Source organism: Saccopteryx bilineata, chromosome 2, assembly GCF_036850765.1.
Source record: "Saccopteryx bilineata isolate mSacBil1 chromosome 2, mSacBil1_pri_phased_curated, whole genome shotgun sequence".
NCBI classification, from domain to species: domain Eukaryota; kingdom Metazoa; phylum Chordata; class Mammalia; order Chiroptera; family Emballonuridae; genus Saccopteryx; species Saccopteryx bilineata.
The window spans coordinates 282,028,342-282,100,430 of NC_089491.1; the positions used below are offsets into that span (position 1 = coordinate 282,028,342).

Below are 72,089 nucleotides of genomic sequence, written 5' to 3' on the forward strand. Positions count from 1 at the left end.
CTTGTCCGGCTACCAGCATTGAAAAGGAGCCAACTTGTTTAGGAAGAAGGGAGATGGTGACTAGGATATTCTAGGTCTAAGTACATGAGACTATTGACTGCCTCTGATGTTTCAGGCAGACACTAGGCTTTAGGTAAGAAATAAGGAAATGAAATATTCGAGGGCCTTTTTTCACTTTGCAAAAAGCCTTATGGAATTAGACATTACACCTTTTCCATTTAAAGTAACTGAGACTAAACTTTGGGTACTTAATTCAAGACAACATAGGAACGAAATTGATTTGAAACCAGGTCTGGCTTGGAAGCTCGGATTCTTCCTAACTTGCTATACTGCCTCTATTAAAAAGTCTAAAACAGAAATGCTACCCTCAAGTAAGTCACAATATAGCTGAATAGAGATTTGTAAGCATCCATACAATGTTTATCACAAGGATGTAGAATGCACTGACTGACAACAAAGAGAACGCTGTTAGTTCAGCCTGGAGTTTGGAAATGTCAAGAAAGGCTTCACCAGAGATGGCTTCTGACCTGGGCTGTGGAGGTAACTGTCATGTGGCATCAACCTGACTCATCAGAAAGTCAGAAACAGTCCAAAAACTCAGTGCAGCCAGAAGACTTTCTCAGTGGGGCATAATATGTTCCAGCCAAGCTGTAATATCTTCAGCGGGGTTTTTATAATTTTTTGTTTGCTTAATACTTAAGTATTCTCTTAAACTCCCCCACATATATGCAAATGTAGCCACGCACCACTATCACGACCACTTTTACCTCCACCTCCACCACCGTCACCTCCACACACATCACCTTGTCCTGCCCACAAAGATGGCCTTGGTGCCCCTTCTACTACACCCACTGCCTCTGAGCACTACTACACGAGGCGCTCAATTTATGTGATTACAAGAATATAACCAAAGATATTTTAAATGACAGATGTTTGACTGTTACAGACATTTCTCTAGCACCACAATTTAGGGTGGGGGTTGATACAGACTAGGCAGCAGTAGAGAAATTTCCTGAACTTCTCAAGTTCTGAATAGAAATTGGCAACTGTTCTCTGCAATTTGCTTTTAATGTGGATGGAACCAGTCTCTCATGGAAACAGATACCTTCCTGTACATTTATTGCATGTAAAAAAATAAATAAATAGGGCTGTCTGGCTAGAAGCCACACAGACCACCTCAAGCTCTTGCTTAGAGGAGTCACAACAGGCAATTTAAAATGAAAATTCCAGTTTCTTCATCACACAGGAAAGTATTCAACACTAATGGGCTAACAGCAAATCAAACTTGCTGATATTATATAGTATTCAAACAAAATGACAGGGCTTGAGATATTCAGTAAGTAGAGGATTTGTGATTTTTTTTTGCTTAGCTGTTAATAGGTATTGTGAGAATAATGATCTTTTGAAGAAAGCACTGTTACTCCTGAAAAATGCCCCTCACTCAACAGACTTTGAGCCTATGGCAGAAAACATTACATTTTCAGTTTCTCTCACCCAACACAAACCCACACAGCAGCCAATGAAGCAGGGGTGACTGTGTGTCCAAGATGCACTGGGTCTAACACCCACGTTACATCTCATAAAAGACACTGAGGCTGAGGGTGGCATGTGTCAGGGATCTGGGCACAATTCTACTACTAGGTTAAGAAAAATATTGAAACATGATGGTGGGAAGTGATATTAACAGTATGTGGAGAGAAGTCTAATTTGAGAGTAGACCTGATTTCCTTAGTCTTGAACTTGATCTGACTTGAATTCCCAGTGCTCCACGGCTCATACAGCAGGGCAGTCAGGGAGGGCAATGGAGGTTTTGGAGAGCGAGAGCTGGGGCCACTGAAGAACACTCAGAAGACACTTCAGAGCAGAGCTTCACTGCACTCAGAGGAGCCACACACACTTCTCACAGAGAGCTCCAACAGACGGGAACCACGCTGGAAGTGGGAAGGAAGATGCTGAAAGTATATTAGGAAGAAAGGGGAAAAAGAGATTTCTTCAGAAAAACTCAGCTCTATCAGGATGCACAGAAAGGAGCAGAAGAGTATATAAATCCAGAAAGAGCAAGTTGAGAAAACTATACCTCTAAACAGCCTGGTCTCTCTTCCAGCTACTGACATTAACTTTCTTCAGGAAAATAATCTTGGAATTTTAGAACTAGAAGAAATATTAGTGATCATCTACTTCAACCCCATTATCATACCACTAGGGAAAGTGAGGGCCCAGAGGTACTGAATGACCCAGGTTGTACAACTAGTAACTAACTGGTCAACCAGGACTAGAGCTCATCTTTCAGACTCTGGTGTTCTCTGGTTTAGGACCAGAACAATGGATTTGGAACTTGTTCCTATACCAACTAGCTGTTGTATATAAAGAGATTCTGCTAGCTCTAGATTTCTCTTCTGCCCTGTTTCATAGGATTATTAGAATAAAATAAAGACGTGGCATGTAGCACTCAAAAATAACAGATTCCTACCAAACAGTATTTCCTAGGTTAGGAATGGGAATTAACTGTGTATCTTTCCCAGGTTCTAGCATAGATATTATGTAAATAACAATGAAATGAAATACTTCCTTTTAATAAACTCAAAAATAACCTAAGGTTGTGTACAAAAGGAAAGTTGTCTATCTGATAGGTTTATTTCCAAGGTTATATTATGTTTTCAAAACAATAAATGCACTATTTGAGACTGAGAGAAAGCAATACCCCTCTGCAACATAGTCTTAGATCTAGTAATACTTCAGAGGTATAGAGCTGGCTGGGGAAAAAGTTTGAATACATTTCCAAACTTTCAAACTTGATGAATAACTTCTAATTACTATGCAACTTATTTTTCATTTCCCTATTTTAGTAGAAGAAAACCCTACTGAAACTAATCTTTCCTACATTAGAAAATGAAATAAATTTAGTTTTAATAAATTTAATAAATATTTTAAATAAATTTAAAAGATATAGAATACCACTCAGACATTTAGTTAATAATTCAATGCAACTGACATCAACTTAAAAATACTATCAGCATCTATGAACCAACTTATTCTTCAACTATTTCAGTCAAGTTATAATTCAGCTTAAGGTTAGCATTTGAATTTTCTAAAAATAGAAGCACTCCACTGATACAGCCTGACATTGTTTCATTTGCTACCTAGTTTTAAGTGGAAGAAAACATACTGGACATCTGAATTCATGTCTTTAAATATTTACCATTTCTATTCAGCTCTGTATTTTCTTAAATATCTTGGCTAGCAGATTCTTCTGCATCTTCTCCAGAGGACATTCATCATTCAGAACACAAGTATGATGCCCTCTCCCATTTCAGAAATGGCTGAATTTCAGTGAGTGTATATTGTGAAGTTCAACTAGCTTTCTGATGGTGCTGTCGATGGAAAAGATAACTTTTATCCAAACTAGCACACGTGATTTTGCCTCCAGCTCTAGCATATAGCAATGGTAGTTATGGTCATTATCAGAAAGTTCCAGGACCAAATTCTATCAAGTGAACTGATACTGATACTGTTGCTCAGGAAATAAGACAACTAACAGAAATGAAGTTGATCCTCAAACCTGGTTTTCCTCACTGAAGAAATTCCAGATAGCATATTTTAATATATGGAGCCTTCACTGCCAGTAAGATCCTGCTGGGTTCTGAAAGTCCTGTCCACTAACATCTTTCAATTTGCAGATGTTGAAAAGTGTTCCCGGAGTTGTGGTCAACATCTTCACATCCTGACCACAAGGCGGTGGAAAGTTCTCACACAAGAAGTTTGGTGTGTCAAAATGTAATCACGGGTGGACTTTGCTACTTTAGGACAGACAGCAATATTTTAATGTTCATTCATAGCTTTCTGCATTTTTAAGTTTAGAAAAACCTTCTTCCTATTTCACTCACAGGAAAGTTCTAAAAGAAAAAAAATGGACAGGGTAAAAGATATCCATATACTTTGCAAACCATAACAAGCACTTGCTTAGCAATCGTCTCTAGTTTAGGTGATAAGAGGAAACCAGAAGAACGGAGCATCACATATGAGCTGCATGTTGCCCGAGGTGGTATGAGACATTCATCAAAAGTCCAGATGAGATTGACTGAGTAAATCAACTGGCTCCAGTAGTCCAGTAGGGATCCACGGAATGCTTGAAGGGTTAGGGATTGCTTCTAACAGCTCTGTGGGGTCACACTGCAGACCACAGGCTTTGGAGTCAGACAGACCTGGGTTTAAATCCTGACTCCTCTACTAAGTTGGTTTGAACTTGCAAAAGTTACATAATCTCTCTGAACCCATTTTTCCCCTGAAAAGTGGAAATAATACTACCTCAGTGGGCTGCATGGGCTTAGGCAGGTTGATGAGTGTTAAGTGCTTAACACAGCACCTGGCACACAGCAAGAGATAAAAAAAGAAACAAACGAAGGAAGCTGCTTCAGGGGATCAGAGATGCGACCAAAAGGTTTAAAAAGGTCATGTGGACTAAAGAGAAAAAAGCAGTGTGCTGTCATTACAAGTCAGAGGGTATAACAAGTCCAGAAACCCTATTGAAATTTTCTGGTTTTCCATGTAAAATGATTATCAGTGACCATATAAACCAAATTTGGGGATTAAAAAGATTTCAACTTATTGGAGATGATTTGCAAAACTACGTGGGTACAGGATATCTAGAAGTATTATTATCAAACAATGGAAAAGTTTAGCAACTAATAGAGACAAAAGGAGTTGAAAGCACAATAGCCTTCAAAATAGCACTTGCTACTTGGTCACTAATAGTTCAAAACACCCCCTAGGAACTCCTTCACTTGGCTAGCTGGATTCATGTAAAATAACACAAAAGCCTTCTCATTATCCTCTGAAATCAGTACGTGCTCATATCCATTTGCTCAATTCAAAACCTACTGTATAGTTCTGAGGTATACATGAGTCAAATCCATATTTTTATTCCCGAAAAGGCTAAAAACATGTCCTGTATTCCAAAAATTTATAGCTTTTTAAACATTTGAAAAACATGCTATTTCCATTTACTAGGGCTAGCTGCTCTAATCTTGCTTCTCTAGAGGAAGGTAATAGAACCTAAAGGTCTGAATGAAACATGTTCAATGTTTTATTTTTTAATAGCTAGAAACAAATAAAGAGTTTTCAAAAGCTACCAAAAAAGAAAGAAGTCTGATAAAATCTTGGCTGGCGAAGAGATTCAGAAAACGACTGGGGCAGTCACCCTCCCCCTTCTCTCCCAGCCTGGTCTTCCCCTTCCCAGGCAGGGCACAAAATAATTTCCAGAGAAACATGAGATTTTTCTTTATCAAAGAGGGGCAGAGGTTATGAAAAGGTTGAGAAACACCTTTAGAAACCCACCAGCTGGCGAGCTATTTAAACATCACTAAGGACAACGTATTCCCCCCAAGAGGCATGCTTCAGGAAGGAGATGAATCGAAGCCTTTAATCTCCTCTGTGGTAAGTGGAGCCCCAAATCTCAGATTATAAACATTGGAATAGTAGCTCAACTGGTTCCATCAAAGGCTGTATTGCAGTGACTGTGTCAGATCTTTGTTGTCATCAGCTCTCTCAGAACAAGATTCTGGAATGACGACTCACTTCTTTACATGACTGCTTATCCTACATTCATTTAAAAAGGTAAAAAGAGGGTTTCTTTAGGTGAGAGGAGGGAAGATAGTGAGGCAGACTCCTGTATGCACCTCAACCAGATTCCACCCAGCAACCCCATCTGCAGCCAATGCTTGAGTACCGAGCTATTTTTAGCACCAGAAGCTGACATGCTGGGACCAACTAAGCTATTCTCAGCACCCACTGGCTGCAGGAAGGGAAGAGGGAGAGAAGGGGAGGGGTCAGAGAAGTAGATGGTCACTTCTCCTGTGTGCCCTCACCAGGAATTGAACCCAGGCCATACACTAGGCCAATGTTCTATCCACTGAGCACCGGCCAGGGCCTAAAAAGGAAAATTTTAAAAAATAAATATTACTCTTATAATTGTCAGTTTCATGTGAATTTACAGCAATATGTTACTTTTTTAAAATTAAATTTATTAGGATGACATTGGTTAGTAACATTATTTCAGAGTACAATTCTATAATACATCACCTGAATATTGCGTTGGGAACACCCAAAGTCTGTTCCCCTTCTGTCACCATGTATTTGATACCCTTTACCCTCTTCATCCTGTCCCTGCCTTTCTTTCCCTCTGGTAACCACCATATGTTGTCTGTGTCTAAGTTTGTTTGTTTGTTGCTTTCTGTTTTACATCCCACATATGAAAGCATGTGGTTCTTGTCCTTTTCTGTCTAACTAACATTTTGTGTAGCATAATGCTCTCAAGATCTGTCCATGTTGTCACAAATGGCAAGATTTTAGCATTTCTCGTGGCTGACTAGCATTCTGTTGTATATATGTACCGCATCTTCTTTATCCAGTTATCAATTGAAGGTTGTTTCCATGCCTTGGCTACTGTGAATAATGCTGCAATGAGCACAGGGGTACATATACCTTTATAAATAAATGTCTTCAAATTGTTTGGGTAGATACCCTGTGGAGGGATTGCTGGGTCATAAGGTAGCTCTATTATTAATTTTTTCAGAAACACCTATAACTGTTTTCCATAATGGCTGTACCAGCTGACATTCCCACCAGCATAATTTTTTTTATGTGTACAGTTTCTTTTAAGTAAAATTAGAAATATAACTTTCCTTTACTGAAACACTTTATTTCTAACTCCTCCAACAGAGTTGGTGATATTAAAACAGCAATCTTTACAAGTCACAGAGCCTGTGTCCACTGGACAGGCTGAAGAAGAGACCAGGAAGGACCTCACCACCTGCATAAACTCAGATCTTGGCATCGTGGCTGCCAAGATGCCAAGTAGCAGCTTAAACCAACTGCAGGAGTTATTTCCCATATTCATAGATAGTATCACTTCCTTTTTCCATTAGTTCTACAGATTTAAAAAAACAATGAACACACACCCCGCTTTAGCAGAGTGGTTACTGGGTTTCTGAGCTGGCCCCTCACCAGCTATGTGACACCGGGCAGATCATTTATCCTACCTGTGCCTCAGTTTCCTCTTCTTGAACATGGAGATGAGTGATGACAGTTGTCTCCTCACGTCATTAAGAAGACACAAATAAAATGAATCAGGAGTGTAGAACTTAATGCTGAATACATAACTATGCAAGTATGGGGACCAAATCTGAATTCAATATACTTTTTTTCTTCACGAAAAAGGGACCATAGCTTTCATCAGATTAAAAATTGGTCAAGATCATTGTTTTGCAGCTTGAGCTAGAGATTCTGTTCTTGAATAGCACCACACGTCCATTATTTCTAAGATAAAGAAGCCAAAAGACTATTATACTTTAGAGAGAATATGCCTGATATGATCCAAAGTAACCTCTAGTGATTTTAGTTTGAAAAACTATTTTTCTTGGAGTAACTGGCCATAAAGCTGCCATTCAGATGGATCTGGTTTATTGATTGGGAAAGGGAGAAGAGGAAAGGGGAAAGCCTCAGGAAAATAATTACAAAGAAGTCTTAAAATATTAAAAGGGGGGAGCAAGGGGAGTAAATAGGGACAAATAGATATCCCACACAGGTGGGATATAAAACTGAGACTTGTAGACACAGATAAAAGTGATTACCAGGGGGAGGGGTCAGGGGGAGGGGCGTAAAGAGGGACAGAAAATAATGTGACTTCGGGTGATAGGCACACAACACTATCAACAGTTCAAAGGAAAATAATATTAAAAAGCAATTAGAAATGTGAAAATGAGCAGCAAAATATTTCTTAACATAAACAATTGAAGTAAACTAAAATTCTAAACAAACTTAAGATTAAGTTTTTAAATTGTTTTTTGCCAAAGCCAAACCTCTTAAGACACTAAGGTCTATATTAAGCTAAAAGATAGATTAATAGATAGATGATAGATAGACAGATTAGATAGATCATGGATATCAGATCACTTAAAATTCAAAGCTATGAAGTCAACTTATTTTACTCATAGTTTCTGAATGGCAGTATATACCCTCTTAGTAATACGCTTTAAAATATTGTGAATAATCTGAAATAGTAAGAGCCAAAATAACATAAAGTCATCAAAGCAACTAATGGAAATTAAGCCTTAAAGAAAGTTAACAAAGGAAAGATTGCCTACCTATTTTCAAGGAAGCCAGAATCTGTTCTTTGAAATATTAAATATATTATTGGGGCTGCCAGCATTGGAAAGAAGAAATCAACTGTTGAATATTATAATCCTAGTGTAGGCACTTGGAAAGTGTATATTAAATGAATGGAGACTGAAGATCCCAGAAACTTGGCATTCCTGGGCTGGTTGGTATTAGCCCTCCTGCCATTATAAAACCCGTAGCACTTGTGCATGTTGATGTCTGGGCTCTATGATAAGGCCACAGGAAAGAGAGTTCTTAGCAATATTAAAAACGTGGGACTCATTTTTTGGAGCTGAGTCAGAAGGTGGCAATGATCTGGGGAGCACAGAGGGGCGGGAAGGAGGACTCTGTAAATGAGGCAGATACATCACATCCATTGAAAACACCTAGACCAGCTTACAGCTACAACCAGTATTTGATTGGTAGAGGGGTAGTACATTATTTATTCTGATAAACTACTGTAGTGGTTCCTACCATATATAAGCTAGTCAAGCCTTCTGTGATTTGATAAAATACCTAAACAGATTTTTATTACATGTATGCATGATGAGTAAGGTGTGGAATGCATAAATCAGATTCTAATACAAAATTCTATTCATAAATGACAGATTTTCAACAGTCTGACCTTACCCTTCAGTTAATAAAAGCACTTTGTGTTTGAAATATACTTATTCATGACATGCAACTCATTTTATCTTGTTTCCATATGGATGGGACTGACAATGCAAAAAAAACACCAAAAACAACAAACAAACAGTGACAAATGTGTCTCCGCTGAAAGTGTTCTACCAATCCTCCCAATCCATCTCCTGTTCCTTGTTCCCAACCAAGTGGCCCCAAGAACGGGAGTGCCACCAGGATACAACCCGCGATGACTGCTGTTGGCTGCACCTCCTCACCCGGGCACGTGCGCGTCCCGCAGTGTGAACACAGGACTCCGGAGCCCAGTTCCCAGTGCTGTACAGCCTCTGTCTCCCGCATTCATTCCCGAGTGAATGGGAGGGCAGAACCTTCCACTCCTGTCCTCAATCCCCTCCCCCAGCCGAGCACGGGACAGGCATTAACCAAGGCCTCCTCTGCTTCCCCCACGTGCACACGATCACAAGCCCCCTTTGTTCCCTGCCCTCCGCCCGTCTATATGCTGCAGCAGCAGCCGCCCAGATGTTCTCTATCAAAGCCTGAGCCATGCCAGCAAACTTTGGCACACACGAAAGTGCACTGAGTACTGGCCCTCCAGAAATACCTTCCCCCCCTCTGATTTCTGCAAATATTTTTAAATGTTAATGGGTTCCACTCACCCACAGCCTAGAGGAAGGTTACAGAACAGGGCTCTGTGTGTCCAGCAAATTAGCAGCCTGAGGATACTGCTTGGCGCCTGAGTTCTGTCCCACCCTCGGGCGTTGGCTGGGGTTCTCCAACCCGAGCTGTGGAGGCCAGTTTGCCAGCGCATAGCTTTCTAGTGACAGGGGTTAGATGGGCAGTTGACAGGAAAGTTGCTCCAAGCTACAAAAAGAAAGGGCTCTATCTTGTTCTGAAGTTCCTAAGAGCAGGAGAGATCCTTTGGGCATCTCCAAAATAAAATTTTGAAATGTTCATTTCTTTCCTCTTACTCATCCTCTTCCTTCTAATCTTTATTTTTTCTATTAAAATTCTTTTTTCTAGTTCAACACATAGGCACAGAACAATTTTATGTGTGCACTGGTACTTTGGGGATCACGTCCTTCCGAAGCACCTCAATGATAGAAAATTGGTACATTAACAGACCATGGTGCACATTATAATAAAGTAGAAATTTGGATTTTTTTCTATGGAGGTGAGAGAGAGATACGTATTTGGAGGGACAAGAGTGAAGGGCACATGTTTATCACAGGAGACACTTACTCATGTTACTAGCGCTGTGACAGCTGTTTTAGGGCCAGCTGACTGAAAGCCACTCCTCAAGATGATTTGTTTTTAATTCTGTCCTGATCATCTCACTGGTCACTCTGGAAACAAATTGTTTAGATGTTATCACCTCTAGGCCCATGTTTCTCCATGGCTACAGCTCCCTAGTTGCTCATGAGGTCATGATGATGGAGGTAGGCAGGCCATATGCCTTGCCCCAACCCACACAAGGAGTGGAGGACCTGGCTCTCAGGTCTTCGGTCCCCTAGATAAGAGCTTCAGATAATCACACCATGATCCAAAGAACTCAGAATGTGCCAGTTACAGCCCAGCAGTCCACTTCAAGTGCAACTTTAGTCTACCACTTTCTAGTGATGAGCAGTGGAGAGTTAGGAGGACCCCAGGGAGATCTGACAGCAGAAAAAATGCAGGGTTACACAATCCAGACATCCTTGAGAACCTTGAGAAGGAAAACCATCTACCGACACATCAGCCTGGGCGCTGAGAACGGAGCCAAACCCACAGCCTACATTCATGAGACTTTCTATTCCACTGTCTTCATTATTTTTCAACTCTACCAGGGCTGTCCTACCCAAGTAAATGGTGTGATTGTTCATTACAGGACTTTCCCAGAACACCCACTAACTCCTCACTGGAGAGCATCGGTAAACAGGTGACTCCTCAGATCCTCTGAATCCCTTGCCTCAAAATCTTCCCTTGCCTGACCAGGCGGTGGCACAGTGGATAGAGCATCAGATTGGGATGCGGAAGGACTCAGGTTCGAGACCCCGAGGTCGCCAGCTTGAGCGCAGGCTCATCTGGTTTGAGCAAAAAGCTCACCAGCTTGGACCCAAGGTTGCTGGCTTGAGCAAGGGGTTACTTGGTCTGCTGAAGGCCCATGGTCAAGGCACATATGAGAAAGCAATCAAGGAACAACTAAGGTGTCGCAACAAAAAAATTGGTGATTGATGTTTCTCATCTCTCTCTGTTCCTGTCCGTCCCTATCTATCCCTCTCTCTGACTCTCTCTCTGTCCCTATAAAAAAAAAATTTTTTTTAATTTTTCCTCTTGCTCTACCAGTCCTGGACTATCAGTCAATCCTAATCAACTCCCCACAAGGAAGGGACAGATTTGAACCAAACCTCCAATCCTCAATAATTCTAGCCTTACCTTTCCTCTTTCCCCACCCCCAGATACAGCAAACACCAGGAGGTGGTACTTACTACCTCACCACAGGAAGCAATGAACCCAGCTCTATCTTACCAACAGACTGTGTTAGTAATACTGAGAGAGCCAGCTCTTGATACTCTTTTAACTATAATGAGGCAGAACTAAGATTTTTAGATTCTGGATATTATGCTTAAAACTAGAGAAAGTAGAACAAGTTTTCCAATTCTCCTTTCTCTAAAAATGTTTTTTCTCTATTGCTTAAGAAGTTCTGAGATAATTTTAAAAAACTGAAATTAAGAATTTCCATTATGAGTTCATTCTGAAATAAAATTTAAATAATTTTAAGAATCAAAATTTTACTTAAAACGTTAAAAACATAAGCAGGGACCATGCCTTCAATCTCCAAATGAATGATGACAAATGAATTCGGTTCAAACCAAAATACTGCCCAATGTTTCTGTCAATGTCAAATCATTTGGACTTTTCAGATATGAAAAAACCCGGTGTACAGAAATCTACTTTTGGCAGTCCCTGCAAGTGTGACTCACCCTCGGTCCATCATGATAAGGCCCCAACACAGGCAAAGAGCATAAGCAGACAGAGAGAGCACACGTGGCACTGCACGAAATCTAGGGCACGGGTTACTTTCAGTCAGCAGCCAGAGCGCAGTTATAAATGCTGACAAAAAATAGGTCTTCCCAAGGAATGTGATGATCACACACAACACTATACACTGGAGGGGGTGTGCTGGGTCACAGCAAGAACTGCAGGTTAACCACATGCCTTTGTGAAGGGGGAGACCAACAGGCAGTGTAAACGGGGAGGTACAAAAATGTTTCTCAGGCCAAGTCAGTAGACTCGAAGAGTCCGCAATATTTCTTGTCTTTCTTTAAAAGGTGGGGCTAAGGTGGGGAGTCCCGAACATTTGAAGACCACTGCTATACTCTCTAAAACCTACTTAAACCAATATAAAGTAGACAGATTTCTGGTTCAAGAAGATAAACACAATTGTTCATCTGTTCTATCTCCCAAAAAATCAGAGAAAGCATTAAAAGTGAAAATAAAGCCACAACAAGCCTGGGATGCTGGAAAGGAGAGCATCAGCCCCACAGACAGAATTTTCTAGATAGGAACACACACACACACACACACACACACACACACACCTTAATTCCATAGAAATGAAAGAGAGGATATCCTGAAAACTTGAGTTTAACAGTAGAGCCCTAGGTAAATCCGTGCATCAGAGGCAGCACGGTAGGAGGAGTGAGCCCAGAGTGGGCAGGTAATTAAGGGCAGAACCACGGAGCCAATCTCCACACACAAAGCCACTGGCCTTGGAATTTCCCCAAGCAGACAGAGCAAGTACTGGTCTCCCGTGAAGATGGGAGGTCTAATTCAGAATGGATAGAATGGGTTATGGGAGAAACATGTGCCCCTAACTACCACCAAGGGTTGAGAGTTCGAACAAAAGAAAACAAGTACCTCCCTATACCCAGGCCTGCCCTGGAGCATGTCATACCTCTCTTCTGCACAACCAACAGAGCCAGGGCTCATGCACTACTCATCAAGGACAAGTATTATTACCCAGACTGATGAAATATGTTCAAACAAGCAGCTATAATCAGCCTAGCCTGGGGGTTCTTAACCTTTTTTGTGACATAAACCTCTCTGGCTGGCTGACTAATGAAGATTATGAAACCCTTCCCAGAATAATGTTTTGAAACATATACTATCAAAAATAGGATTTAAAATGATATTACATTGAAATGAAACTCTCAAAATATTTTTAAAATTGCAATATAAAAATACACTTGCTTTTTTATTAAAATGACAAATCTAGCAGGTCTAATACTGCCAAAATTCTGAAGCAGTGATTATAATCCACACTTACAAATTCATGTGATGTGGAAATGTGTGTGATTTCTGTCAGTGACAGAGTTACAGATTTTGCTAATAATACTCCGGTAGTTGTTGCCTACATTGATAATTAAAAGAATTACTAAGTTTCATTTTGAGGCCAGTTATAAACAAATATGACTTTTCCCACGTAAATGAATGGACACCCTGAATTCTATTGGGGGTTCCTTAGTGATCTCTGGATCTCCAGTAAAGAACCGCTGATGTAGGCCTTCATCTACAAATATGAACAAGTGACCAAATATCAAACATATGAGAAAGTCAACCGAATATTTTAAAAAGCACCAAATTCTGTAAAAGAAGTAATTCCTGGGAGAAGAAAATGATAGGAAACTAGAAAGAAGAGTAAAATAACTGTAATTAGTAATGGTAGATAGTTTGAAAAGGAAATGGTGTCAACTAACAAAATATATCAATCAAAACAAGATGCCATGGAAAAGCAGCAGAGATTTGGGGGGAAATTACTATGATTAATGAAATATAGGCTGAACTATAGAATGAATGAAAATCAAGATTAAATTAGTGAAGGGTAAAGCGAGTCTACCAAAATCTAGTGAAAAGGACAGATATTAAAAGAATGAGAGAAATGTATTTGCAAGTGTGTATATATGTACATGTTCACTTACATACTTGTGATGTTGAATTTAAAGTGAGGTGAATCTATCTACCTACCTATAATCTTCCTACCTATCTTGCCATAAATTATTTCTAGCCAAGGCAGGGATATAAAGAGTACAAGTATACCTTCTATTGATATTAACTAAAGGCCAGGATATAATTTAGCCACATTACTATTTAATCTCCATTATATTAACGGAATCAAAAGATTATCTTGCCCAGAACTGTATTAACCTAAAATAGTTTATAAACTGCCTGCTCTTGAATATCAGTAACAGCTTCACTATATCTCTTAGTCAGATATGTTGAATATTATGTACATTCAATTACCTAAAAGAAAAACTTTAAAGTATTTAAAGTGATTGGCTTACCACAGTAATGAGTAGGCTTCTTAAAAAATATCTGAGACCTGTGGTGGCGCAGTGGATAAAGCGTCGACCTGGAAATGCTGAGGTCGCCGGTTCGAAACCCTGGGCTTGCCTGGTCAAGGCACATATGGGAGTTGATGCTTCCTGCTTCTCCCCCCTTCTCTCTCTCTCTTCTTTCTAAAATGAAAAAAAAAATTAAAACAAAAAAATATATATATCTGAAGCAAAAGAGTGCATAGATTAAGAGCAAAACTCTTAATCCCAGTCACTAGGTGTGGCAATGGTTAGAGAAGCTGCTTGAACTTTCTGTTTCTCCACGTGCAAAACGGGAGGGATAACAACGTTGTTGTGACGGTTCAGTAAGATAATACATGAAAAACTCTTAGAGACTGTCACAATAAATGTTAGCTACAATTATATTAATGAATTTTTCCCTAGAAAACATCTCTCCCAGAACCACATTAGCATTTTATCATACAAACAATAGTTTTGATGGATACAGCTCAAAGTTCACGCAGGACAAAACAAAGACTCTATGAATAACAAAGTAAACACGTAAAAAGGGACCACTTCAACTTTTTCTATTTCCATTCATACTGTCAATAGCTACCAGAGTTTCTAACTAGTCATTTTTTTTTTTTCAAAATGCTTCCTTTTCCTCTGGGAAAGACTTTCCCAGGTGGTTTGTGCCCAAAGTAACAGTACTAGTCCATCTGACTCAGTTAAACCAATTTTCCCCATTTAACTTAGGCCTTTCTAACAGATGGCTTCCAAGCAACACGTTTAGCAAATATAAAAGCATCCTCCTACAGTGGTCTGCCGGAGCAGGCTGGCATCGGCTGTTAAGAGCTGCCTGTGTGCATCTCTTCCTCCTCATCTCATATTCAAACTTTGGAAATCAACAATCAAGGTGCTGGTGGCCTCCACCCCCCACCCCACCCCCAGAGCCTTTTGTTAGACATTACCAGCAAATCACTGCCGAAAGAATCAGCCTTTGTGAAGTCCCGAGTTGAGTGCCCACATTCCACAAAAGAAATATGGTGTAAAATTTAAAAACCAAAACAAGCTTCCATCTGTAATATTCATATTTGTGAGTTTAGCTGTCTATCCTGGTTCAAAATCTGGTTGTAAATCTTTTCAGACGCAACGGTAACTAATGTGATAATGAAAAGGCTTGATGCTCCCACATACTCTTGAACTTGGAAAGAGTGATATATGATGTATGTACTCTTAGAAATCCAGTCTGTTTTATTCAAAACTGTTTAAAAACAGAATATTTTATTTTGTTCTGGAAATTTTATAAAGGTGTTTTGCCAAAAGCATTAAATATTTGATTCTACTTGTTAAGATTTGCAGGAACTGCTTTAAATTTATTATAAAAAATAACAGCAACAGCAACACATTTTCCCCTTTCATTAAGGTGGTGAAAAAAAAGAACTTTAAGAGCTTTTCCATAAAAATGCTCTAAAATATTCCATTAAAATTAAAAGGCAACTGCCATTTCACACGTGGTCAGATTTAACTATTCAAAGTTATTTTAGGTCTATCAGTCCCCGAAGACCAAACTACCTGAGAGTCCAGCTGTGTTCAAAGATCTCCCGAGTTGGCTGGGCTGACACAAAGGGCTGCTGGACCAAGTTCAATATTAGTATCCCATTAGGATCCCTCAAATCCTCACTTGATCATAGGTTTCTTCATGAGACCTCCGTCCTGCAATGGTCAGGGAGAAATCCACACCAGAGCCAGGGGCATGGAACAAAGGCCCAATTCCAATACTGATAGCATGTGACCCCATGTCAGCAATGGTGAACTGAGTGTTCACAGCAAGCAGTCTTCCAAGCGTGTGTGAAATAACAACAGCATGTCAGTTAAAATCTGAAGCTCTTATGATTGTAAGTACCTTTACAATGCTACAGTAAATATGCATATTCATCATTAAATATTATATTCCTTCTGGCATGGTCTCCTTGCCTAGTTTTGTTTTATTGCAATATTTCTGCTTTTTAAATATGGTTCAAACATTAGTTGCCAAAGAGATATGTAGTTTCATGCATGAGTAACTTATTGATGTATTTCTTAGGGTGGTCCATTATATGTACATTTAATTAGCCCTAGAATCAGATTGTTAAATAGTTGTGTAAATGTCCTAAATATCAAGAAAAAAGAGTATGCAATATTTTTCAGGAATTTACTATTGACTTTTGTACTTAAATCTTAACAATCTTTTGCCAGTATCCTTGTTAGGGGCTCCCAGAACCTCAACAAACTTATTTTTTACCTTAGTACCAGATGCTGATGTCTGTGGAATTTCATTTTCTGGCGTGAAAAAAAAAAGGTAAACGAAAGATTACAAAAACCATGGACACAAATGATACACTAACTAAATTAAAAGGCCAGAGGACTTGCCAAAGAGTATTAACATCATACTTCCTGAACCAGTGTTAGAAATAGGATATGGGTGTGGAAGTATTTTCTTTGCTTTCTTTTTTTGTGTGGAGTTAAGTAAAAAGTACAGGACTTTAAGCCAGACATATTTGGGGTATAATTCTGACTCTTCCATTTATTCATGTGCTTGATTGACCTTGAGTGAGTCACTCAACTTCATGTGACTTCTAGATACCATCAGTTCCTCCTTTCAGGTCTATGAAAAAAATGAGAAAAAAATAATAAACACTATTTTTCTGATCTTACTTCTACAAATACAGTATAAGTACTGAAAAAAGATAAAGCAGTGGTGACTTTCAGGTTCGGTCACAGCCTTTCGTTGAACTAGCCTGGTAGAGAACTTCTCAGCCTCTGCCTGGAAATGATGCCTTATGGTCAAGTATGGTTACAATGTTATTTCAAATGAAGGGTTTCATCATCTTCACACACTCACTACCCACTTGCCGGCCTCTGGCTTCCACTTGAATCAAGGAAGAGGCAATTTCCAGTCCACTCGCCTACACCTTTACTGTGAGCGCAAGTCGTTTGTTGGAAAGCTGCCACCCGTTTAGGAGCCTAAGGGATGCTGGACAGTTGTCCTCTTCCTCTTGCCCCTCGCACCCCTCCGAATACCCTGGCAAGGCAGCTGCACCCGGACACTGCGTTCCCTACAGAGCACCTCACCAAAACTGTGGAAAACCTGGCCCAGGTTCAGAGGAGAGCTACTAAAATGATTAAATGACGGAGGGGACCAATTTATAAGGAACTCAGAAATGCTTAGTTAAGTGGTAATTACCCTCAAAAAGGTGTGGTGGCTCTGGCGTTCCATTTGAATTGAAAGCCATAACTGGCAATGAGGCCTCCTTTCAGGCCTTGCTGCTCAGAAATACTCTGAGAAGGGGCCGAATTTCACTTGTACTTGACCCTCTGACCACGGCTCAGGCTGCTTGGACAGTATTCACACTCAAGTGGAATGACTTCTACACACACACACACACACACACACACACACACACACAGGACAACACTCCTAAAACAGAGAGCTCGTTTAAGAAGGCTGAAGGATGTTTAGAAGCCTGAGTTGTGAAAGGTGGTCCTCCATCCCTGCCGAGCACCTCTCCATCCCACCACCCATCTCTGCTGGATGGGTAGGACCATTTCATTAGGGTTGCCAGCTGAACCCAAGTGAGCAAGACCGTCAGAACTACACTGCTGGGAACGTTGATTCCTTTAAGATGACAGTTCCCACTTGGCCAAAGAGGAAAACCTAAGAATACCTGTAATGTTAAGGAGGATGAAAGAGACCATTCCTCATAGCCGTATTTCCCAAAATGTCTTCCAGGTGATGTCACTGTGTGCTACACACATTAAAAAATAAAAGAGCTAAAGACTGGAATAAGTGAAGTTAAGCTTTGTGTATGTGTGTGTTATGTATTTGTTTTTTAACAGTAACATCTCTCCATACTATTAATATGCCAAAGTCTCTTATGTCTCCTGGTAGTGTGCACACTACTTCCCAAATTCAAAATGAGCATGGAATGCTTTATTTCCTAAGCATAGGGTCTCTGTATCCATAGCCACTTCCCTAATGCCTTTTATAATGCTGCACTTAATAAATGACAATGAAATGTATGAATTGGTCTAGGCTAGAACACAGGTCTTAAATCCCAATCCACTCCTCTTACCACCACACTGATAATTCTAGTGACTGTTCACTTCCAAGAATCTTTTTGTCCATATAATTGAACAGAATTTGTTAACAAGAAGTTCCTAAAGCTCATTTTTGAGGGCCTTCCACTTGCTCAAGGCTTCCCTGGAAGGAAGTGTGTATTTATAGTGCTGTAGTCCTTTTTCTTAAGGAAGCCCCACAGATGGTCTCACTTGCATGTCTTATAAACCTGTTGCCCATGGAAGTTAGAAATGACACAGTGGATTTTCACCAAATTTATAAGCTGTGATTGAGAAAACTGAGCTTAAATTATTGACATGACAGATTAAAATTCACTCTGGATTACTCTGGGGTCGCCTTTGAGAGACAGGTATTCATCCCCTTGGGATGCTAAAATGTAGATCCAAATAAGAACTAAATCTAAATTCATCCTTTGTACACTCTTCATAATTAAGTCACCTTCTACAATCTCACTTCTTAGGATTCCTCCATTCCTCTTCAGACATTTATCACCTCTACTATTGTTTTCTAAAAAAACAAGCGCCTTACCCGATAGTCTTACTTCTACCCTCTTCCCTCTCAATAGTTTAAGACTATGAATAGCCACACAGAAATCATCACATTGTAAATATTAGCACAGTTGGAATTCCTTCTGAAGAACATCTGAAGTTTCTGCATCAGTTTTTTCCACAAGCACGGACTGACATCTTTAAACTTGAATCTGCAGTACTGCAATTTGGCATTCCACTTCAATTCTTTAAAAGCTTCATTGATATTGATCTTGTCTTCTGGAATTTCCTGTAGGCTGTCTCAGATAAAATAATTTCCAGCCAAATCTTCATCTTGTCTGCTCTCTAGTTTGACATTATGCCTTCAAACTCAAATCTTATTATTTAATCCAAAACAAAAATGCTCTATTACAGAATATTAAATCAATACATTAACAGACTGACCCTGGTAATTCATTTTACCATGATTGATAAGCCAATGTTTAAACTTCGACTACTGATCCTCAAAGCTTTGCAAATTTCTTCCAGACTATTCATAATTTAACAAGATATTCTAACCACCACACACAGAGATCACTATCCAACCACTTTGTATCTTAGACCAAGTCAATGCTTTATTCTCTCGTTTTTCAAAAAAACTTACAGCCAAAATTACAAAACAAGGACTGATCGTAAAGGCCAAACATTTTGCCTTCCTCTATTTCATTCCCATCCTCTTCCTGAGTTGGTGACTGTGAAAATATGCTAAGCCCAAAATAGCAGTGTGCACTGCCAGGTCAGCCTCAGTCATTTCCAAGCCAAAAGGGAATTGACAGAAACCCCCTTTACAAGACTAGTGTTTGTAAATATCCAATGAAATGACTTCATTCAGTCAATTATTTCTGGAGAAAGCTGGCAGAATAACGTAGTAATTAGACTGAGGACTGGTGGAAACTGTTAAACAGGAGAGCTATTTTGCTCAGTGGTTCTAGTTAGTGCTATTAATGTATTTCCATTTTTTAAAAATGCTTGAAACACTAGTACAGTGAAAAGGAATTGCCTCTTCCCAGAGACACATATTTAAAATACTCCAGTGAAGACGGTGCATGTAACAGGAAGGACAAACTCAGTTTTCCAGTTTCTTCCTAGAGTCAGAATTTCTTATTTTAAGTATGAAGGATTCTAAAATCAAAACACAGTTGAATCCAAACGTAAGTAGAAAAGACATCCCAAAGTCAGATCATGCAGTCAAGACTCAATGCCTATATGCTAGGTATTCACTTCACAGTGAATATACGGTCTGTAGCATATTGTTTACCCTGGGCCATCTCCCATGGGCTCCTCCAGTTGGTGACCAGCATACCTCCATTCCCATTCATTCACTTTTTCATTCAACAAATTGAGTCACTGTACAAGGCACTTTCTAGTTAGTATAATGAAATGTAGCCATAAACAAAAATACTTGATCACATACCCCTCCTAGGTGCCTAAAGGTTATGCACCTGGAGACAGACCAAAGTTCGAAGACAAAGTACCAAACTGGAATCCAAAAGCTGATGGGAAGAATCTCTGAATGTCTCCCAAAGTAAAATACAAGTTGTTAAATTACTTGCATTACTTCATTTTTTTCAAATATTCTTGCATAGAAATAAACATCTTTCCTAGTACTTAATACCATGGTTTCAAAGGCTTAAAAAAAAAAAAGGAAACTTTTAGGCTGTTCATGGAGAGAAGCTTAAGTAAAAAACTTAAGAAAACTAAGCCAGAAAGTTTCAAGGTAGAGTGAAATAGGAAGAGTTAGTAACTAAAACTAGCTTCTGCTCCACTTCACAAATACTCCTCATTTCTCTTTGTCAGAATACACGCTATTTTACTTACAAAAGATTCTTCTGGATGAGAAAGCATTATCTTTTGAAAGTGCAAATAACGGGGTGGGGGGTTAAAAGGACTGTCTGGTCATTCAACCCTGGCTTATATGAGCTACATAAGAATTCAATGAAATGTTTGCCAGTTATTTGTAAACTGAGGGATACCATCAAATCAGAATGGCAGGGTAGCTAGGATCCTAGATTCTGGAACCGACCTGCCTGCGTCTGAATGCTAGCTGCCTTACTAACAAACAAGCGAGGCAAGCTGGCGCTGATACCTGAGGTCTGTATCATGTATGGGGGCGAGGTCCAAATTTATATTAAATGTTGAAACAATTACCTTAAATCTGATTTAAAGCAACTGAAAATTTCAGAGCCTAGGAAAACCAATCTGTGGAGACAGTCTCTCAACCCAACATACAGAGGACTCGCACAGAACAAAGAACTTCTTTGAATTTGAGCTCCCAATAAAATATTACACATCATTTGAAGAAACTCATTCACCAGAAGGGAGAGCCAACAGAAACAGAACCCTTGCAAACTACAAATTACAATTTTACACAGAAGATGTTATCTTTTACTATAATCTTGCTCATGCGCTGGCTCTCATTCAGGGCTAACAAAACCTTTTACAATACCACAATATCCGTGTCCATTAAGATTATTGATCATTCTTGAAATTCACCCCACGAGCTAAAGAAAGTTTAGATATAAAATTTAACATGGGGCATACAACGTGGTTCGTTTTTTATTAGATGAATTAGATTGCTGGAGTCCATAAATGGGAAACTGAATTAACTACCGGATTGCTACTGATCCCCATCAACTACTTTAGAGCTAACCTGTATCTTATATTAACGTATTTAGTCTATGTTTAAAAACAAAAAAACCGGATTCACGTCTCCTTCCGTCCTTTTGGATGGCATTTTCACTTTTACATGTTGGAAAAAATGAATCTACATCTAAAATAACGCGCTGGTGCACGCCTAGGTCTCAAAAACCATTTCTAAGTTTAAAAGCTCAAAGGTTATAAAGGAAAATTTCAACCCCTTACCCCCAGCCCCCTTCTGACCACCTCTCTACACCTGAAATACTCACTTCCCTTCTTTTCTTGGTGTATTTTCAAGCTACCCCTTTATTTTCAATTTCTTTAAAAACAGTGACACACTAAAGTTGAAAGTCACTTTGGCTTCTATTATATATCAAAATGCTTAATCAAAATAAAAGTTGGCTTATTTTTAAATGCTCAATAAACGAGAAATACGGTAACTGGAATAACGGGTCTCTTTACAATCATCCTGGCCTATACGTCCTTTGACGACGCTTACATCTTTTACTCTTCGAAATCTCGCTAAAATGAGACGGGGGGGGGGGGGGGGGGGACGCAGAGAGGTTAGGTGGCTGAGGCAGAACCAGAACAATGAGGACTGCAGGCGGGGGAAGCCTCAAGAATGCCTGCCCATCCCCCCAGGGCCCATGTTTCTCTTCTGGAACTATAAAAAACGGCTGGGAGGCCGTTTTAACCGGGGAGATTTAGCTCTTAGGAGAAAGGTTGCTGACCAGCCAAGGCTCGGTCACAAAACATCATGGCCACAAGCCACCAGCCCCACACTCCTGGGAGACACCAGACAGGCCCTGTTCAAGGTGTTTGCTCCCTTTCCATTAATTATACCTCAATTCTCTGTAATGTCCCTTCAATATTAAACATCTAAAGCTGAGTATTCTCCTGAGGAAACCTGCAGGGCAAATCCCAACGCAGGGCTGAAAGGACCGGGTACAAGCAGCCACTGGGCGCAGACGTTAGGGCCAAGTAGCGGGCCCCGCCTCCAAAGCTGACAGAGGACCCCTTCGAGGCAGGTACGCCCGCCCCTCCGCACCGCCGACTCGAAGCCACCTCATAACTGCCTGTTTACCTCCACTCTTATCTCCCTCGTTATTTCCCCCTCTTATCCCTTGAAGCGATTAAGACAACGCTCAAAGGAGACGGGAAAGAGAACAGAGCCAAGTCTGCGGGAAGAATTGTCTGCGTGGCCACGATTTCCTTTAGGCAGTTTGTCCGGCAACGCCGTGGACAGCCTCGCGGGGAGCCGGACCCTGCGGCCGGGCACAGGGGGCCTTGGAGGGGCAAAACTCGGCGCGCTGATTGGTGGATTGGCCGCCGGGGAAGAACCCGGATGTGCCTGGGCAGTCGTGTTGGCAGTCGGGGTTCTGAGGTTTGGGCGCCCTTGAGGGTGGTGGCAGCCTGGGCGGATGGCGCAGGGCTGGGCTGGCTTCTCCGAGGCGGAGCTGAGGCGATTAAAGCAGACGAAAGGTAACAGACGTGCCTGCGGAGATGGACTTCTTGGGTGTGTGCGAAGGGGCGGGGTCGCAGCTTTGGAGGGGAAGGGGGCGGGAAAGACGAGGGGAAGGAGTTTGTATTGGGGGGTGGGGCTGTAAATGGGGAGACGAGCTTGAGGGGCTCCCGAGGTGGAGCGGTGACCGGAGGGCCGGGCCCAGGCCCTGGGGTTTACGTTCAGGAAAGAGAGTTCAGGAATCCATGGCAGGGTTTGACTGTTCCCCGTGGAAGGAGTGGAACCCTAGAGAGGAGGTGAGCCCACAGCGTGGGGCCCCTGTAAGGGAGGTGGCGGGGTAGGTCCCGGCTGGAGGATCGGGGTCAGGGTACAGGAAGGAGGGGGCAGACCCCGTATCAGAATTGTGATGAATTCATAGCAGCAGACAATGACTGGGGAAAGGGGCGCACAGGGGTCTTAACGCAGAACGTCGGGGCTTTTCATGACACATCTGGAGTCTTGCGTTCGCTTCTGGTTGCCAGATGATTTTTGCAGTTCTTTTCAACCATTGAGAGTCAGCAAACCAAAGGGGTCTTTGAGAGGTTAGATATGAAATAAGTAAGTATATGTATACAAACACATACATACACGCACATACACACAACTTAGATACAATCCAAACTTTTGTGTTTCTCTCTGGCTTTATAATCCTTGAATGGACTTGTACTGTTTTATCTTTTCATGAAGGAATTAACTTTGTTGATACCTGGTGAGAAACTCTTGGTGATAGGAACTAGGCTTTGTTGGTGTGGTTGAAATTTCATAAAATTCTGTTGGGTGACTCTGGTAGTGCACACAACTTCTGTGAACTTATACTACTCTTGGTACCAAAGGTATACACTGCACTTTGGGAGGAAATTAAATAAACCCTGTCATTCCTTTTATCAGAGTTTGTGAGAAAATTGCATGTTACTCAGGTAGGCTTATGCATTTTTAGCATTGGTGTGAGGTTAATCGAGGGCTGAGAAGCAGAAAAGGAAGTAAATTAGTCTTATAGGGCCAATGTAGATCATATAGATTGAGGGAATTTTGACTGGTCCAGAGGGCTTTAAAAACTCTCTCATCAAAGTTGTACCACAGTGTGGAATCAACTATCTTGCTTGATGTTGTCACACTCTTGCCCTGTGTGTTCACCATCCGTTCACTTATTCAAGGTGCAGAGTACCAGTACTACTTCTTGTCTGACCGGAAGTTAAAGGTATCAGCTTCTGCATTAGGGATGCTAAGATGAACGAGGCCTCATCCCCTGCTTTCCAAGAGTATCTAGTCTACTGAGACAAACTATTATAAAATGCAATAGCAGGTGTTATGCAGGAGCTTGCTACTGAGCAAGCAAAAACCTCACTTTGCTGGTGGTTGGGTGGAACGGGGGAATATTTCACAGGGATTATGTGTTAGTAGAAGTGAGTTTGCCAGGGGAAAGAACACTTCATATAAAAGTCTAAATTAAATAATGGGTTGATTATGTAGAAGTACACTGCAGTTTGGGATAGAGGGAAAGTAGGAGGACCATAATTTCAAGGCCTATCATTTTATAACCAGATGTTTATAGACACCAACTCACTAGTCTGTGATCACCTCAAGGAAGAGAAAACATCTTAGTATCTGCATACTCACAGCCAAACACAGTAATGGTCATATACATCATCCAGATCGGCCTTCTTGGATTTCTCACGTCAAGAACTAGAAGAACTGGATCTTTACTTTTTAAGGCTCCTCCCAGTTGTTCTTCAACTGTAAAAATATTATTAAATCTATGAAAGTTAAGTTGGTCACCAGAAAAATAAGGATAACAACTCTAGAGAAACCCATATGTGTATTGGTGGGAATCAAGAATATTCTCAACACGCTTTATAATATTAAAAAGCTGGAAATAAACCAGGTGTTCATTAACAAGGGAGTGGATAAACAAATTGTGGTATAATCTTCCAGTGGGCTGCTGTACAGCTAGTGAGAATATATGAGTTACAACTATATGCACTAACAGGAACTTTCATAAATACAATGTATGAAAAGAGCAAGTTGCAGAAGAACATACAGTGCCATACTATTTATAGAATATCAGTCATACAAAGCAGGTATATTTTAAGAATGTAGGAAATCTGTAAAGAAAATCAAGGAATGAAACACAAAATTGAGGGTGGTAAGGAAGTTAGGGGGAAAATATGTGGGAGCTTTCAAAGGTAGTGGTAATTATGAAATCAGGTGAAGCCAAGTTAAGCTGCAGTAACATCAATTTTGTAAAATAAAGGATGTGTTTTTTTTCCACACCAGCTTTATGGCTAACATGGGTTGACAGGTGACTGCTCTGCAAAGTCATTCCGCACAATGCCCTGGTGCTGTCCTATGGGAGTTCACCATAGCAGAAGGAGAAGACTGAAAATTAAGCATTGGCAACAGAATCCACTAATAAATGACAGCTATATGCATTAACGGGAACTTTTATTTGTCACTCCGACTTCTATTTCATTAGGAAAAGCAAATCATTTGATCTGGAAGACAGAAAATACAATTATCCTGTGTGTTGCAAAAGAAGGGGTAATGTTCTATCCTTGAACAGAAGTTATATCTACTTTAGTCATGTTTTACTAAGTGTATTATTGTTTTATAATTCATACAGGTGGATGGTGTGTGTGTATGACACATTATAGGATGTATGGCTTCATAATTACAAAATTGGAAATGAAAAAGCAGTGTATCTACAATGTTTTAATTACATTTTCCAGTTGTTACTAATGTATGCAAACTAATAAGCCAAAGAAAAATTGACAAAAAACAGGAATAGATATTTTTTAGAAGAGGAAATATAAAGAGATGCTTATCACCGTCAGTAAGCAGAGAATTGCAGATCAAGAGCATAGTGAAATACCACTTCATGCCCATTTGATTGACAGAAATTTAAAAGTTCTTTATCAGATGTGTTTGTTGCAAATCGTTTTCTCTAAGTGTGTGAGCTGTCTTTTCATTCCCTTGGCATTGCCTTTTGCAGAACAGAAGTGTTTAATTTTACTTAAGTCCAGCTTACCAATTATCTTCTTCATGGATAATGACTTTGGTGTATATAAAATGTCATTGCCAAACCCAGGGCCATTTAGGTTTTCTCCTGTACTACTTTCTAGGAGTTTTGTATTTAGGGGTTTACATTTAGGTATGTGGTCTATTTTGAGTTTTTGTAGATTGTAAGGTCTGGGTCTCTGTGTCTCATTCCTTTTTTTTGCATGTGACTGTCCAGTTGACGAGGACTATTGGTTGAAAAGATTTTTCTTTATTGTTACCTCTGCTCCTTTGTCAAAGAACAGTTAACTATTTATGTAAGCCTGTTTCTGGGCTCTCTATTCTGTTCAGTTGATATATCTGTCTAGTCTTTCACTATTACCTACTGTCTTGATTACTGTAGCTTTATAATAAGTCATGAAGTCAAGTAGTGTCAGTCCTCCAACTTTGTTCTTCAATATTGTGTTGGCTATTTTGGATCTTTTGCCTCTTCATGTAAACTTGAGAATTAGTTTGTCAGTAACCACAAACTAATTTGCTGGGATTTTGAGTGCAGTTGCAGTGAATCTGTAGATCAAGTTGTGATGAACTGACATCTTGACAATATTGAGTCTTCTATCCATGAATGTGGAATATCTCTCCATTTATTTAGTTTCTTGATTTCATTTATCAGAGTTTTGTCATTTTCCTTATATAGCTCTTGTACATAAATTGTTAGATATCAACCTGTTTTTTTTTAGTGCTATTGTGTTTTTAATTTCAAATTCTACTTGTTCATTGCTAGTACATAGAAAAGTAGTTGACTTTAGTGTATTAATCTTGTATTCTGCAACCTTGTTATAATGGCTTATTAGTTCCAGGAGTTTTTTTGATATGCTTTATTTTTAAGTGGCCTGATTTGATTATTGTTTGGGAGTTAAATATTAGCATTATAAATCTCATAGGTTGGTTCTGTGAACATAAAAAGTAAAATGAAAGCTGAAGTACAGAATTTGAGAGGCACTATTAATTCAGCTAATGAGTATAACTGGGAGGTAAGCAGTCTCAGTGATATTTTCTGAATGGTGTAACTAAAGATCAATAGCCAAGAATAAGTTCCTGTTCCAAAATCCAGGAGACGACATTGTGTTTCTGGCTAAAGTCAACAATATTAACATTTTACTTTAGATAGTACATCTATTTTTAAAAAATCTTTTCTTTACATATCTCATTTAATCTTTATACCAACTCTATGAGGTAAGTAGGGCAGGTAGGAAACTAAAGTATGGAACAATTAATTAAGTTTCCTGAGGTTTACTGAGCTGCACAGAAGTAACTCTGTGGCTCTAGAGCTTTTAACTCCCTTTTGGAAGAATTACATAATAAGCTGGTCTTGCTTCAAAGGTCATTTGCAAAGAACTGAGCTTATTTACAAGGACTTATAATTTTATTTCCTGGGCATTTTGCAAAGACTATCATTTATAGGTCTTATTAAGTATAATATGATTATGAGTTAAATTCTTCAATTGTCTGCCCTACAAGGTTAATACTGGCGGGGACAATACAAAAAGTGTGACAGAAGTATTGCTCACTTTATAATGCTTTTTAAAAATATTTCTCTGAATTGTTTTATCTTTTTCTATTGCTTTGATCAGGCTGCTATTAAAGTTAGCTTGCATACATTGATTAAAGGCTAACTTGACTTTGGTGAACAGAACCTTGGACTGTAGTGGAAGATGAAAGAAAACAATTTAGGGTAAACTAGCATTTCTAGAAATAAGAGACTTCATTCAGTTATACTTTGTTTTTAGCATCTTCCTATGTATCAGAGCTGCCTTAAGATCTTTTAATATTTAAGGAAGGTGAAGTTCATTTGAAAACTCAACCACCATTTTATTTCAGGAGAGCAGACACAACCATAAATCAAATTTAAGACATATCAGAGAATTCATTTGTTTACCTAGCCTGGTCAGATTAGTTGATACTTTTGATAATTATCAAATCAAGTTGAAAACGAAACCTTGCTTTGTATCCTATGGCTTTACAGACAAATGGATTTCCTTGAAGATAAATTGAGAGCTAGGGCAGTTTTTATTAATTATAGTATTAACGGTGTGATTAAAGAACTATTGAAACTTTACAGGAAGTTGGCTGTTTCCCCCTGGGCTTTTAAGATAGAGAAGGGGGAGAAAACCTTGTAGAATTAACCAAAGTTTAATGTTAATCCTTTATTTTCTTAGAAATAAAATATTATTTGCTGTTTACACAAAGGAATTTTCCTTTATGTTTTTTTTTTATGCAGATCCATTTGAAACACAGAGGCGTCCCCCTGTCAAGAAAAGTCGACAGCAACTTCAGCGAGAAAAAGCCCTTCAAGAACAAAGCCAAAAACTTGGACTACAAGATGGATCAACCAGATTACCTCCAGAGCAGTTGCTTTCTGTACCACAACAGAGATTTAAGAATCAAAAGCCACATTTTTCTGCCCTTCCTGCTCCTAGTCCTTTTCCACTCCCCTCTCATCTTGGTGAGGAGGAACCACAGGATACTGAAAGCCACCCGAGGGGACTGGGACTTGAGAGTTCCCATGATGGTCACACAAGTGCTGAGCTTGTGCCTCCAGAGCCAGGCTGCAAATTGGAGAAGAAGAAAGTGGAATTGTTAGTAAGTCTATATATCTGTGAGATTTTTTTTTTCCTATTTTACCTTATTTTCCTATTGGGCTTTGAAGAGATGTAGTTTTAACATTTTATCTGTTTTATACCACCTATATATATTCTAGACTAGTCAGTGTTAGGCACCTTATATGTTAAATGTTATTTAGTTTATCATTTTCACTTTACAGATGAGCTATTTTGAACTTAGAAGTGCTATTGTATTCCCAAAGCAAGTACGCAGCTAATAAGCAGTAGAGGTGGGATTCACATGAAAGTCTCTCTGAACCCAAAGTGTAGGATCTTTATACTCACCAGAAGCATTTCTCAAGTACTCCTTCCCAAAGTGAATGAATTCTTTAATTTCCAGACACTGCATCTCCCTTGGCCCGGAAAAGGGTACTTGTGAAGAGACATGCAAGGACGGCTAAAGGAAAGAGTGTAGGAAATTAAGGGGACTGATTAAATAATTAACTTGCATCATTAGATTTCTTTTTATTCTTATTCATTTTGTTTGTGTTTGAACCCACCTCCAGGATTTGGTTTAGCCACAATTCTTGTGAAATCTATGACTTGTAAATTTATATAATCAGATACTCTTTACGGTGTGACTTCTATTTTGATATCTATTTGTTTAGTATCTTATTTGTTTCCTACAGGATTATTGCTTATAGGGAAGAAAGAATGGTATTTGTTTCTGTTTTCTATTTTCTGAGTCTTTCCTTTTAAAAGTTTTGTTTCTAATCTCAGATTTTTTTAAACCTCTGCTGATCCAGATTCTGTACTATGAGTTTAAAGTGTTTCCCACCCACCAGGGGTTCATAACCCAGAAATTATTTTGACAGGAGATAGAAAGTTATGTGAATTACGAGACCAGCATTGAACAAGTGCATACATTTAAATGTCTTGAAGTGTAGTTTACCAACAAAAGCCTGAGACAAATGGAGGGTGAGTTTGGGCAGTTTAGGTCGAATGTCATGAGGGAAACTATTCTTTTCTTAGGTACTTGTGAGAATTTTCATAGAGGACATGTAATCTCAGGAGCTGTTGTTGAAAAGGAGGAATTCTGAAGCTGTTATAAGGGAAAAGGAAAGCTGTATTCCAAAGAATGCTCAAAGCTGACATTGCACCTCTCTGGAAGAGGCAAAGGAGAGGCCAGAGAATAGTAAGGAATCAAAGGGCTTGGGAGCAGAGAATCCTTGCCTAGCAAGTTCTCAGATGCATTGGTGTACCACCAGCCTCTCTGGAGGACAGGGGCCCTGATCAAAATAATGGGGAGAGAAAACACAGGTGTCTGTGTTGCAGAACCCTTGGGGTGGGGTGCTGGGCGAGATGGAACTGGAGCATCTGGTGAGGACATGCCTGCAGTAGTAAAAATGAGAAGGGACCAGTGCGAGCTCTAGGGTGGAGGCTGTGGGGATGGAGAGAAAAGGGTAATTTGGGACATGGTTACTAGGTCTGGGAAGAGAGATTTCTGATATAATGACTGTAAGAAACGACAGTAATAGGAACAAATAGCTTTGTCATTACCTTTCATTTCAGTTCACATCAAGTTAATGAATTTATGGGAAATTAGATTGGAAGACAATTCCTGTTTTCCAACCTTTGAAGTTTTTCTCTGGTCCAGCATTCAAGTCTTAGTTCATAGTGTTTCACTCTGTTTATAAATGTTTAAGAGCTGGAAAGAAGTGAGCAAATTGTAAGTAAATGAATGGAATAAACATGGGTTGTTGTCCTGAGGGTGTTACATGATAGAGACTTTCACTATTGAAAACTCTGGAGTAACTTCCAGTCAAGGTGGTGGAGTGAGTGAATGCTGTGCTCACCTCCTCCCACAACCATGGCAAACGTACAGCTCAGTTATAGAACCACCACCCTGAAACCATCTAGGTATTAGCAGAGCAGAACGAACTCCTGTGACTAAAAACATAAAGAAAGAGATACGACAAGACTGGCAGGATGGGCAGAGACTTGGAGTGGGCAGATCCCATACTTACAGTGTGGTGATCAGGGAGCAGGCGGGTGTCTCAGCTGAGGGGAGGTTTCCCATTGAGGAATGAGTAGCCCCAACCCATGCCAGCTCTCCAGCCCAGGGCACCAGTGCTGGGAAGAGGAGTCCCCACATCTGGCTGGTAAGATCAACAGGATTGCACCTGAGGGAGACAGCTGCTTACTGCTGGAGTCCTAGGCTTTGAGGAGTCTGTGCAAGGATTTGCTCACTCATACACTGCCTCGCTCTAAGCCTGCTAGGGCAGTAACTCAAAAAGTGTCAGGGACAGGGGAGGAGGGAGTGGATTGCTTAGCCTCACGGTGAGGGCTGGAGGGCCAGGGGCCGTCTCTCTGGTGACAGAAACACTGGCAGGTGGCACTGTTTCTTTGTTGATCCAGTACTAATAGGTGCCAGATCTGAGCTATTCTTTAACAGAACACTTTTGCCCCACCCTGGTGAGTTCCTGATACCTCACCTCAGCTCATGTGCCTGGCCCTGACACTTCCAGCAGCTTTTCCATACTAGGAGTCTGCCTCAGTTCATGCTGTGAGACTTTCCTGAAATCACAAAGGTCCACAAACCAAGCAAGCAGCTGTCCTCACTGTGCCCTGTACCTCTTGCTCTGCAGCCCCAAGCCTCACACAACTGACAACTAGTTTCAGCTTGCATTGTGGCTCCCAATAAGTGGTCCCAAGCCTGGCATAAGCTGCTGCCAGTGTTGACTGAGAACATAGCTTCAATCGAGTGGCCAGGTGGTGGCTGGCTTTAGCTCAAATCATGGTGTCCACCAAAGGGTCCCGAGCCCAGCACTAGTGGCAGTGATCTCAGTTTCCAGCATAGCCTCTCCCAGGTACCTCCAAGCCCAGCACAAGCATCAGCCAACTACAGATCACTTTGTAGTTTCAACCAGGTGACTCCAAGCCTGGTACAAATGTAGGCTGACATTGGCCTGCAATGGAGCTCCTTCTAAGAGTCTTCTGAACTAACACAACCAGTGACCAACTTCAGACCACACCAGAGCATCACCCAACCAGCTGCACAGATCAGATTACACTCCTAACGGGTGAACTTAGCTGGCACCATAGCCCAGCTGAAGAGACTTCCACACTATGGGATAAGCCCCTGCACAACAGTGTCTCTGCTGTAGTCACAGCTAGCCCTCACAACAAAGAGCCTGCAACACACTGATAAGCCAACAGCAATCAAGGCTCAACTACAACAGGAGGGCACACACAACCCACCCAAAGGAAACCCTGGAGCACCTGGCTCAGGTGAACAGGAAGACGGCAGCATTGCGATACCTACTACATAAGGCCATTCTGCTGATACTGGGAGACACAGTACCTCTACATTATACATAGAAGCAAACACAGAGTCAAGCAAATGAGACAAAGAAATATGTTCCAAATAAATGAACAGAACAAAACTCCAGAAACTTAAAATGGAGACCAGCAATCTGCAAGATACAGAGTTCAAAATACTAGTTACAGGATTCTCAGTGAACTTATGGGACGAATAGGTGAACTTAGTGAGAACCTCAACAAAGAGAAAACATAAAAAAGAACCGGTCAGAAATGAAGACTACAATAACTAAAATGAAGGATACCTTAAAAGGATTCAACAGCAGATTACATGAAGCAGAGGACTGAATCAGTGATCGGAAGACAAGGTAGCAGAAAACATCCAACTGGAATAGAAAAAAGAACTTTTAAAAAATGAGGACAGTTTAAGGGACCTCTGGGACAACATCAAGTGTATCAGCATTTGCATTATAGGGGTGCCAGAAGGAGAAAAAAGAGGGCAAGGGATTGAAAACTGATTTGAAGAAAAGACTGAAAACTTCTAACTTGGTGAAGGAAAAGGACAAGTCCAGGAAGCACAAAGTCTCAAACAAGATGAACCCAAAGAGGCCCACAGCAAGACACATCATAATTAAAAAGTCAAAGATTAAAGACAAAGAGAGAATCTTAAAAGCAGCAAGAGAAAAGAAAAGCAATTAGTTATGTACCAGGGAACTCCTATAAGGTTGTCAGGTGATTTTTCAACAGAAATGTTGCAGGCCAGAAGGGATTGGCACAAATATTCAAAGTGATGAAAGGCGAAGACCTACAACAAAGATCATTTTACCCAGCAAGTCTGTCATTTAGAATCAAAGGAGAGATAAAGAGTCCCAGACAAGAAAAAGATAAAGGAGTTCATCAACACTAAACCAGTATTACAAGACTAGAAAGCCCGGCGGTCATACAAAATGACCGCTGTTCTAGATATTATAAATTGTAATTAAAATGATTTGTGCAAAGGTGTCTGCTAATTCAAACTGAATTACCCAGGGCAGGCGGCGAGGACGCCCCTTTGCTTAGTGCCCCAAGGGGTTTCCCCCTTCTACTTGCTTAATTGCTTAAAGTAGAGTGCAATGAAGGAAACCACTGGTGGTACATTTCTTAAGAGCCACCACTAGCTCAATAAATAAAGGTGATTTAAATAATAAAATGTTAATTCACATGTCAAAGATCTCTTTGTACACAACATTTCTTGTGTAGATCTTTCCATCATTTTTAAGCTCGCCTTGCAGAGAACCATCAATTATTTTTAATTTTACGTCCGTTCTTTCACGAACTCTTGAACAGGCAACATAAAGTTGACCGTGTCCAAATGCAAGCTCAGGTAAAAAATGCCAACATGCTTAAGCGTTTGGCCCTGAGACTTATTGATGGTCATAGCAAAGGCAGGTTTTACAGGAAATTGTCTACGTCTCAATTGAAACGGCAACCCTGTTTGAGATGGAGCCAAATCAATTCTTGGAATGACATGTATTTCACCTTTAGAGGAGCCAGTCAAAGACTTAGCTATTATGACATTTTTCAATTGGAGAACCTCTAGTCGTGTACCATTGCAAAGACCCCTTCTGGTGTTAAGATTTCTTAACAGCATAATAATTGCTCCAGTCTTTAACCTCAATTTGTGAGGTGGCATGCCAGAAGGCGGGACTATTTGAATGCCGTGGCAACCTCACCCCATTGGCTAGTACAGTTACGCAAGCAACCAATAAGCTATCAGCGACAAACAGACACTTAAGCCGTATATAATAAAGAAATATCAAAGGGACTTCTTTAAGTAGAAAAGAAAAGATAAAAAAAATATGAGTAAGAAAATATAGGAAAGAAAGACATTCTCACTGATAAAAGCAAACAGTAAAAGCAGTGGATCAACCAAATGTAAAGCTAGTACAAAGGCTAAAAAAGTGGAAAGATCATGTGGAATTATAATTACACATACACAAAAGAAGTGAAAAAGGACAGAAATATAAACATGGAAGGGGGAGTAAAAATTGTATTGATTTTTAGAATGTGTTCCAGCAGAAGCATTCATGAACTTAAAGCAGATTGCTATAAACATAGTTTGGTATATATGAAGCACATGATGACCACAAAGCAAAAACCTCTAAGAAACACACAAGAAATGGAGAGGAATTCAAACACAACATTATAGACAATCAACATACAAGAAAAGAACAAAATTAAGGAACAGAGAGGAACTACAAAAATAATCAGAAGACAATAAAATGGCAATAACTATATGCTTATTAATAATTACTTTAAATGTAAATGGACCAAATGCTCCAATTAAAGGACACGAGGTGGTGGCTGAATGGATAAAATGACAAGACCCATACATGTGTGGCCTACAAGAGACTCACTTCAGATCAAAAGACACATAGACTGAAAGTGAACGGATGAAAACATTTTAGCAAATGGAAATGAAGAAAAATCTGGGGTAACAATTATATTACATAAAATAGACTTTAAAACAAGGGCTGTCACAAGAGACAAGTGCATTTCATAATGATAAAGAGATCAATCCAACAAGAGGATTAAATTCTTGTAAATATCTATGAACCTAACATAGAAGCACCTACATATATAAAGCAAGTATAGATGGACATAAACAAAGAGATCAACAATGATACAGTAATAGTAGGGGACTTTAACACACCAGTGATATCAATGGATAGATCATCCAGGCAGAAAATTAACAAGGAAACAGTGGCCTTAAAGATGAGACAGATTCCATTGATATTTTTAGAACATTTGGGCCAAAAGCAGCAAAATATGCATTTTCTTCAAGTGTACACAAAACATTTTCCAGGATAGACCCCATGTAGGTCTCAGTAAATTTAAAATTGAAATCATACCAAGTGTCTCCTCTGATCACAATGATGTGGAACTAGATTAGTTACAAGAATAGAATTGAAAAACACATGGAGACTAAATAAAAGGTTACTAAAGAGGCAAGAATATACAATGGGAAAAAGACACTCTCTTCAATAAATGATGAAGGGAAAACTGGACAGATCCAAGCACAAGAATGAAACTGTATCACTTTTTGATACCAGATACAAGAGTAAACTGAAAATGGATGAAAGTCTTTATAAGACCCAAAACTATAAAACTCCTAGAAGAAAACAGTGAATTATTTGACTTTGCTGTTAGTAATAGGGTTTTTTTGGATGTCTTCTTGGGCAAAGGAAACAAACAAAAAAGTAAATAAATGGGACTACATCAAACACAAAAAGCTTTCATCAACGGAAAGAATCAACAAAACGAAAAGACAACCTGCTGAATAGTAGATATTTGCCAATGATACATCCAGTAAGGGGTTAATGTGCAGTATATAAGTAACAATATAAAAAAGTCCGATTAAAAAAATGGGCAGCAGATCTGAGACATTTCTCCAAAGAGAACATAATAGGTGTCCAATAGACATGGGTTGTGATGTTCACAACCTATTGATATGATTAGTGATGTTGAATAATAAATGGTCAACATCACTAATCATCAGGAAAATACAAATTAAAACCACAATGAATGATCAGCTTACACCTGTTAGAATGACTTTAATCAATAAGACAAGAAATAACGTGTTGGTGAGGATGTAGAGAAAAGGGAACCCTTGTTTACTTTTGGTGGGATTGTAAACGGGTGCAGCCACTGTGGAGAGGAGTATGAAGATTCCTCAGAAAACTAAAAATAGACCTATCATATGACCCAGCAGTTCCAATTCTGAGTATTTGAAGAAATCTAGAACACTTATTTGAAAAGACGTGTATGCCTGTGTTCACTGCAGCATTAGACATCTTGCCATATGTGACAACATGGATGGACCTAGAGGGTATTATACCAACTGAAATAAATCAGACAGAAAGACATACTATGATTTCACTTCTGTGTGGAATCTCAAAAACAAACAAACAAAACAAATTCATAGATACAGAGAACAAGTTGATGGTTGCCAACCAGGAAGGGATGGATGAAAGAAATGAAGGGATTAAGAAGTACAAATTGGCAGTAATAAAAATAGTCCCAGACGTGTAAAGTACAGCATAGGGAATAGAGTCAGTAACACTGCAATAACTATATATGATGTCAGATAGGTACTAGATTTGTCAGGATGATGACTTTTTTAAGTTATATAAATGTCTAATCATGTTCTGCACCTGAAATTAATATTGTATATCAACTATAATTGAGAACTTTAAAAATTTAAATGAAAAATGCACATTCAATCTGGAGAAAATTTTTTTTTAAATCTAGGCATACAAAGAAGCAGGAAATTGTGATATTTAACCAGGAGCAAAGTCATCAAAAGAAACAGACCCACAAATGATGGGAATTATCAGGCAAAGAATATTTAAACAGCTATTATAAACATGTTCCATGTGCCCAAGAATGTAGATATAAAGTGATTTGATGATTAAATCATTAAAATGATTTTAAAAAGAACTTTGAAAGATACAACATGGCATTAGCTGCAGACCTATTTATTTGCTCTCCATTTTGAATAGAATATATAATTAACTTACACTGGTTTCTTTGTACGTACTTCTAAAAAATGCTACACTATTCTGGCTTCCAGTTTGTGGGTTCCTATGTTATATACATAAAATGGATTTCAAAGAGCTGACATATATGTCTTATTTACTTCAAATCATAGTCTTTGTTTCTATTAGAACAAAATAATGAGCTGCAGATGGGTTCCTTTCAAGAAGACTTTTTAAATATATACATAATCTGGCTGATTAAATTTTATACATAGGGGACTGAGACTGGTAAGGTGTGAGGTGGGGTTTCAGAAACTCATTTTTATACTTTGCTCCCTAGGCAAGAACAATCTCGTTGGGAAGTCCTCCAACAAGAACAGCGGCTGATGGAAGAGAAGAATAAACGTAAGAAAGCTCTTTTGGCTAAAGCTATTGCAGAAAGGTGAGGCACCCCAGCCAGGAGAGGTCGTGTGCAACCTCCAGCCCCATTCTCTCATGCTTTACATTTATTTTCCCATGTCTGTTCTAATAAACTGACATTTTCTCGACAACTATTACTTTTAAGGCTAACTAAACAAAGTGTGCTTTATAAATACTCCTGAAATTCTCATGTTAATTCAATAAGGAGGACTTTTTAAACATAGATCACAATAAATTTATCACTACAGGTACAGTGAAAGCTTAAGCATCGGTGTTCTCAGCTTGAACCATCTACGCATCCCTAAGGGAGCAGGAAATCAGACTAAGGAAATTAACAACAAATGCCGGTCTTCATTTTGACGTGAAGGGGCCTTCGTCGTCTGATATGTAGAGTGAGATTGTTCCACATAAGTGACTCATACACAAATCTTGTGTTTCCTGTGGACACTTTTCTTGAATAATTTGCCCTGCCCCTACCAATAGAAGATGCCTGATATAACAACCCTCTATCCACAGCTCAGGTCCCCACTGTGAGCACTGCCCCTGGCCGTGTGCAGTTCTGTTTTACGCTCACCCCCCAGTGTCCATGTGTCTGAGGTCCCTTGTCCCGAGATCCCTTGTGCTGGCCTTGAGCAGCAGCATTCCCTCCTGTTTGTACTTTCCCCCGCCCTCACCCACCCACCTGTTCTGCACTTTTGGGTGGCAGTTGCTAATGTGCCATGGCCTTAGGAAACCAAGCTCAGTCAATAAAGCAGTGACTGACAACAGCGAGGATGAAAGGCAAGCAACTATTCAGTGGCATTTCCTTTGTAGGTCTCCAGAAAAGTTGGGCAAAACTGTTACTGAGTGAAGCTGGCGTATGTATCAGGGAGGGGAAGGAAGAGGGCTGGAGGGACAGGCAGGTGTGGAGAGGAGTGGTGCAGACTTTCACCTGCCGCGGTACAGGACATATTTGGTAAGGATTTCCCCCTGCTGGTATACTCTGATCTTTCATGAAGCACAGGACATAATGCTAATTACTGAATTTATGTTTCAATAAAGCATGATTATTGGAAAGTGATTATTGCAAACATTTTAGTCTTCAGGTTGGAAGAGGTTGAGAGGTTCTGCCGGATTTTACAAAAGCAGACTTAGCACTTGTTCTTCTGTTCATGATTTCGACTTAAGACAGAAAACACTGACATAGACAGAAATGTGAAGAGATATTACCTGATTAGATTATTAGTAAATGGACAGTGAAGTACAGTGCTTTCAGTAAAAGAATCATACTGTTCACTTTTATAGGCAGACAACAAGGGTAAATGCACGAATGGAGCAGAAGTCAGAACAAACGTTGCAATATAACTATTTTATATGGGAGTTTTGTTCTCCCATGAGAATGTATGTGAAATTTTGAAATGAGTGAAATCATGATTAAAGTTGGCTTCTGTCTTTGTTGATTGTTTCTTAAGTGTATTATGTACTGGGGAGTGTTTCTTACTGGGGAGCGCTGAGGGGACTGAGAGGTGATGAAGTTTGGATATGCTTTTAAATAAGAAAAAAAATGCTTGGTTTTAAGCCCTAGAAAAAAAAATTTTGAAGACCTGTAGTTTTGCCTAAAGAACAGGAATCAAAGCAATAGAAGCTTAAGGACATGAGTCCTAAGAAAGTTAAAACCAAATAGCTGTTTTTAGACATACAAAGAAACAGTGTTTTAGGCAGGTGTCTGTTCTGGTCAAAGGATCAGACAAATGACAACAGGCTTAGCAAGAAATTAAGGCAAGGGGTTTGGAAAGCTGTGTTTGACATTCCAATGTAAAGAACACAGATAGAGTCTTGTAGTGCTTATTCTTGTTTTTATGGAATGAAGATGGACCTATGAGTGAACTATATTGACATTTTTTAGGTCTTTTTCGATCTTTTCCTCTCATATATGAAGAAGCGCAGTCTTGGAGAAATACTAAAATGTTGCCAGCATTTGATTGATTTTAATTTTTCTTGTTTTTTCTAATTTTTAGATATTAACATTTTATTCATATTGTATATATAGTAGCTTGCTTTTTGCACTTACACTGTCTATGGCTCTGTGGTTTAAAAATGTTATTTTTCCTCTTATGTTCCTAATTTTCTAGATCTAAGAGAACTCAGGCAGAGACCATGAAACTAAAGAGGATCCAGAAGGAGCTCCAGGCTCTGGATGACATGGTGTCAGCTGACATTGGCATCCTCAGGAACCGGATTGACCAGGCCAGTCTGGACTATTCAAGTGCTCGGTGAGTTCAGGGAATTGGATTCTGAATAAGCAGTTCAATAATTAATGTTTATTGCTCACTAGGTCAGGACCTTTTATGTGTGTGATCATGTAAGCCTCATAACAACCACATACCAGGAGCTATATTTATTCCTGGTTTGGAGTAGTAGTGTCAGCGGCCTCCCCTCTTTGCCCTGGCCATTACCCTTGTTCATATTCCTGTTAGAGTATTTCTTGCATTACTTATTTACATTTTAGTCTCTCCTGCTAAAGCATCAGGTATGTCATGTTTGGAATTCTTTAAATATCTGAATGACTTGCCCCCAAACTATAATTCTAATGCCAAATCTATGCTATTTCTGTTATAAAAATTTTTTTAAATTTATAGTTGGTTTGGAGGGGTGCAGAGAGACAGAACATCAGCCTGTCTCATGTGCCCCAACTGGGGACTGAACCTGCAACCTTTGCATCAGGATGACACTCTAACCAACTGAGCTATCCAGCCAGGGCAAGAAATTGGGATTGGGATGCTCCTTAGCGATTAGCCTAGTTTTCATTAAAGAAAGATCTAGTTTACTTTTTAAAGCCTATGAGTATTTTAAAGAAAATATCACTGTTTTGAAAGCTTGAAGTTTTTTTCTTCTGTGATTATATTTTGTATAAAATGGTTCACTATCACGTGTTTCCTTGGTTTTCCACCATTTGCATTTTTCTTTAAGAGAAAAAATTATCATGGAGTATTTTTAGAATGAACTAACACATGTAAAGAATTACATGAACTTTGCAAGCAGATAAAAAGGCAAAAAATTCAGTCCAATTTCAGGGTTTTCAGCCCTTTCAGCATCGCTTTAATCATCTCAGCTTGTCTTTCTGCACAAGGGAACACTGTGTTGATCACTCAGGTTTGTATCTTTCTCTGTAACACTAGAAATCAATCAGAACGCCTCATTAGTCCAGGGTAAACCACAGTATCAGAATGTTTATATAACAATTTAATAAAGCGGAAATGCTTGATTGTGGTTTTTAATGCACTGTTTATTGTTTAAGAAAGGTTTGTGGTGTCTCTGTGATTTCTGTAATTGTTGTTTGACCATATGCTGTTACATTTAATGGGTTGCCTAAATTAATGCCATCAAGTAGGTGATAACTAGAGGTTCCAGATTTCTACTAATAAGGTCATTAAGGAGGTGACCACAATTTTATTAAGATGAAGCTAAACCTCGATGTTTAGCACATTTTATTCTCTGTAACTAGGGTTTCCAGAGAACATTTTTCTGTGCCTTTGTGGTCCTTTCTATGAATAACTCAAATTATTCTGGAGACCTCAACAGAAAATCATCTGATTTTGTTTTAATTCTGTCCTAGAGGAGTCTGGAAAAGGATGTTTTTGTACACTGAACATGATATTTTAAATTTTTCATAGTTTTAGCCTCAAAGAATCACAGGGAAGGTGAAATTCCTGGCTAAAGGAGAAAACATCCCATAATATAGAAATATTTGTAATGAAATTTTAGTAAATTTTTACATAATAAAAATATTTTTAATGGTAAATTGTTTTACATTTCTTAACGATCTAAAAATGACAACTTCCATGGTATTGATACTGACATCACTGCACATGACTCCCCTAGTGCATGTGTGAGGCTACTTTTAAAAACCTTACAGATGCTTGTGGCTAGAACTAGCATAGTATCTTACTCATACATAAGATTAAGACATTTTCTAAACTTATATCTGTGTGGTTAGTGAGAAATTATAGATTAGCAATATAATCTGATGGTCTAGATTTCTACTAATTCCCAGAATAGTTCATTTCTGTGGGAGATTTCCATGATTTTTTTTTTAATGTAGTCAGTGCCCTGTACAGTGTGGTGTCCACAGGAGGTTCTGGGACACTGACTGGGTCAGAGTTCACTGCAGGGTTGGCTTCTGTAGAACAGCATCAAGGCGGGCTCCCCGGAGGAGACCAGCGCTTTGCGCCATGTGACAGTGGCGTGACAGTGGCGGCTGCTGCTGCTGTTGCTGCTGCTCTTGGCGGTGACAGTAGCCATGCCGCCCCGCGCTGCGCTGCACAGACTGGCTTATAAGCTCAAGTGACTGCGTGGGAAATAGGTCTTTAACCCTCGGTAGACTGGGAAGGACAGTTCTCACTGTTGGCCATCTGTGTTTCAGACACCTCACACACACATGCACAGGCACCTAGAGGTAAGTATATGCATAAATACTTTCAGTCACTTCATGAGTAATATACTGAAGTAAGAATAAAAGGGATGGTGCAAAACAGCTTTAATAGAAACTATAATGATAATGTAGGCATCGCAAACCTCTCTGTGTCAAGTAACATTTGACTCCAAAACTTAGAAAAAGCAGCAAGAACGTGACTGCGTTCTTTTAGTGACAGAGGGCGGTCCAGATGCTTGTAAAATACTGAGTGATAAATTTCTTCCTATTCAAATGATTAACTATAAAATATGACATTTTCTTTTTATCCTGTTTTCACTCACTGATTCTTGAGTTTGAGAAAATTTATCTAGGATGTTTTTCCAAAGACTCCTACTCCAATATTTCACTTACACGATCAGTTTCACTGTCTAGCGTCTAGACGGTCTGTGTCTGCATCTGTGGTTTCCTAGGGCTGCTCCAACAAGTTCCTACAAACTGGGTGTCTTACAGCAACAGAACTTGGCTCTTACATTTTCTAGAAACCACAGTCTGAAATCAAGGTGTTGGGGGGTCACTATTCCTTCACAGACCCTAGGTTCTGGGGATTAGGAAGTAAATATCCTTAGGGGATTGTTTTTTGGCATGCCAGAACATTTATTTTTTGATTTATCTAATAACCACAAAAAGTCTTCATCAATTTTCTTTACTTTGCCACTCAGGCAGAAAATTAAAAAATATTAATCCTTAACTGTGTTCAGTGAAAGCTGACAGCAGATTACAAATAAGGGGTGTCCCGTCTTTTGTACCTTCCTAAAAGGTGAAGTCATACTTTGGACAACACAGTAAGGAAATTAAATGGTGATGATTTATTTCATTCTCCTCCTTTTAGGTCATTTCATCATTCTCTTTTTTATTATTATTTAAATTTTTAGCATAAATAGGAATACTTTGTGAGTAATGAGGAAGCACTTCCTAGGGTGATGAAATGGCAGAATGTTACAAGTTATAGAAAAAACACTTATCCCAATGATCTGATGATGTATCTTATATTTATAAAAGGATCCAATAGACCGATGTAGTAATTGCAAAATATGATTAGTTTTATTCTACTTTTTAAAATATAAGTAAATTTTATGTTTGTTCTCTGGAAGACTTCTAAGAAAAGATTAAAAAGTCATGATATGTTGGACTTACAAATAGTTACGATTGCTCATAAAAGTAACTGACAAATTAAAAGTGGACCAGTGGACCCTAATGGTATACCAAGGGTTAATGACTGAGTTTTTAAAAAAATGGTAGGGATAACCAAACCAAGACAGTTTCTAGAATCCTTTAAATAACATTCATTGAACCAGTGTCCCTTTAAAATAACAAAATAATTCTATTACTCCATTTCAGTTCAGTTGCTCTTACTGTGTTATGTATAATGCACTTATTATTCTGTTCCGAAGTGTGTCATCATACTGATTTGGTACATCCACCTGACCCGCAGGCCTGTAGTGCAGTTTGGGAAACTAATCAATATTTTAAACATAAATCACTCTGTACAAGAATATATATGCATGTTTCTGGCCAAAAGGACTTAAATAAATAAACAGAATGCAGAATCATCAGTGATTTATCCAGGGTGAAAGATCGATGGAAACCCGGGGACCTATTTACAAAGTTTAATTTCCATTCAGCATTCATGGGTCTGGTCAGTAAATCTCTCCTCGCTGACTGTGACGGGCTGGGGGAGAGCACAGGCTTGCAGAGGGGTGAGTTTGGGGGGTGGAAGGGGCGAGGTATGCACATACCTATAGAGGGGCTCTTAAGCTTGATGCCAGAGATTCATAAACAGGCTATGTTACGCGGAATGAAAGTAAGGGATCCAGGTAGCCAACAGAGCTCCTTTAGAACAATTCTGCTAACATAGATGGTAATACACAGCTAGTTTTTTCACTTATATTTACTAGATGACAGTAAAAAATATATATAATGAGTGTTATGTAAGAGTTTTCAAGTGTAAATACCAGATCCTTACATTTCACACGGCTTTGGTTTAGGTCCATGTTTAGTGGTGCGCTGACAGTGCTCTTGGGTTCTGGTGTCTTGGAGGGCAAGTTCTGTTTTTTGGGGAGTTTCCAAGCACTGGACCAGACACTTGCCCTACTTACATTATTTAATCCTTAACGTTCCTATGACGTACTATTATCATCACCCTTTTACAAATAAACCAAAACTCAACTGAAGAAACGACCTGAGGTCACTATACTGGAGTCTCAGTCATTGCATGCCTACTCTCCAACCCTTTCCCCAGGAACCTGGCTGTTTTTACTCATGATGCTGACCCTGGGGCATCTCTGATTAGAACAGAGTTAACTACCAACTCCAGAACGTCTACTCCACAGGCTAAGCAAGGTTCACAGTGTGGCCTGGCACGATGAGCCCTGTGAAGAGCGGAGCCCCAGTCACAGCAGCTCAGGTAAAAAGTGGTTTTATTGCAGGATACAAGAGGCATGTCATCAGAGTGAAATGCTGTCCTGTTCAGTGCTTAGACACCATAGTTTCTCTAGAGCACTTCTGCTTTCCTAGCGTACTCCCAGCCCAATATGGCCACCAGCTGTGACTCTACATCAATCCCCTCCACTCAGTCTCAGTGTTCCGAGTCCAGAATTCCAGAGGGAGAACCTGGGTTGGCTCTGTACCTGTGCTGGTCTGACTGGTCTCTGTTCTTCACACCCCGATGTCTTGAACAGGTACACACATAGCAAATGGCAAAGGCAGGTTTAGAACTCTGGATTCTCGGAAGTCAAAGCCCTTTATTTTTTCACTAGATTTCCTTCAAAGACAGAGAATCCTGTGTTAGGAGAGACACCTGTTTTTTGTGTGTTTGGGTTTTGTTTTTATTTTTCTTTCTGTAACTCTAGTACTAGAAATTACTATGTTGAGTTGTGTAGGTAATTGTAACAGCTAAGGCACTGTGGCCTTCACAACTGTTGGTGGAAATTAAATGAGATAATTATTTGGTAATTGGGGGTCAAACTCTTTTCTTGGCAAAAAGAAAAGCAACAAATTATAGAGAAAAGGCAAAGGACAGTGAACAAATATAAAATGTTTCTTTTTGTATCAACCTGATGAAAAAGAAAACAGCGGAATGGCAGGGTCACTTCAGATATGACTGGCATGACCCGCCTGTGGGGTTTATACCTCTGTAAATACACAAACTTCTGATAAAGTCTAACAGCAGTCTGTTGTTGCAGACTGGAGAAGGGGAGGGCAGCTTGACCCAGCGATTCCCAAATGGCACACTTTGCCCCTTTGGAGACCTTTGGTGATGTTCTGGAGACATTTTTGGTTATCACAACCAGAGGGTGCTTGCTCCTGGCAGTAGTGGGAGCATCAAGGTGGGTGCTGATGCTACGTACCCCCCATGTCTAGGACAGCTCCCCACACAAAGAATTATACTACGGTTCAGGTTGCCAGCACCACCGAGGTGGAGAAGCCTGTTTTAAACATGTCCTGAAGTTGTCTCTTCTACCTGATTTTTCCTTCTTGCCTGCACCCAGTATCGTTGGCTGGGTGTGCTCTATCCCATTTATATTCACCTCCCAACCACTCTCTGTATTCTTCACCAGATTTGTTTCCTCCTTTTCTAATCAGTTAATCAAGAGATACAGATTTCTCAAAGTAAAAAGAAAAAATCCAATTAAAAATTGAACAGAGGACCAGAATAGACACTTTTCTAAGGAAGACATACAGATGGCCAACAGATATACGAAAAGATGCTTAACATCACTAGTTACAAGGGAAATGCAAATCAAAACCACAATGAGATACCACCTCACACCTGTTAAAATGGCTGTCAGCAATAAGACAAGAAGTAACAGGTGTTGGCAAGGATGTGGGAAAAAGGAACCCTTGCACACAGCTGGTGGGAACATAGATTGGTGCAGCCACTGAAAAACCCCCACTATGGAGGTTTCTTAAAAAAGCAAGAATGGAGCTACCTTATAACCCAGCGGTCCTGTTTCTGGATATCTGCCACCCAAAATTAAAAGTACTTATTGGCAAAGCTATGTGTATCCCTGTGATCACTGCAGCATTATTCACAATAGTCAAGATATGAAAACAACCTAAGTTGGATAATTGGATAAAGAAAATGTGGTACATATGTACAATGGAATACTACCCAGTCATAAAACAAAGATGAAATACTACCATTCGCGACAACATGGATGGATCTTGGAAGTATGCTAAGTGAAATAAGTCAAATGAAAAAGGACCTGAACCATATGATTCATTCACTCTGTGTGGGGTATAAAACAAAAAGCAACCAACAAGTAAACAACATAGATGCGGGAAATGAAAGTAGAGGGAATTAGAAGGGGTTCAAGGGTGTCAAATATATGGTGATGGAAGGAGACTAGACTTGGGGTGGTGAGCACACAGTGGAATTACACATATGTCTTGTAAAGATGTACCTGAAACTTATATTTTCAACTAATGTCACCCTGACACATTTTATTTAAGTAATAGAGATACTGATTTTCTATCTTCCTCATCTCTTACTGTTTTACCACTCATAAATTTAACCAGCTCTGGCCCTGGCCATTTGACTCAGTGTATAGAGCATCAGCTCGGCATACATACGTCCTGAGTTCGATCCCTGGTTGGCACACATGAGAAGTGACCATCTGCTTCTCTTCCTCTCGCTCTCCCACTTCTCTCTCTCTTCTCCTCTCGCAGCCAGTGGCTTAGTTGATTCAAGCATCAGGCCCAGATGGAGTTGCTGGGTGGATCCAGGTCAGGGCACATGTGGGAGTCTATCTCTCTTATCTCCCCTCCTCTTACTTAAAAACCAAAATTAACCAGCTGTGTGCTGGAGCTAGCTGGCACTTGTTTGTGAGAGCAGATATTGTGTATCTCTTCCCAATTCTGCATTCAGTCACATTGATAGCTTGGAATTGGCCGTGGTGGTGTATTCATACTACAGAGACTGACAAAGGCTGCAAACCAGGGCTTTCCCCTTCAGAGCTAACACCACTGAATTAACCCTCGTAACCTACTTTCACTCATGCACAGCCTTGGAAAGAGGAAATGAGTGCAAGAAGAATTTTGTTATATTAGAGTCCAGGTGTGGGTGTTGTGGAAATTGCAGCAGCAACAGCCACGTTTGTCTAACATGTAGACAAGAGTTTATAAAACATTACTATCCATTTCTTCATTATATATTGTTCCCCAATTCTGGAGATTAATTCATGTTTCTCAGCCCTCCTTTCTGCGATGGAAAACTAACGTGCGGATCTTTGTCCCTGTCCCCACAGGAAGCGGTTTGACAGGGCGGAGGCAGAGTATGTTACAGCCAAGCTCGACCTGCAGCGCAAGACGGACATTAAAGAGCAGCTCACTGAGCACCTGTGCACGATCATACAGCAGAATGAGCTCCGCAAGGCCCGGAAGCTGGAGGAGCTGATGCGGCAGCTGGATGTCCAGGCCGAGGAGGCGGCGCTGGGGCCAGACGCGGAGGCGGAGAGCCTGCTGCATGAGCAAGAGGCCGGAGCAGGGGCACAGCAGGGCCAGGGAGAGAGGCCAGCCCAGCCTTCCGGGAACAGCATGGCTTCAGGATCTGCCCAGAACAAAAGGCATGGAGAACCAGCTGCTTCCTCAGAGGGAGATGAGCAATGTGAAGATCCTAGGAGCACGCCCCTTCTCCCCCCAGAGCATCTGGATCAGGAAGGGAGCGCTGCTGTCAGTGCTGGGCCAGCTGCTCCATCCACGTGAAGTGCCCGTTTGTGCTGTGTTCAGATACTGCGGTACTCAGCACACTTCCTGTCGTAGATCATGCCGTGAGCTCTGGCCAAGACCTCGTTAAAACAGTATTAATTTTTGAATACATGATTAGTTTTATAATAACGTTTGACCATTCTGAAATGTCAAATGATAATTTTATACATAGGGGCATAGTTCACCTTGAGTTTGGTTCAGTTCCCTTAGTGTACCCTTATTTTGGGTGAAAACAAGTAACTTGAAAGGGCAGGAGAAAAACTATATCATTATGACTGTTTTTAGACCAGGTAAATATAGAAAAGTAAAATGAAAAATGGTAATACCTCCTCAAACTCACTTAACTTCTGAGAGAAGTGCTGAGACAGAGTCCTGTTCTATGTCATCAGTAAAGAGACACAAAAATTAAATGTGAGAGGAACAAGAAACAACTTACCAGATTATTATCTGCTTGGCTCTTACTAGAATTACAAAACACCACTTCCAAAATTACCAGACACTTATGCCAACATGACTTTTGTCTTCAGTTTTCCTTTTAAGAGGCTTTAGGTTATAGCCCGAGTTTTGATTAGTTGATACACACAAAAATATGTATATGTAAATATGCCATATATATAATTTTACTATTAATATATTTTCTTTAATCAGGATATTAGTTAAATTTTGACAAAGTATTCCTACAGGGAGGCTCAACATAATAATGAAGATTTTGCTACTTCTCATTATGAAAAAACACGTTTTCTTTCTCAAGTTACCTGTAAATATCATATGTATGTATATGTTGGATATAAATTATCCTGTCATAAAGCATTTCAGTTGTTAAAATGATGGTTTTCTAATTACTTTTAATAGTTTATTAATGACCATTAATATTTGACCACTACATTGTGCTATATTTGAATATGTAAATATTGTAGTTTTGTCACAAAAGTCTGTGAATCACATTAAATTCTGATTTATCAGAAGTTTCAAACAGTAGTCTTGCATTTTAAGTCTTAACAAGAAATAAAAGAGGACAAGGACAACTGTAATATTGTATCCATAGTAATTTCTGAAAAAAATTTTAAATGAGTTTGTTTGAGGATATTTTCTGGTAATTTCGACAATCTCTGTATTTTTATATTTTGTAATTTGACCTAAAATTACAGCCTTCCATGACTGACTTCTCTAAACAGAAGCATTTATATAGATAGATAGTTGTGTTTTTATTTATAAATGACATACATAAAGACTGACAGCTTCATTGTCCAGTACCTGCCTATTTTTCTAAGGAATAAAACAAGTCTGATGCATTTATATTGTGGCCTCTCATTTACCTTTCAAAAAAATTTTCACAATTTAGTGCGCATGCTTGAGCAGTGTAACAGCAATGCCCCCTGAAGCTCCGTGTGGTAGACATAATCATCTGCTTTTGGATGAAACTCTAATCATCTGCTTTTGTATGAAACTCTGTTAGGGAAAATTCATCAATAAATGAGGTTCTGTAATATTTGCCAAATACAGATAGGTACAATCTGATACTCAGTATAAGGACTTTGAGATTTATCGTGTGAGGTACACGAAGAAATGAGAACCATGAAATAAATGAGATGGATGGACCTCGGAGCTCCTCTGATGTATAATTGTCTTACGTTTACAGATGGGGGGTTTGAGAGCCAGAGATTTCACTTATGTCATGTTGGCCTCTGGTTCCCTCCTAACTTAACAGGATAGTCAAGTTGCAGTTCCTGGCACTCGATGTGTCTCTTACGACCTGGATACATCGCTCACGGTGCAGACCATGAGGTTCATGCATCCCTCTGGAGAATTCTGCATTAGAACCCACGCAGAGATTGTGTGAGTGCCTGCCTGCGAAATACTTTCAACTACGTCCCTCAAGGATCCACCGAAGCCATTGTGGAAAACTTACCTAGCTCGGTGTTCCCAGGGTGGTATCCGAGTGCTCAGGTGATGATATAAGTGACAAAGTTATATTGCATCAGTTTTGCACAGGGCAGCTGTAGCCCATGTGTGAGAGGAGCACGAGCAAATGAATGAGACGTGGGGGCCTGCTGGTATGAGGACCAGATGCACCGGCTTTTCCAGGATGGCCCCGATATCTTTTAAAATCATAAAATACATTCAAAAGACTTTTGATATATGGATTCACAAATCCACAGTAATTGTTAGTTTCTGTGAAGGAAATTATTGGTTCAAAATTGCTGCCATGAGTTCACTGGTGCACTCTGCAGAGCTGTCCTTGGAGCTGGAGTCCTCTTCTCCCATTTCTCAGACAGTTTGAGTGGGAGGTTACCCGGGCTCTTGATGGGCTGTGTAATTGAGGGGTTGGCTACCTGGTGCTATCTCACTTGCGCCCTTTAAAAGAAGGGTCTGTACCAAATTGTAGTCAATTTTGCTCATTATCTTCAAAAGAGCCTACCTTGAAGAGTAAACTGAATCCCCAAAATTAAGAGTTGTTACACCTTGATTCCCTACTACTTTAAGTCACCGCCATTTTTATCCGTTGCAAAGAAGCAGGATTCCTTAAAACATGGTTTGCATTGCAATGAAAATAGAGTTTTCCTCGAGTTTTTCACCTCAGCATAGTTCTATAGCCTGAATTATAGCAATTGCAGGTAGTAAATCTTGGTGCTCACTGAGAACACAGCTGGTTTCCAAGTCAGATGATAAAAATCTGATTGGAATTCCTAGAACATATTTCATTGCTGGATTGGCATTGGAATTATGGGGTAAAAACTCAGCTGTAAACCTCTCGGTCTCTGTTTGGATTCAGCAACACAGTACTCTCAAGGAGCTTTCTCTAAGAATTCCGCCACTTCCTCTTCCGAGGCCCTGGCGCGACGTGGACTCCAGTTATTCTGACCCAGGCCATTCCCACTGACCTTTATAAATGATGTTTTGGGTTTTGTATTTCTAAGGGGCCAAGTCAGCATTTTAAAAAGGTCTTGATACATATAACTCAGTCTGCCAGACCAGACCTGGGGCCGCTCTGGACCACGGTAATTATACCCCCTCTCAACATAGATCTACCCCAGGCCTGACTTGAACTACTCTCTGGAGGGATGAATGCAGGACACTGTTCTCCAGTCTGCCTTTACCTTCATGTCAGCCTACTTCTGCAAGCTCCTAATCCCAAACAGCTGTCTTAAAAATGCAACATCATCACAATGCAATTGACCAGACAGTTGTACGGAGCTACGGATATGGACAGAGCTATATAAGAACGAGACGATCAGTGCCTTTTGTCCCTGAGAGGCTCCTAGTCTACGTGAAGGACTGAGATTGACACTCATAACACAAAGGCTGATGCAGAACATAATGTCTTATTAAGGGAGCACAGACTAAGTGGTAGGAACACTGAATATGGATGTGTCCTCTGGAAGTTCCAAACTTCTCCAACGCTTTTAATTTTAAATATCCTATCCAGTTGTTTTGCAATTGAAGAGTGTATCTAGGATCTGCCCTGTCTTTCAGTCTGCCTTTAGCCTTGGGGAGCAACACGGGCAACTCAAGCAACAGCAACAAAATACTTCTGTTAGACCGTATGTCCAGAATTTGATTTTTTTTTTTAATGTAGTCACCAGAGCAAGAGTAAATTGGAAAATTGGGAAGTTTGTGCATGTCACTGATTTAAAACAGTGGGCCCACTGGGAATTTTCAGTGAAGAAAAAACAAACATCAAGTATTGGAAAATTAACTTTAAGCACATGCCTTCCTGACAAAGTGTTGATAGTATCTTCTTAGGCACAGGACAGAGTAATTATAAGGGCTTGTCGCAGTAATTCGAGGCATTGCTGAACCGAGCGGCGGTAATGATTGCCCACGCTGGCACAAGGTGGAAATGGATCAGACTGGTGTGGGCTCAAGGATAACTCAACATGGATGCATGTTCAAAGTCACACATTAAGAGAGGTCTTTCCAAGCCAAAGGCTCTAGAAACCTAAAATAGAGCCATAATTAAGCAATAAGACGTGACAAGGAGCACATTTCTCGGTGATTATAGCATGCCTCAGGGATAAGTCACTAGGCCAAAGGTTCACAGAAGGAGTGGAATAACAACCCTGCAATGTATAGCATCACGCAGCGAAAGGGAGAAGGAGGAGGAATTGAATAGCGGGGCTTAGTAGAGTCATTCCGTAAGCTGTTATTTCAGTTGTTTGGTAACACTGCCTTGTGTCTAGGACATGTGGCCATTGGTTGTTGTGTCCAACATCTTAAAACTCCGCATTTACACCGGAGCCTTCATCTGGGTTAAAACCCCACAGAGCGGTCCATCTTCTCATTTTCTTAGCTAAGCATACACCAGGCAATGAAGACACAAACTTGCAAGTCCACAGTCATACGTAGGAACTACCGTCTGGCAGAGTTATAATAGTGGTCGCTTAGGCCTGGCTTCTGTAAGCCGCTGAAACAACCACGGCGCGTCGAGTTTTCAGTATTTTGGCTCATTTGTCTCCTGTGTATTTTCCTCAGACGCTACCAACAGACATGGCTCTGTGTTGCAGAGGTCCAGAAACATCTGCAGCCTTCTGGGCTGGACTTCCCCTCGTCTGCCCCTGAGCTGCTGGTGGAAGACAGGGAGCCCTCTGGAGCTGGTGACCAGCTGCCCCTCACACCACGGTAGAGGCGGGCCTTCCACCAGGATGGTGAGACACCGGTAGCCATAAGGTGGGACTGAAAACTCCCAAACTCGGATGGATGCCCTGGAGAGCTCTGCAGATCGAGGCCGCTGTCTTACTGCCAGATTCCTCTCTATGTTTCTGACCCCTGTAGAGGAGAATCTAAAGTCTTTGAACCAAACTCCAAGGACAGGTGTTTCTGTGGTCCTTAGGTACCCCCGGGCATGCACTGTGGACAGGTTTCCAGGCAAATAGTGGGTTTTAGCTCAGAGAACCCAGCCCCCTTTTAGGGCACCCGTGTCCTGAATCCACTCTTTGAACCCACTCATAAGACTTGAGGACAGTTGCTAGAAATGAAAGTGTGTGTCCTTCCAAAATTCCTATGTTCAGACCTCCCCCCAATGTGATGGTATCAGGAGGTGAGCAGGGCGTTGGGAAAGGCATCAGGTCATGAGAGTGGCATCCTCGTGAAGGAGGTTTGTATTTTCATAAGAAATGTTATAAAGCTCCCCTACCCCTTCCACCGTGTGAGGACACAGAGAAGACAGTCACCTGTGCCTCAGGAAGCGGGTCTTAACGCAGTCAATCTGCCAGCAACCCGATGTTGGACTTCCCAGACTCCAGAACAGTGAGAAATCAATTTCTGGTGGTTTTTCTTTTTCACAAGTCACCCAGTTTGTGGTTTCTGTTACAGAGGTCCAGATAGATTGAAACAGCAGTTACTTATATCTTGGGGAAACTTGAAGTCAGTGGGTTACTTTTCCCAAGTGTGTCTGCATTGGAAGATAATAGAATGTTTTATTTTATTATTTTTATTTTTGTATTTTTCCAAAGTTAGAATCGGGGAGGCAGAGAGACAGACTCCCACATGCGCCCGACCAGGATCCAACTGACATGCCCACAAGGGGGCAATGCTCTGCCCATCTGGGGCGTTGCTCCATTGCAGCCAGAGCCATTCTAGCACCTGAGATGGAGGCCATGGAGCCATCCTCAGTGCCTGGGGCCAACTTTGCTCCAATGGAGCCTCGGCTGTGGGAAAGGAAGAGAGAAATAGAGAGGAAGGAGAGGGGTAAGGTAGAGAAGCAGATGGGCACTTCTCCTGTGTGCCGTGGCTGGAAATCAAACCCGGGACTTCCACATGCCAAGCCGAAGCTCTACTGCTGAGCCAACCGATCAGGGCCTTGAATGTTTTAGAGTAATGTATATTGCTCACAGAAATTAGGGGGTCAGGTAACGGGCAGATACTCTAGTACTTTCAACCTTTTGTATACTGCATTTTCACCAGTGAAATAAAAATTGGTTTTGTATCTCATTTGCATAATTGAACAACTTTCTTTGACTTGTCATTTGCTTTTCTGATGTTCTTGTTTAATAAATTAAAAAATCAAATATTATTTTTTTACCACTTACTAGTCATTCTAAAACAGGGGTCCCCAAACTACGGCCCACGGGCCACATGCGGCCCCCTGAAGCCATCTATCCGGCCCCTGCCGCACTTCAGAAGGGGCACCTCTTTCATTGGTGGTCAGTGAGAGGAGCCTAGTTCCTATTGAAATACTGGTCAGTTTGTTGATTTAAATTTACTTGGTTTTTATTTTAAATATTGTATTTGTTCCTGTTTTGTTGTTTGTTTTTTTTTTACTTTAAAATAAGATATGTGCAGTGTGCATAGGGATTTATTCATAGTTGTTTTTTTTTATAGTCCGGCCCTCCAACGGTCTGAGGGACAGTGAACTGGCCCCCTGTGTAAAAAGTTTGGGGACCCCTGTTCTAAAACATCCCCTAGTTTTTGTGAGCGGCCTATTTCAGTTGGTGGAGTGGAGCTCTTTGCCCCCAGCTGGAGGGGTTTCGGGCCTCAAGGAGCAAGTGTGAGAAGGTGGTGACCCTGACACGATACTTGACGGCATGTGCTGAGCAGGGCGTCTCTGAAGCCTTGCCCACGCCGTCATCTCCATTGAGAAAGATGACCCCAGCCTGGCCTCCCCCACTTCCCAGTGCTAGGGGATGTGCTTCCAGGGAAGGGAACCCGAGTCTGCCGTGCTGGCCCCACGGGTCACTGCCTCCTGGTTGCATCGTCAACCAGTCTATAACTCAGTGTCCTCAATCAGAGACCACTTCCGCATGCTCCTGACTCTGTGGGTCAGTGAGGGGGTCTAAGCTGCGCGGGACGTTCGGCTGGTCTTGCTGGAGAATCACTCAGATGGTGGTGCCTCCCTGCTGGGTTGCCCGGGGCTCGGTGGTCTCCGACAGCCCCATTCACCTCCTGGCAGCTGGTGATGCCTGTCACCTGGGGCTTTCTCTGCGTTTGTCTCTTATCCTGCAGAGGGCTGGCGTGAATTTCTCTTCACAGAGGTCCCAGGCTCTACGACGCTGGAGTGAAACCTGCAGGGTTTTGGGAACCCAGAATCAGTGGTCACATGTCTCTTCTGCCGCACTCCCCTGGGCAAAGCAAGTCACAAGGCCAGCCCAGACTCAAGTGTGGCCATATCTTGATGGGAGGAGCAGGAAAGTCACAATGCAGTGGGACATGAACGTTGGAATGAGAGAGACAGCTGTGCCACCTTTGCAAACAGCTGATGGCCGCCTGTGCCCCCCTGGCTGCCTCAATTCACACCCGTTCCACTTGCAAAATGCACTCACCTTCTCCTGCCCAAACCTCATCCCATTATGGTTCCAGGTGTGGAATCCAGGATCTCATCATCTGATCAAGGCCAGATGTGGCTGAGGCTTCTCAGCCACTCCAGTGTGGCTCCTCTTAATTGAAATACCTATGAACACAAATGAAAAGTTACCTGTCCTCACCATACCTCAACATGCAGTGGTGAGACAGAACAGACCCCTGCAGGAGAGACGCTCCCCTGTTAGAAATGAGAAACGCAGAGAGTAGGAGGCATTCTAAGAACGAGCCCACGGGCCCCCGTCAGGTCTCCTCTTCTGGGGCAGGGAGCATCGTTAGGGCCTGGCTCCGCTGTCTGGGGCCCCTAGTTCACTGCTCGCCACTATTCCCAGCTTCACACTTCCAAATACTTTGTCCATAAGAAATGCCCTGTGTTTGGAACTGAGCAGCTCTCTCTGGCTGCTTCCTGACCATAGAAACTTGAGGGCCCAGAGGCCTCTTTTCATTTTGGAAAGTCTCAACCTCTCTTAGTTCTGACCAGTGGTGCTTTTGTTGATTCAGCTCTGAAAACTGTGTGGGTTTTCTTCCTGTCTTAGTAGGACATGGCGATCCACTCAGATCTCCAAAGCCACATTTATAATTATTTTTCTATGAAAACCTCTCTTGACTTTGTATATGTCAGGGAGCTGTGACCCAATGCCCCTACTATGGACTGAATTGTGTCCCCTCAAAATAGGCTGCCACCCTTCCCTCCAATGTGACTGTATTTGGAAATAGTAGGGCTTACAAGGAGGTAACTAAGGTTAAATGAGGTCATAAAGGTGGTTCCCTGATTCAATAGGATTAGCGTTCTCATAAGAGACAATCAAGATCTCTCCCACCCTCTCTTTCCTTTCTTCTCCTTCTCTCCCTTTCCCTTTCTGTCTCCCTCCTTCCTCCATGTGAGGACATGACAAGAATATGGCCACCTGCAAGCCAGGAATAGAACTCTCACCAGAAACCAAATCAGCTGGAACCTTGGACTTGGTTTTCCAAGTAAATTTCTGTTGTTTCAGCCATCTAGCCTGTGATATTTGTTACACAGCCTGAGCTGACTCATACAGTTTCTGGTAGCAAGAAGTGGGACACTGCTATAACAAATGCCATCTCAGCAGCTCCAAAGGCTCATCTAAATATCAGCTACAGAAGGAGTAGTCTTACATAAAACTATACACCTAAAAGACATGAATATCACTCTATAGAAACCATGCCTTAATAAACAAGACTTTGAGGAAACAGAGTGACTTAAAACAACTAGTTTATTTTCTTATCATTCTGTGGATCAGCAATTTGGACTAGAATCAGATGGGCAGTTCTTCTGATGTTCTATTCACAGAATCAGAAGCAAAAAAAATGATTGTTGTTTTAAGAGATTACATTTTGAGGCTACATTTTGAGCAGGAACAGGTCATTGGTAAGGCATAGGAGATGAAACCAGGAGCTCCTGCATGTTGCATAAGGCGACAGAATACAAGCTGGCCATAAAGGAGGTTGACCACCCTTAGAATGATTAGCAGAAGCTCCGTCCATCTAAGGAGGTCTACGCCATATGTAAAGGATGCCTAACCCCCTGATCAGAGTTTCCATTAGGGAATATGCAGTGCAGAGCTCACGGAATTGCGGGTCAAGCTCATCTGCTTTCCCAGAATTGCCCTTACACATCTCAGGGTCCGGTTCTTGGTTGTTATCTGTCCAGGCTGGCAACCTCCAAGCTGAACATGGTCCGACTGGTCCATTGTACTCAGTTCGTATTGATTACGTCTTCAACATCCTTTGGTTCAGACTGGGATCCCTGCAGGTCTGGCTCTCAGGGCCACCAAAGCTACTAGTCGCAGCTCCCTTATCACCACTCTGGGCCCATGGAAAGTGCCCAAGGTAACACATACCCCTTTACTGTAGGTGTGCCAGGCCACTTCTCTAGCACAATGCTGGGGAGCGGGGATCTCCCTGAGGCTTGCCATCTAGCCTGGATGGAAGACACAGTTCTCCTTATTCTCAGAATACCAGCCCCACACTCCTGCCAGTGTGGAGCCAGTGGAGGGGCCGAGTAGAGCCTAAGAGCCCTTTCAAGGACTCACCAGCTTCTAACGCTCTTGCCTTGCTTCAGAATAGCCTCTTGTCTCCCAGCCAGGGGAATTTTTCTTTTACATGGGCAGGGAAAAAAAATTGGCTCAAATTGATCAAATATTCTTCCAAATCTTTTTTATCTGAAGCCTGAAGCTCAGCTTTTTCAACTCAAAAGCCAAGAATTTGTCTCTTTCGTTCTCTGGTTCTGCTGTGACAACCATCCCTGGAGGCAAGGAATGACTCCGGGTCTCGCTGCCCAGATGGAGGAGGGGCGGGGGTGACAGGAAATCACGGGGAAAAACACATTTGTTAATACATCAGAATATTATCCTGCTACACAAGGATTTCTATTTTTTTCCCCCTATTCCTTGTTAAATAGAGACCAACCGGTCCTCTCTTTTTTTTTTTTTTTTTTTTTTTTTACAGAGCCTTCTGTATTCGATAGGGAAGGATTCTTTGGGATATGAGAACGAAAAATCAACTCCTCCTTGCCCACCCTTTCCCTGGAAATGAAACGCAGGTGCTGGAGGAGGAGTGGGAAGGACTGGAGACTGAGACAGAATGTCACCTTGCTTTATGACAGTCCCCAAGACCTGAACTCCCACCAGCACCATGCTCTCCCTGGCTTCTACTCTCCTCTGCGTGTTGGCTGTGTCCACTCCGTGACTCTCTCCGGCCCCTGTGTAGACAGGCCTGACTTGGAACTCTTCCTGCTCCCTGCTGAGACTGAAATCACTTGTTGGGACATCTGCATTCTAACGGAGGGGATTCTGATCCCGTGAGCATGGCCGATGACCAAGCAACTGTAGCTGAGGGCACGCGTACAGGGAAGGACAGAATCCCATTTTACAAACGGGCTGCCGAGGGCCCGCCACCCATGGAGGGGAGGAAGAGTCTTGACAAAGTAGAGGTAGGGCAGATACCTCCCTGGGTGGAAGGGGTTTCGCCTTTCAGCAGCTATCCTGGTAGCTAATCTGTACCCACCATGTCACTCTTACCATGCGGGGTATTTTATAGCTACTTGTGGGTGCGTCTCTCACTTCCATGGGTCGCCTGCAACGTGTGGGCAAGGACAGCAAGTGTACCGTGCCCGGCAGGTGAAGGATCAAATGAATCGGTGAATGGGAACAAAGGAGTGAACTGAGTCAACGATCCCAAACAATCAACGGATACGATAACAGGAAAAAAATATATGGGACGTAAAATTTTGAAAAAAATAAAAAGCCCAGATACCTTCTATTATGGGCTACACTTTTCTGTAGGCAGGGAAAGAGTTAAGCAATTTTGCAGCGTGTTCACGGACTCCTGACATGATATAAAACACTACAATTTTGGCTTTTCTATTTGAGCTGACATAGTTTAAGTTGATGAATATTTTGATTTGTGCCAGTCTCGGGGGCAGCTTTAAATGCTATCCCTGCAGGAGTCAAGGAGTCCAGTCATAATCATAACAATATGCTTGTCAGTCAAAAGCACCGGAAGATTGTTTAGGTGCAAAGAAAGCATTTTCCCCTGAAAGGAAACAGGGCAATTGAAATCACCTACTTTTCAAGGCATTGAAGTCAAAACTGTTACCAGCTTCATGGTGTGAAAATCCAGGGCCCGGGCACCCCTTTGGTCAGACTCCACTATGTCCTGGGGCTATGAGGCCAAAAAAACAGGCAACAGTCTGAAGTTCAGAAGAAATGAGGCTACAGGGAAAGTGGGAGCACTAGGTCGATTTCCCCGTCATTATATGCAGGTCACCATTTCAGCGAGGAATGCATAATGAATCCCCTTCCATCTCGGCAGGCCCAGCACCTTGGGATAGGTTTGCCGAGCCAACTGAATCAGAGAATTCGTGCAATTACCAAAATCTGGGCAGAAGAAAGTGATTTCATTTTACTTTTTTTTCCCGAAGACAGGCTGAGCAGATAATATTTGATAGAGTTGACCTACGGGTCCTACCATTGGAACGGGCGAAACTGAAAAATTCAGAGTACTGCATTGATTAGCAGAAGAGAGGAAGCCAGAACCAGCGTGGGCGCAAGGGGGGAGGAAAGGAACAGCTTGCAGAAATGGACTGGAAACTTGGAGGCAGCCCAGCACTCTGCAGATCTTTGGAGATGGGGATGTCGGGACCTTCTCTCCCCCCCCCCCCACGTTACACGTTACTGTGACCTTAACAATTCCAGCTGCTCCACAAACTCGCTCAGCCACTTTGCCCCACCAGAGGGAAATTTAAAAACCGATCCGGTCTGCCCCCTTTTAATGTCATTGCCTCGATCACAGCTTCTCCATGGACCTGAACTGGTTAAATAAAAAGTGACTATAATAGAAAGAACACCTTTCACCCCCAAAGAATTCCATATACCCCATGCTGATATCAAAAGAATCTCCTCATGGGAAAGAGCAATGTGGAGAGCAGAGGGGAACAAAAATCTGGTGTTCAGAGTCCGCTGGGAGCTTCAGACAAATATGAAACAATGACTTCATGTAGTAGATAAATTTCTCACATTCTTCAACCAGTTTTATTGGCTAAATCCTCACGTATCTATCCAGAGTGTGGACACCAAGCCAGCCCGCAGAAGAATCGGAGTGGGTATTACAATGCAAACCCAGGGTGGGAAGCGAACCACGTGCTAGCCCTTCTGCCCCTGTTTACCGTGTCAGTCACGACTGACGTCGCATGGAAACATGTTCACAACCAGCCCCTGTGTCACTGGTAAGGAAAAGATAACTAAGAGAAGGTCAAACAGCTTTAGCAAGAGCAGAGCAGGGGGATGTTACTGTCACCCTTAAGGCCGACTGGGTCGCAGAACAAAGTCCGGCTTTCCCGTCACACCGCAGTGTGTCCCCGACCTCTCTCTCTCTTTGGCTCTGTCTCCTGATTCTCTCCTGTGAGAATCTTCTTTCCCTTTAAGCCATCCCTACTTATTATCTGGCTGGGCCCTGCACACGCGGGCTGCGGGCCTCCCTCCCTTCTCCGGTCTGAGCTGTGTCTCTACCCCTCAGACTGGATGCCTCCGGGAGTTTCTCAGGGGCAGCTCCAGCCTCTGCCAGGGCTCTCATCTGGATTCCTCCCGGCTGGCATTTCGCCTGGTGGGCCTCACCCTGTAATATCTTTTCTGGTTTCATTAGACCCCAAGGCCAGGCGGGATAGCAGAGCACTAGGCTTTGGAATCAGACTTGTTTGGAGACCAGGCTTTCTCCCTAAGGAGCTGTGATCATCTAAACTGTCTGCAGTTTCATTTTCTCGTGTGTGAACTGGGGAGCCTAACATGTCGCTTGCAGAGTCCTTGGGAACATTGAGCAAGTCGTGAGTAGGAAGCACCTCGTCCCTTCCACCCCAAAGTAGGACAGAGCCTTGTCTCACGTCCCTGCGTTACCTTCGGCATCGAGAAGAGCTCCAAGCACAGACCAGGAGCTCAGTTACTGCTTATTAAATGAATTAATGAATATTCAGTACACCATCAACATTAGTTCTTTTCTGTTTATTTTTTCTCTCTACTAGTCTGTAATTTTGCAGGGCAGGGTTTATGCATGTGTCTCTTGGTATACTCCCTGGGAGGGGCTTTGATGGGTGTTCTCGTGAGTCCTTGGTCTCCCTATGCTCAACGGCACGTGAAGGCCCATTCATCATGGCAGTTAATCCAATTGTCTGTGAACTTCAGTGCCATTCCCCACAGATGAAAGCAGTAGCAGAGAAAAAATAGTAATAAACGTAAAAAATCAACGAGGAAGCCAGAAAAAGGCATTTGAGAAATAGCCTTTTTTTAAAACCATTTCTACCTGTCCAGCATGCTGAGACATACAACAAAAAACTCAAAAATAAAGGTCAAATCATCATTAATAAAGGTGTGAGGAAGGAAAGAAGGAAGTAAGAGAAGGAAAGAAGGAGGGAAGAATGGAGGAAGGAAGGAAGGAAGGAAGGAAGGAAGAAAGGAAGGAAGGGAGGGAGGGAGGGAAGGAGGGAGGGAGGAAGGAAGAAAGGGAGGGATGGAGGAAGAAAGCAAGGAAGGGAAGATGGGAGGGAGGAAAGAAGGGAGGAAGGAAAGGAGGAGGGGAGGGAGGAAAGGAGGAAGGAAGGGAAGGAGAGAGGAAAGGAGGGAGGGAAAAAGGGAGGGAGGCAAGGAGGAAGGAAGGAAGAGAGGGAAGGAAGAAGGAAGGGAAGAAAGAAGGAAAGGAGGAAGGGAAAAGTAAAGGCAAGGGAAGAGAGGGAGGGAAGAAGACAGGGAGAGAGGGAAAAATGAAAAGCAGACGAGAAGAAAAGCCGTGACCACACTGCTGCTGTCTCTGGGCTGCGTGTCTTATGTTTGTTCCCAGGCTCCTTGCAATCACTCTGCCTCAGGCTGGGAACAGCCTCTGAGGAGCTCTGAAATCCCAGAAGGATAGTGGTATTTAAAGTCCAGAAATTTCGTATCAGAGTCTATGCCGCACCACCATACATCAGCCTCTTCTCGACATGGCTATCGGAATACGAAACTAGATCTCAGATCCTAGAAGATCCCTTCTTGATTCTCAGCCGGAGGCCTCTCCATAATTCCTTAAACCCACTTGGACTGTGATCTCAGACACGGGAGAGAAAGTCTGGAGCAGTCAGAGCGGGCTTTCCCTTGGCATAATGGAAACCATGTGCACCATTACGGGCTTCTAATGCTCCAGTGAGGTGGGTACAAGTGGCTTTGAAGAAAAAGGAAGCCATTTCCAACCACATTTCTCCTGATTTATGCCTGAGCCCCAGAAGGTCCAGACAGGTTGGAAAAGATTTGGTAACTAGAGAAGTGACAGGGGGTGAGAAAGTATACTTTTGTAAGAGACTGCAAACTTGACTCTCACTTTAAAACTCTTGCCTTGGGCAATGTGTGTGCATTTCAGAGCTTAAATCATGTTAGTAGTTTAAGTCAGATTGAGGGTGAAAGACTACACAGCTCTGTGAATTAGGACGGGATTGTTTGGGTAAAAACATTTTCCAAGTTGGCCAAACATAAATCAGCCCTAACAAGGCACCTGTGATTACAAGCAGCTCGAACGCTTTTACCATATATCCACCCATTCTGATGTCCCTTCCATTTGCACTTTTTTCCAACCAGAAAAGCAGAAGGAAATGAGGATTTCTAGAAAACGTGTTGCCCTCGGCCCCAGAAGAGGAAGAGCCCAGAAGGACACAAGGCCAGAGCACAGGACACAGATGAGCACATGGGTCTTAAAGGAGGCCGGGAACAGGCAGACTCTGAGGGTGCATACGGTGGAGCCACTCATCAGACAGCAGGGATGGAAGACCTGGAAGTAAGTGTGGTAGCCAGGGGCTGCCATCAGCTGTTGCCTGGCAGCTGGCAGTCCACACTTCTGCCCCAGGGGCTGCCATGACAACACACAAGTGCCTCACCTTTCCTTCTCTTACCCTTTGACCTGTAAGTCTCTGGTCCCAGAGATCCTAGTTGCCCACTTTTTAGGTGACTCTTGTGTATCCACGGAAAAATTTTTCATAGTTGTTTTCTCATTAAACCTTCAGTTCCGACATTAGTATGTTTATTTATAATTGTGTCATTCTTCACTGCTCCTGTGAAAAAGGGTCTCACCTTCAAGTCCCTGCTCTATTTCTATTAGCAAACAGAGCAATAATACTGAGGGGGGGGGGGAGACACCAGGTTTTATTTTGCTCTTTGGCGGACCTTGTAAACTAACTGGACTGGAAACTTTCTGTCCACCAAAGCCAGCGGCCGTGGGGAAAACTCTATGTGGGACTGGTTCCAGTCTCATCTGTTCTTAAAGCTTGATTTTCATCATTGGGTTTTGTGTTTGCTGCTATTCATAAACACTTTTATGAGTAAAACCTTCTTACTTTTATTGTTTGTCACTCATCTCAGGTGACTCACTTTTCAGTTGACTTACGCTATTTTAATATTCCCAATCAACTTCTGCTCAAGTTTGTTACTGAGCTCTGAGAGCTGATGGAAGACAAGTATTCTGTTAGTCTTCCATGATCAAGGCACTGTTAATTGGTTAAAATTTCTTGGTTTCTCTTGGGTCTCATTACCAGCCAGAAAATAGATGATGGCTTTATCTTCAGGACAGTAATTTAGTCTCCACCACATATTTTGTACAGTGCACCAAAGTTTCCATTTATTTCAGTAAATCAATAACATGGTCCAACTTGTCAGACCCTTGGGCTGAAATCCACAAATGTCTCATTGGAAATGATCACAATTTAAAACCAAGTTTGCCCGAACCAGGTATTCAACTGCTGTGGCTAGCAACATGTCAGCCTTTTATTGTTACATCCACTTGAATAGGTTTGAGTAGCCACATTTTAAAATGAAGAACAGAGGATCAGAAAAATCAAGCAACCCATCCAAGATTGCATAGCTCTGGTGTAGGCACCTTAGATTTAAACTCCTGTCTGTCTGATTCTAATGCCCTCTTATGTCCTAAATAGATTGTCACATGAATACAAATACCATGTTACAGCCCTATAGAACTTTAGAGTCCTCATACAGTACCGATTTCCTTGGGTATTCCTAATAACCAGTTATGATCGACAAAGCAATTATTACTATTCCTGTTTTACAGCCAAGGACATAGAGGATCAAGGAGTTAAGTAGCGCATCGCAGGCTGCACTTCCCTGATTCCTAACGCAGGGCTTCTCTTCAAGTCCATCCTACTGTTTGGTACCACCACTGGCTCCTCCCCGCTTCTCTCTGTGGGGTTGGTCAGCCCACAGCAGATGATGAGGATTGGGAAAATCCCACTGATGATGAGAGAGGCAATGCCCCACGACACACACACAAAAGCTGTGCATCTTTGTTTTTTCTTCTATGAAAATTTATGTAATTGCTCCCATCATGTGGTTACACATGTGGCCTCTTTTATGCCTGATTAACTGGGATATACTCTTCAGGATAAAGAAACAGAAAGAAAGAAATTTTGGTCTCAACATTATGTGCTTTGTATGTTTAATGTGTAGCCTAAGTGTAAAGCCTGTTTAGATTTTTTTCAGAACAGGAGAGGATTTTAAGAGATCTGACCTACTAGAGTGGTCACCTTTGATAAATTTCATTCTTTGCACATATATGTCTTGAGTATCTACCATATGTCAAGTGCAGTAATACTGGAGATACATCAAGGAAGATCAGTAAAATTTGACCCCTGGGTTGAAAAAAAAAGTTATATTGACAGGTGGGGAGGAGAGAGAGGAAGGGTAGTGAATGCAAAGCAAGGCACAGTGTCCGCCCGTTCCTTTCTGTATACCTAATAATGTATACACCAATGTGTCACAGCTGAGCATCGACTAGAATAAAGCGGTAGTACTGACAATAATATAGACATCGAGCCCTAAATCTTGTCCTATGTGATAATTCTGAAATTTTGCTAATAATCATTTTTATTTTTAAATTAAAATAATAATCATCTCTCTATTCAAAGAAAAGATTAGGAGATTCCAAAAGAGGGATTTGATGAGTACAGCTGGTGTGGACTTTTGTGCTATTTTGATGAGCTGTGGGGAATATGTTTATGACTGCAGTGACATTATATCCATCTCCCTGGTGCTCAGACACTCGCGCCTCATAACTGGGCAGGCCTCTCCACTGTGCCTGGGTTTAGAAATTGAAACACAGGTAAGCTAAGATACAAAGCAAGAAGTCGCTGGTTCTGCCTTCAGTCTTACTAACTGTTGGAGTGTTTGCTCTTTTCCTGAAGTCACTTTTTTTTCCCCCTCAAGTTTAACAGTTACTAATCATTTCTCAAGCATAATTTGAGAATATCCGAAGCTTTCATTATAAATAGAGTAAGGAGCCCAACTCCTGGCACATACCTTTCAAGTGTCAAATTCCCTACCTCACTTTACTCAGTTATTGTGTGAGAAGAGTTTAGCTTTGAGTAAATAGCCTGAAAGTCCTAGCTAAGAAATCTTGGTGCTATGGTGTGGTGTGGGCATTTCTGAGGGAAATGAAGCGTCTCACGATGGATGAACAGGCTTAGGATGTAGGAAAGCAACTAACGTAGTGCCAACCAGGGTGCATCCTATCTGTCAGCGGGCCTCACCGCAGCCACTTTGCCCCACGGTGTGACACTGGCTGTGACAGCAAGAGGAGACAGCGACTAGTTACCACGCCAGCGAGTGTAATTCAAAGACAGCATTATAAAAGTTGGCTTTGATCAACTTGTATTTCAAAACCTTTAACCCTCCCTCAATACCCCCTTTCCCAAATTCCCAAAGGATGCCAATACTGCTAAGGAGGGCCTCACAAGTTCTTCTGAGCAAATTCCTGAAACCTCGTGCACTCCCCTCCCACGCTCTCTCCTCCTCTGTGTCCCTTTCGGGGTTTTCCTGTGAAGTTTCCTCACCACAGCCACCGAGGAGGACCGACATCTACCCATAGGTGGCTCAGGGCCACCCTGTGCCCGTGCCAACCTGCAGAACCACGGCTCTGAGGGGCAGAGAGACCTTTCTCTCCCTCGTCCTCCCTGGGGCATGCTGGGCCACCCTCTGCACCTGGGACCCTAACAAGGGGCCGCCCAGTGTTCTCAGCTGCTTACAGGGCTTTGTACCTGAACATCCTTTTTCTCAAGTCCAGACACAGTGCCTGAGGGCTGTTGGGAAGCCTAGTTTCTGGGAGACTTCTCGTGCCCTCCTGTCTCAGCTCAGGCCCCCAAGGACACAGATCCCGAGGCGAGGGCCCACTGCCAGGGCTTCCCTTGGGAGGTCAGATGGGGAAGGGGGAGGATGCGAGGGAGGGAAGGAAGACAAAGCAACTCTGCCCGGTGCTCTGTGGTGACGGTGACACAGTTGGTGGCACAGCGGGCACACCCACTAGGGCCTGGCGCCCATAGGCTGTGCTGAGAAATGATGCTTCAGAGGGTCCATGGAGTGAGGGGGAATAGTTCCCACCTGTTCCTTCTTTCCCACTGGATGAAGTCTGCCTTGTGGAAGGTGGGGCTCCCCAGCCTTCTGGACTATACCATCTTGGTGGGCCCTGCAGGGTTAGCGACCGCAGCGTAGATAGCACGTGTAGCATGCCAGTGCTGTACCGTCCTATCCAAGCTTGAAAGCGGTGGGCGGAGACAGAAGCTCTGGATTTAGGAGAGGCTGAGGGGGAGGACTTGGCATCTGCACAGCAAGAAACTGCCCACCCCAGCAGGGGACCCCCTAGGGCGGTGGAGGGAGTCCCCGGCGGTGGTAAAGCAAGGTGGAGCAAGGGGCGGCGAGAGTCTGGAAAGCGAGAGGCCCCCAGGTAATCTTGAGAGATGCTTAGACTATGTCAGATCACCCCCAAGACCCTCTCCTTACACCTCCATCCCATTCAGCCCACAGTCTTGGGTGCATTCAATCCCCCCACCTATAATTCCCCCCAATTGCAATTCAATTCAGCACAAGACTTGATTTATTCTGAGGCTTGTGCTACATGAACGAGGTCTGTTCAATGTTGACCAAGTGTCAGATATGAATCAGTTACAAGGCCATTGACCATCTCTTTTCAGCAAAACTGAAGGGCTCAAGTGAAGCGAGTTTCCATTGACTGATATTTCTCAGGGATTTGTTATACACTTTCCTTCAAGAAGAAAAAAAGAAGGATCTGACACTGTACATTATCATCAAGACGGCGCAGTGGATAACACTGCTAATATAAATAACCTAGAAAAACTACTTTCCATCCTTGAGACACCTCAGACTCTCTTAAACGAAAGGCAAAAATTAAGGCCTAACCGTAAATAAACTAAAATAAAAAACCAATATGCCCGAGGGATGGGATTGTTTTGCTCACAAGTGGAATGAAAAGTGGTTTTCGTTTGTTTGGGTCTTTTTAGTTTGTTTTATTGTTACAGTTTTAAGTTCTCATGGTTAGGGCTCAAGCAATTTTCTTCTTTTCTATTATATGTTGCCGGAGGGATTGTCAAGATTGGGTTTCACGCTCATGTTTGGAGAACATGATCTTCCTGTTCCATATTCAGAGATAAAAATATTTCCCAGCTAAAGAGTCTGTCAGTTTAGTGCTAGGGGCAGGTTCCCTTTCAGGAATTACCTCCCTGAACCTGGCCCTTCAACTTCCGAAATAACAACTGTTTTTCAGCTTTTCTGAAATCAAAGATATTTACTAGCAGGGTCTGGTCTGGTGACATCGTATCCCCTTCGTCGGCTGGCTGTGTTGACAGCCGCAGACTGGCGGACGCGGGGCAGGGCAGAAGCCAGGAGGAACCCTCTGTGGACACAGGAGGAGGGTCATGGACAGTGGGCAAGAGTGGGCCACCCGCCCCGGCTATCCGGCATGTGCACAGGAATCCCAAAGCAGAACCTAAGGCCCCGCGTCCAAACGGAGAGGAAACACATATCCGACCAAACACCCACACTTTGATTTTTTTCTGCGAACATAATTCCATTTGGCAAAAGCCCTTGCCCATTACGGAAATTGACTTGTTCCCAATCAATAAGATGAAAAGGACAGCAATAATAGGAATACCTTCCAACGGGAAAACAGTGGTGGGAACAGTGCATAACATCTGTTTTTGGCTTGGTTTCGCATTTGAAACAGGATTTGGCAAAATAACTAAATGTTTGCTTCTGTCCACCTCCCCTCTATCTCAGCCAGACCCTAGGCATCGTAACGTGCTGATGTCAGAGGGATTTGGCAGGACACACAGGGAGAGCCCCTCGACTTCATGTACCAGGAGGGCGGAAATAGCCTGTCTAGAGGAACCTCCTATCTCGCTCCCCAAGGTAGTAACACTTAATGCTGAGCATGCTAGAGCTGGGGATGGTGTTGAGATGAGGCGGTTGTGGGGTGGGGGAGATTAGATCATTTCAGTGTCCCATCCCGTGTGCCCCCGCACCCCCCGCTGCCAAGCAGCCTGACACCCTTCAGGAGCAGAAAGTACAGCCCAGATCCAAAATGAAGGTGCTGTTCGAAAACAAGGCGGTTTACGGCAGGCAAACATTTTCCTCTGTGGGCTAACCCTTGGAACAGTCTAGAACATGTCAGATCTTCTTCCTCTCTTGAAACTCTTCTTAGACATGAAGGAGCATCATTTAATAAACGAGCAAGGTGTCAGGCCCTCGGCTAGAGACTTTACAAATACTGTTTCTTTGGTCTTCATGATACCTTTGCCTGGTTATGGTATTCCCCCGATTTGGGAATGAGGAAAGTGTGGATTAGGAAGCAAAGAAATTCAGTACCCTGTCTGAGATCACGCATCTAGTAAGGGAGAAACGACGGGAAGCATGAGAACAGATCGTGTATTTGTCTTTGCAGCAGGGACTGGGGCGCACTGCCCAGATGACCCGCAGGACGCAGACGCCCCTCGCCCCAGCTGCGGGCAGTGTGGGCTGCTAATGGCTCCCTAGCCATTCTCTCTCCAGGAGTGCCCTAGGCTAAAGAGCGTGGCCTTGCCCAAGTTATGTGCTCTTCCTGGAGGACAGCCTGCCACCGAAGACTAATAGTAGTTGGGGTACAAAGGACTGGCCCCCTTGCCTCCCCTGAGAAGAACCAGGAGCCAGGACGCCCCCAGGGGATTGGCGGAGTCCTTTGTTGCAACTGGATTAGAACCCAGTCCTGGCTTCCTTGACCCTTGTACAGCTGTCCTTAAACCTACTCCCCAGTAAAATGCTGTGCCCCTGTTTCCATCTCAGAGCCGATTCCTGGAAACCCTGACCTAGGACAGCCTCCTGGAGTACACATTAACATAAAAAACTAAAACCAAAAGCCATCTCAATGCCCCGGATGCAGGACAAACCGAAAAGCAAGCATGCAAAGCCCTGCCTCATCGCGTCAGTGGCGAGGCTCTGGGAGTCTACATGGGGATGTCTGGAAGTGACACTAGTATTCCAGGCGGGAGTTCATCAATCATAGCATTTTGTTCTCTTTAGAACCAAAATAAATAGTAAGAAGCCTTTCTCTCCCATCCCACCCCCATCCACCATCATATTACAATTTTTAAAATAAATGAGCTTTTGAAAAAGCAGTTGATTTGGCGGTGTTCATCCAGGGCTTTGGTGGATTAGGGTCCAGTGCTGAAACCAAGACCTCACTTCTACAAAACACAGCCAAGGCCTCATTAAACTTTTGATTTGCTTCAATTAAGATGCTTTTATGATGCATATCATGTGCAAGAGAGTACTTAACCCAGAAATGGCAGGTTCCCTCACCCCAATTTGAGAGTCACTAGTACATAGCTGTTGTCTTTAAAGATGTGGTAAAACGACTGAAAGCGGGCGTCACTGAGCCTCCGCTTTAGCGTGCTTTAGCCGAGTTACGTCTTTTATACATTCGCTTGAAACAGTAACTTGCAAAGCTTCAGACAACGCATTTTCCCTCTCTCTGCCATCCTCTGTTAATTTTAATTGAAATGTCACCATACTACACGAAAATTGTTTATCTTCCTTAAAAGGAACAATTTCAAGTGTGCCTCCCAGAGCCCCGAGAGTTCTTTTTCCCATCAGTTTAGTTTACAAATGGGGATCTTGGAAAGTGAAAGAAGATTCAGTGGCCCAAGGAAAAAACAGTCCCCTCCGTGATTTTCATCCAGCCCCCTCCCCCACAGACACGCGCGTGTGCGCACACATACACCACCTGTATCCTCCATCAAGGGGTTAAAGGACCACGGCCTTTTGTTTCCTGGGCTGGATTAACATTGCTGGGTTGCTAGGAAGAAGAAAAGACTTTCTGAGCTGTAACACGCTGGACGTGTTGAGAGTGCATGGTTATGTAACACCATATTTTTTAATACAACTGACAGTCTGTCTTGAGATTTAAGTGTTTTTTGACAGTTTTTATGCACCTGTTAATTCAAAGCTCTTAACATATGCCAGTTAAAAAAAGCCAGGCACTAAAACATGTAGCTTTGGAGGCTAAATATGGCTCAGCTGCAATCCCAGGCGGGCGGGCGGACGGGAGGCAGGCAAGCTGACGGGCATGAACAATTCCTTCCTTCAAGATGGAAATCAGCTGTAGCCTCCTCTCTGTGACCGGAACACACAGGTCTAGGTGTTTGGGGGTGGGGGGTGAACACTCCATTTGATTCTCAGGGAACAGTTATCAGAGCTGACTCTGGTCTTCAGCAGTGTTGGTTACCCTGGATACTCTTCTATTGTGTTTGGGTGGAGAACTGAGGATTGGAAACACCTTTGTGTTTGTGTTCATCACGAATGCACAGGGTGGTCCATGAGCATCCTTCAACCTAGAGTCTGTTCCACAGAGCTCTCCATTGGTCCTCTGCTCCATACCTCTCTCCCTACCCACTGCCCACACCCAGCAAAACTGGGAACAAATGCCTGAAATTTTCAAGTGCTAACTTCATGGTTTTTGAGGAATAAGTCTATCCATTCCCCTGTAAACACAAAGAGCAGTATTTCTGGTGTAAATAAAGAAATAATTTCCTTTAACTATAAACAAGGATGATGAAAGGATGCTCACGTTAGCACTAGCCACATGCCAAAGACTCAACTATCTCTCTGAGCCTACAAAGTACGTTGTACTCAACTCAGTAAAACAGCCTAGGGTGGAGGATAGAGAAGCATTTGCTTTTTTATTGTTCTATGAGACTATACAGGGCGAGGTGTGGATTTACTACATTTTTAAACATCTGGTACATTCCATTCCTGAGGGTACGGAACAATGCTGTCCAATGGAAATATAATGCAAGCTGCAAGTTACGTATGTATAGGTGTAATTAAAATTTTTCTAGTAGCTACATTTTTAAAAAGAAACAGTTCAAAAAATTTTAATAATGTATTCAGTTAACTCATATTCAAAATACTGTCATTTCAATGTGTAATAAAGTAACAAGGAATTTTATATCCTTTTTGTTTGTTTTTGTATGAAGCCTTCGAAATCCAGTGATATATTTTGCACTTAAAGCATATCTCAGTTTGGACCAGCCACATATCACATTTCTAATAGCCACATGTGGCAAGCACAGTTCTAAAATGTTCATTGTGAAAATGTTCCAGTAAATGGAAAGTAGCACTTAGCGACCCTACAGAAGAAGGCTAGAAGGTGGAAGGAGTAGGCCAGGGGACCTGCAAAGAATACAGTGCTCTTCTTTTTATTCCCTGTGATGACACATTTCGTATAGTGGTTTGAGTGTCCCTCTTGGCTTCACAAGGATGACTGTCAGATTCAAAGGGAAGACATGGAGAAAACCAGAACTCTCAAAACGTGGAATGAGCTCCCTCGATGGGAAAGTGAACTGCTGCCCTCCAAGATGGGAGGCGCCATCTGCAGCGATGCTCTGGTGACATCCTGTCTTATCTGGTCTCAGAGCGGGAGGCGGGATACAAGTGGTCAGGAGGCTGAGACGTAGAGCCCAGTAGAACTGGGCTTGAATCTCCTCTCCACCCGTTGGGTGGTGGAGAACATTCTCACCATTCTGAGTTTCAATCCTCTCACATGTAACGGGGGAATAACTACTTGATGCAAGTGTGATGTGGAATAAGGAGAATAATCTATCTCTAGCTCTTGCCACAACGTTTGCAAACGTAGGAAGATTCTGATCATTAGAGCGTCAGAATACGGTCTATGACTATTTGGCGAGAGAAGCAGCCGGCACAGCAGAGGTAGCCCACTTCAGACGTCGTTCATTAGCTTCCTCTAACTCCAGCCTGCCAGGGTCGAGCAAGGGCATCGGCTGTTAAAGAGAAGTGACAGCTAAGACTTTGGAATGCTTTGCAACAAAATGGTTCACTTCAGAAACTGTTCTATTTTTAGGAGAGAAGAAAGAACTGACCTTCATTGAGTATTGAGGATTTGTTATTGTTGTTGTTTGTTCGTTTATTTAACATACTGAGCACTTTCTGCATCTTCTCTTAACAACCCTTAGAGATGGTGTGCATTTTAGAGGTGAGGGGCCTGAGGGTCAGGGGGGTTGACAGTCACACAGTGACCATGCAGTACAGGGAATACCAGCCCCAGACCTGTCCGACTTGAAGGTCATGCTATTCCTACTACATGGGAGTGGCCAGATGATCACTCATCCAAAACTTTTGATCAACAGCAGAAACGGATAGAAATATCAACATTCTGGCTCCTTATTTGGGATTTTAACGAATGTCCTCTATAGCTGCCACCCTCTGCCCCAGTAAAGGGTTTCTACTCTACTAACTGTGGGTCATCACAGTCATCCTCACAAGTCTCCCTACCGCACCTGAACGGTCCACCCTTTGAAGAGCTCACTTCTGATGTAAAAAGTACAGCAAATGGGGACACATAAGATAGACCACGGATTTCATGAGACCCCTCTCCAAGACACAGGGACTTGCAGGCTACACCCATGTTTGCAGGGCAACAACGCTGGCCACCCCGGCGTGGAAAGCCACCTCCCCACTTCTGTGGGGTGCGGCTACGCCATGTGGCAAAGGCGGGCGGCGGGGGAAAGAGAGCTGAACGGCAAGAGAGAAGCACAGAAAATAGATGCTCACATGCTGCTCTTTGGACAGTCACTGAGACACATTGCGCTTAGAGCACGTCTGTCACAGAAATAAACAAATGTCCCCGGCAGCTGTTCTGAAGCTCTCGTCTCCCCAAGTCCAGCCTCGCAGGGCCAGCCCTGAGTGGGAACGTCCACACGGCTGCCCTGGCTCCTGGGGCAGTCAGAAGCCTGGTGCTCTGATCACCACACAGAGAGGAATAACCCAGTGTGAACGTAATGGGTATTTCTTACAAAAAAGGTATTCCACCTGGTTTAACCAACTTCTGCGTTTCCCTTAGGTTTTCTCCAATTATCTATATATATGACCCCTCCTGGTCAAAGGGGAGAGGGAAATTAACATCACAATGGTACATTTTCCCTCTCTGGGTGCCCCCCCTCACCACCTCACACAGCTCCACGGATGATTTGAGGGTGTTAAGCTTCCGTTTATAAGCAGG

General features: G+C 42.0%; 1 protein-coding gene and 1 long non-coding RNA gene across 8 annotated transcripts; one reads left to right on the forward strand and one right to left on the reverse strand.

Moving 5' to 3' along the window:
• The first annotated feature begins 22,738 nt into the window (after positions 1-22,738).
• Positions 22,739-48,191, forward strand: GORAB (golgin, RAB6 interacting). 7 transcript variants are annotated; one of them, XM_066261122.1, is made up of 6 exons: positions 22,739-22,874; positions 28,169-28,526; positions 36,669-36,770; positions 38,860-39,000; positions 43,441-43,605; positions 46,448-46,567. In XM_066261122.1, the coding sequence occupies exons 1-5, from the start codon at positions 22,814-22,816 to the stop codon at positions 43,565-43,567; spliced, it is 789 nt and encodes a 262-aa protein (XP_066117219.1). In that variant the 5' UTR covers positions 22,739-22,813; the 3' UTR covers positions 43,568-43,605; positions 46,448-46,567. The 7 variants fall into 7 exon arrangements, with proteins under 7 accessions (XP_066117219.1, XP_066117217.1, XP_066117220.1 ...); XM_066261120.1 differs by lacking the exon at positions 43,441-43,605 and having other exon boundaries at positions 46,448-48,191; XM_066261121.1 differs by lacking the exon at positions 43,441-43,605 and having other exon boundaries at positions 22,798-22,908; positions 46,448-48,191.
• LOC136325937 (uncharacterized) lies at positions 28,425-30,707 on the reverse strand. The gene is made up of 3 exons (XR_010729334.1): positions 30,518-30,707; positions 28,836-28,947; positions 28,425-28,496 (listed from the first exon to the last, which is right to left on the reverse strand). It is a non-coding gene; the product is annotated as an uncharacterized lncRNA (long non-coding RNA).
• Positions 48,192-72,089: the final 23,898 nt, after the last annotated feature.

Excerpts from the sequence above, each read along its gene's own strand:
- GORAB (XM_066261120.1), top strand. The coding sequence starts at position 22,814 with ATGGCGCAGGGCTGGGCTGGCTTCTCCGAGGCGGAGCTGAGGCGATTA. Across the intron at positions 22,875-28,168 it reads GCGATTAAAGCAGACGAAAG|ATCCATTTGAAACACAGAGG; the intron begins GTAACAGACGTG and ends TTTTTTATGCAG. Across the intron at positions 39,001-46,447 it reads CTGGACTATTCAAGTGCTCG|GAAGCGGTTTGACAGGGCGG; the intron begins GTGAGTTCAGGG and ends CTGTCCCCACAG.